Source organism: Nicotiana tomentosiformis, chromosome 2 (genome assembly GCF_000390325.3).
Source record: "Nicotiana tomentosiformis chromosome 2, ASM39032v3, whole genome shotgun sequence".
In the NCBI taxonomy this organism is placed as follows: Eukaryota; Viridiplantae; Streptophyta; class Magnoliopsida; order Solanales; family Solanaceae; genus Nicotiana; species Nicotiana tomentosiformis.
Window position 1 is genome coordinate 154,461,235 of NC_090813.1, and position 72,089 is coordinate 154,533,323.

Sequence of the window (72,089 nt, forward strand, 5' to 3'; positions counted from 1 at the left end):
ACAAGTTCTCGTGGGAACGATACTCTACTCACTCTTTATACTTGATTGACCGCGTATATTTGCGTGTGCGATTTAGGGCAATACATGGATTAGGAAATTGATAGAGAAATAGTTTGAGATCAGGAAGATACTGAATAGAAATATTTTCGCTAGCATAATGAGAAGGGGATCGCTTAGATAGTTCAGAAAATAGAGAGACAGGGATAGACGAAGCTGTTCTTTGGGTCCTTTCCTCCTGTTTGTGGGTCTGCTATAAGAGAATTTTATGTAAATTTTTAGTTTGATAGAAAGATTATGAAGAGCATAGTGGATGGTACTTTGAGAGAGAATTTGATGATGATGAGTTTGGGATGTTGTTTGATGTGGCTACTAAAGGGTTTGATAGCTATGTGCAAAAAAATGCGGCCAACCATTGATGATGGAGTGAGTGGTGTTATTGATGTGTGCAGGAGTTTCTCTCTGAATTTCGAACTGGATACTCCAAGAATGTGTTCGAGGCGGATATGATTCCATTCCATTAGCTACTCTTCTAGTTTGTTAAATCTTGCATATTATATTGCCAAGGGCAGAAAGAAGGAATGAAGCAACATTGTTGGACATGGTAGTAATAGAGTTGTTGGACGTTGGAAGGCCAATATAATCAACTTGCTTATACTTTTGATGAAGCACATGGCAAGAGTTGCCGACATGGACGAGGCAAAACATGCCTTACCTTATGGATTTTTGCTGAAAGTTTTGTTTGACAAATTCAATATGACCTTTCCTGATTTTACGTATTGAAGTCTAGGAGATATAGCTATACAATAATACTTCCTAGGAGTAGCAGGACTGCTAATTAAGGTATCAAAGAAACTAGAATTTGTACTTGAGGGGAACGAAAGGCTAAAGGAGGACAATGCATGATGTAAGAAAGGATACAAAGGAGGTCATGGAGGAGCTGAGGAATGACTGAGAAGCTCATGCTTAGCAGCTAACAACACTGTTGAAGGCATTCACCCCCTCCACCTCTCAGTCTTGAACTTGTTCTTCATGACCTTGTTTTATTTTAGGTTTCAGTTTAGTTGTCCGATCTAGGCGTTTTTCCTCTTCTTTATTGTTCTTGGTTGGTTGGGTGTTGTATTAATAAAACAATCTTATTTTGGTAATGTTGTTTTTGATTTGGGCTTTTTTCCTTATATTAGTTGCTATTTGTTAAATCATAATGCTTCAAAAATGACTAATATCATTAAATTGATATTTGATGAACATATTTTCTTTGTGCATATACTATAGCTCGAGTTGTGCAGTTTTTTAATGATGTCAAAAGGGAAAAAAATGATAAGGGTGTTTATGTTGTTCAAATAAAGGTTCTTTCTCGTCTGCCTATAAGTTGAACTTTGCTTGTGTGTGTCTTGCGTGAGTCTGTGTATGAAACAACAACAATCCAGTATAATCCCACTAGTGGGGTCTGGGGAGGTAGTTTGTACGCAGACCTTACCCCTACCCTGGGGTAGAGAGGTTGTTTCCGATAGACCCTCGGCTCCCTCGTTCCAAGAACTTTTCATCTTGCTCTTGGGGTGACTCGAACTCACAACCTCTTGGTTGAAAGTGGAGAGTGCTCACCACTAGAGCAACTCACTCTTGTCAAAACTGCGTAATGTATATGTGCTAAGAACTAGGTTCGCAAGATTGGGTATCCTGTTGTAACTCTTTGTTGTAAATGGATAGAGATCCTGGTGCGAGTTATTTAGGAAAAAATTATCTTATTCCTGATTGACTAAAATATAATCAAGAATATATATCTTGTTGATATCTTTTAAGATCTCAGCGGCATCATGGCTATCTTGGGAAGAATTTTACACGGCTTAGGCGTCCTTTCACATTTAGGACGCCGAAATATTTGTTTGCCAGATTCATTGGCTTACTAATGACGGTGTATATATTGTTTTTCTTTGTCTTGAAGGAAAATATTCACATATACAAAAAACTCGTCCATTCAGTCAACAAGTAATTCATGCAAGTTCTCTCTTGAAGTGCTTAATCCATGTTCGTTCTGAGAGTGTGGAAAACAAAACTGGAGTACTTGGTCATTTGCAGTTATGCGTATAACTCTAGTTCCATATGTGTTGAGTTGTAATATTATTTTTCTGAAAAGTACAATCGTATAAACAAGTAATATTTTTACAAGTAACTTGAAAATATAATGTATGACAGCCATGGCATTGTTGGGACAAAGGTTTTGGATTAAGTCTTACATTGCAAGTGTTGTAATTTAGACCTTTTTGGCTTATTTATTTTAGTGGAGTTGAGAGATAAATCCTACTGGGTAGATCGTTGCTTCTTTTGAGCGGAGTAATTTTCTACATTAAATCCTATGTCCTACATTTATCCGCACTTTAATTTACTATTCTTAAACTGCATAAGGTAAAAAAATCAAGGGCTTTAGGCAAACTCTAGGGGCACTCAAATTAACACAAGAAATTCAAATATGAATTCAGTTGAATATTTACTTGCAGAAAATTATTTCATACAAGGTAATTTAAGAATCAGAGATATAGGAGATTGACTCTTCCCTTTTGAGGATTGAAATTTTACTATAAATTTCTCTTGCTATTTTTTTTTGCTATTTTATTTTGCAAGAAAAGGATCACAATTGTTGGGATCGAAATAATATGGCGTATGCGGAAGCTAACAATGCAAAGTTTGGTGAATGATAAATCAGAGTATAAAAGAAAAATATACTAAACTAGGCATAATAATTTATTATAGTTTGATAAATCGACCTACATATGATCTACCAATAATATAAAAAGAGAATAAAATTTTTGAGAGAATAATCTCCCCTAAACATGATTCTCGTAAAGACTAAATTGTGGAAGTTGTTGTTATTGTTGTAAGAAGCAAAAATCCTTAATTTATAGATGTTCAAGACTTTTCCTCCAATAAAAAGATAAGGCATGTGAAAGAGATTTATTCATTTTAGGAGTTTTTTTCCCTTCCTTCAAGAAAGAGAGTTTTAATAGACTAGAAATTCAGGGCAAAACCCTAACAAGAAGAAATTGAATAAGACTTCTTGATCGATCAGTGTACTATATTTAGAGTACAACGATGTAAAACGACATTGTCAATCTTCTGATCCGCTAGATCAGAGGCTTGCTACTCACAAAATCGAAGGTAAAAGCTTAAGACATATATTAGATTGAATCCAGTAATTTATATTCAAATAGTGTGTTTGTGTTAAAAAATTCATTAAATATGTACGCATATTAAATTTATAAAATCAAGAATCCATAGAATTGATATCGCCTCTGGCCATTCAAGACCTTGAAATCAACTAGAGTGGTACATAAGAGATCCACCTTTTCAACATGGCAAAACATTCAGCAGGAGTCCATTCAGGGGCAGTATGCCCTGAGCCCTATATGAAAAAAGCAAGAAGAATTCAACTAGTCATACGTTCTTACATAAAGAATTAACTCTTACCTTTACTATCGCATAAGTCATCTGGTTTGCATAGGTTATATATCTATACATAAATAATCAAAGGAAGAGTTCACTTTTAACACTTTGTTCGTATATAATCATGCATGAATTTAAGTTATATGCATCGATAATATAAAAAAATTATAAAAAAGAAAAATAGGTTAGGACTCGCCCAGCAATTTGGCCATCGACAAGCCATGACCTCCAATCATCGACGCTGGAGTAATTTAGCGATGATATCCACGCTTGAGTCACGATAAGTGGTACATCTAAGTCATGATCACCACTGTTCCACAAAAAAGAAAAATATAATTAATGCAAACTAAGAATCAAACACTATACGATAAATACAAAATTTGTGATGGAATATTTATAATGGACAAATCCGTCACAAAAATTGTGACGAATTTATGATGATTTGCCTGTAAATAAGAGACCTATAAGCTTTTGTATAGGGTGAAATATGATATGACACGTGGACGTCTAAAGAGAGGACACGTGGAACCCAAGACAGGAATGACCGAAGACCGAACGCAACCATTTCGCTTGTCACCGGAAAAGATAACGTTCAAAAAGGTATGTTAAATATTTTGCGCCCGGTAGCATTTAATAGGGAATATTCTGCAGCATTAAGAGCGATGGTCCGTTACAGAGAATTTGGCATTTATGTTCACCGTTACGTCTTCATCAATAACCCTCATAATTGATATTAAAGGAAGACATGATCCTAAAACTTCCTTCCTTAGACATAACTATAAATAGTGAGCTCAGTTATCATTGTAAAGGACACGAATTTTCTAGCTAAACTTATACTCTATTCTATACAAAGCTTTATACAATTTTATTTTCTTGCTTTTTGATCTCATCATCGCTGTGCCCGGAAACACTTTTCCCGAAATTGTCATCTCTATTGTTTTCATCTATATTTCAAGGCTAAGTATTATACATTTCTTCAATTATTGTATTATTTCAGGACCAAATTAATTCACTTGTCTAGAAATCACGTATAAATTTAATTGTACCATTTTATGGGTAAATAGTTTGACGCCCACCATGGGGTCTACACAGTCGTGCAATTAAATTGATCCTTGCATTTTTTACTAACGCGATTTGATTGTTTTGTCTTGGAAAAAACGATAAAAAAATGGCAGATAACACTGTTAACAACACGCACAACCCTGAAATTCGAGGGGATCAGCCTCATTTCGAGGATTCAATCAGTGACACCTACAATGAGGAGAATGACGTCACACCGGTGCATGACAGGCAGTACCCTCGACAGGTTCGGGATACAACTCCCGATGATGCTACTGAGGAACATGTCATGGATGCGATGAAGGTCCTGCGAGAACAGCAGGCAATCATTCTAGTCCATCTCACGCGGCACGACCAGGTTATGACGGAACTGAAGCAGGCACTATCGGGGGCTTTGAATAATGCAAACAAATAAGATCCAATTCCTCTCGTTGTTACCGCAGACCAAACAACGCAGAGAGTCGATAACAACACTCCCAGGGGTGAAGTTGGCTCCAACGGGGCTGGGGGGAGCAGATCCGGTCTGAACAACGAAAACGATTCGTTCAAGAATGAACTTTTACGGTTTATGAGGGAAGTGAACGCCCACATGGATCAAATTCCGGGAGCACCACCAGTATTGAAAGGTCCGAACTCGAAAAAGTATATTCAATTAGACGAGTGAGACACCCGAACTAATCCCAAAGCAGTTCAAAATGCCTGAAATTCTAAAGTATGATGGAACTTCAGACCCACAGGGGCATATTACTACCTAGACAATGACGGTGAAAGGAAATAATTTAGCTCCTCACAAAATTGAATCTGTGTTGCTAAAGAAATTTGGAGAAACTCTCATGAGGGGAGCTCTAACGTGGTATTCATTATTACCCAAGCATTCCATAGATTCTTTTGAGATGTTCACGGATTCTTTCATTAAGGCTCATGCCGGGGCCAGAAAAGTACAAGCCCGGAAGGCTGACATTTTCAGGATCGCACAGGGAGAATCTGAATTATTATGAGAGTTATTTACTCGATTCTAGAAAGAAAGAATGTTGCCTCAGGTTGTCCCGGATGAATGGGCAGCTGAAGCATTCACCAAAGGATTGAATCCAAGAAGTTCAAACGCTTCCTGGAAGCTGAAGGAGAGCCTGCTTGAGTTTCAAGCAACAACTTGGGCAGATGTACACAACTGGTACGAGTCAAAGATAAGGATCGAAGATGACCAGGTCGGTTCAACATCATCGACCAAAGGACGGTAGAAAAGCAGAGAAAAATCAAAGGATGACTATGACGCGGATAGACGTACTTCGAGGAGCCGTTTTTATCCCTACGAGCGGACCGAAGGCCGTGGCAGAAACTTCCGGGCAGCAAACAAGTTCATCGCTGATAGAGGGACCAATTGTGGTCGAAACAATAGATCACTCCAGGATAAGGAGGCGTCAGGGTCTCGGGATCCTTCTTACCCCATGTTATCGGAATATAACTTCAACGTCAGTATAGTGGAGTTGGTGTTATACATGAGAAACATTAAAGATGCACGATTTTCGAGACCTATGAGATCTAATTCCAGCCAAAGAGATCCCAACTTATGGTGCGAGTACCATGGGACGAACGGTCACCGGACAAGGGACTGCCGACACCTCCGAGAAGAGGTGACAACATTATTGAAGAATGGTCACCTCAGAGAATTCTTGAATGACCGAGCTAACAACAATTTTGGTCATAACAGAGACAACGCTGAACTTTCGAAAGCAGGGGAAGAACCCTCATGACAAACAATCAATATGATCTTCGGAGGGGGGAGGGAGGGAGGAGGATGAGATTAACGGGGTCACCTTTTTGGCAGTGAAGAAGACGAAAGTATCAATAACTCATAGTAAAAGACTCTGGGAAGATGATATCACTTTCACGAAGGAGGACAAAAATGGATTGCTGTTACCACACAACGACGCATATGTAATTTCTTTAAATATATTAGATTTTAAGATTAAACATGTTCTAGTGGATCCATGAAGTTCGGCGAATATCATAAAATGGAGAGTATTGGAGCAAACTAAACTCACTGGAAGCATTATTCCGGCAACAAAGCTCCTCGCTGGATTCAACCTTCCAAGTATGACGACCCGGGAAGAGGTTTTGCTGCTCACAAACGTTGAAGGAGTCATGAAAATAACTCTCTTCGAAGTAGTAGATGGTGACATGGGACATAACATTATCATGGGAAGGCCATGGTTACACGAAATGAAAGTTGTACCATCAACAAATCACCAATTGCTAAAGTTTCTAATGCCCGGAGGAGTCAAGCAGATAAGAGGTGATCAACCGACAGCAAGGGAGATGAATGCAATCTCAATTTCCAGTAGCGAAGGGAAGGAACGTATGGCATAGGAATTACAGGAACCTGCATCTATTCCCGAACTAGAAAGAGTTAGCTCGGAAACAGAGTTGTCAGAACAATATCAGGTGCCAAGATATTTTCAAATTCCATAAGAGACGGACGCACGAAATCCACGGCGGAGGAACTAGAGAAAGTTGCATTGTTCGAGGAATTCCTAGAAAGAAAATTCCATTTAGGGATAGGACTGCACCTGGAGCTCAGGTCTGATTTTATTAAACTCCTTACATTTAATGCTGATTATTTTGCATGGTCGCACAAGGATATGACAGGTATCCCGACAGAAATAGCCGTGCACAAGCTGAGTTTGGATCCCAACATACATCCGGTAAGGTAGAAGAAATGCCCTATTGTCGAGGCCAGGAATAAATTCGTCAAAGAAGAGGTAACATGATTGATTAAAATCGGTTCGGTCCGAAAGGTAAGATATCCGAACTGGCTAGCCAATGTAGTAGTAGTTCTTAAGAAGATCAATAAATTTTGCATGTGTGTAGACTATAAAGATCTTAATAAGGCGTGCCCGAAATACTCGTTCCCACTGCCAAATATTGATCAAATGATTGATGCCACGACCGGGCATGAGTTGATGAGTTTCCTTGATGCTTAGTCCGGGTACAACCAAATTAAGATGAACCCGGAAGATCAGGAAAAAACTTCGTTTATAACGAATTTCGGTACATATTATTACAATGTAATGCCCTTCAGGTTGAAAAATGCCGGAGCCACTTAACAACGACTCGTAAATAAGATATTTGAAAAGCAAATAAGAAAGACCATGAATGTTTATATAGACTATATGCTCGTTAAATCTTTGAATGCATGTGACCAACTTAAGCATTTACAAGAAACATTCGATATCCTGAGGAAGCATAACATGAAATTTAACCCAGAAGTGCGTGTTCGGGGTTAGTTCTGGTACATTCCTGGGGTTTCTGGTCTCACAAATGGAAATTAAGGTAAACCCTAACAAACTCAAGGCCATAGACAATATCCCAGATCAATTGTCAAACGTAAAGGAAGTCCAAAGACTCACAGGAAGGTTAGTAGCTTTCAGCAGGTTCATTTCCCGGTCATCGGAAAAATGTCATCGCTTCTTCACGCTGCTCAAAGAGAAAAATAATTTCGAATGGACACCGGAGTGCTAGCAGGCTTTGAGGGACCTGAAGAAGTACTTATCTAGTCCTCAATTTCTCTCAAAACCGAAAGAAGGTGAAATATTGCTAGTCTACCTCGCAGTTTCAAAAGTTGCAATAAGTGGGGTTTTAGTACGAGAAGACGAAGGTACGCAATTTCCCATTTATTATGTTAGAAAAATTTTAACGGGAGCATAAACTCGCTACCCACATTTGGAAAAATTGGCCTTAGCTCTCGTAGTCGCCACTCGGAAGCTGAGGCCCTACTTCCAATGTCACCCGATAGATGTGGTGACTACTTTCCCTTTGCGGAACATCCTCCATAAATCCGAGCTCTTGGGCAGATTGGACAAATAGGCCGTCAAAATGAGTGAGTTCGACATAGAATATAAACCAAGGACTACAATTAAATCGTAAGTCTTGGCTGACTTAGTGGCCGATTTCAGTCCGGGACTACTGCCTCTGGCAACCAAGGAGGCAGTAATGGTGTCGGAATCGACATCGGGGGTCTGGACCTTATTCACGGACAGAGCTTCCAACCTAAAGGGGTATGGGCTCAGAATAGTCTTAATCACGCCTTCGGGGGAAACCCTAGGCAAGCCATCAGAACCATCACTTTAACTAACAATGAAGCAGAGTATGAAGCTTTGATTGCAGGGCTCGAATTGGCCCGGGGACTTGATTCCAAGGTTATCAAAATTAAATGTGACTCGCAGCTGGTGGTAAATTAGGTCTACGGGATCTTTGATACCAAAGAAGAACGTATGCAACAATACGTGGTAAAGGTCCAGGCTTTTTTGGCGCAATTCCGGGAGTGGTCAATTACTCACATCCCTAGGGAGGATAACGTATAAGGGGATGCATTAAAAAACTTAGGATCATCGATAGAAATAAAGGGATCGGAATCTGGAACGCTATTACAACTGATGAGCTCAGTCATGGATACGGATGGTTACTATGAGGTAAATTCGACTAGTCTGGTCTGGGACTAGAGAAATGAAATAATCAACTATCTCGGAAAGGGAAGTTGCCCGAAAACCACAAAGCATCACGGGCATTACGCGCCAAAGCTGCACGTTATTGCTTCAAGAGAGGCCAATTGTATAGAAAACCCTTCCAAGGCCCGCTAGGCCGGTTCTTAGGAGCGTCAGAAGCTAATTATGTCATGAGAGAAATCCATAAAGGGATATGCGAAAATCACTCGAGCGTAGATTCTTTGGTGCTGAAGTTGGTACGAGCAGGATATTACTGGCCTCGCATGGAACAAGACGCCAAAGACTTCGTACGCAAATGTGATAAGTGCCAATGCTATGCACCACTGGTACATCAACTGGCAGAACCCTTATATTCGGTTCTGTCCCCATGGTCGTTCATGAAATAGGGGATGGACATTGTCGGAACGCTGCCACCGGCTCCCGGAAAGGTAAGGTTTCTTTTAATTTTAACTGACTATTTGTTACACCCCATGTTTTTGTATGTGAAAGTACGTCGTAAGTCAATTGATGTAAGCTTGAAAATGAGATGCTCTTTGAAAGTATATAAATTGATTTAATGATGTTACGTTCCATTTTCGCAAGACTTTAAGAGTTATCATTCAGAGACAAATATTTCTAAGGGGAAATGTTGTTACCTCCCGTACTTCAGACGTCACTGTCATTATAGGATTATCTAATGTAAGCTCAAAAATGACGAAATCCTTCTACAAGGATAAGAAAAGTTTACCGAAGTATTAAGTAAGTTAAGATAAATATGAGACTTGTTAATAATGATATAAATGAGTTTAAAGTCATTATATGACTATATATGATATTTGTATATGAAATATAAAGTTTGGGAAAATTGTTTTGGACCAGAAAAATGAGCTAAAAAGACGGATAATTGACTTTAATACAAATTGGAATTTCTCCCCAACTTTGTGGGTCCCATGGGTGCTGCTTGCGCTGTCTCGTAAAAATGCAAATATATATCTACTCCGATATGATATCGATGAACGGTTAAATACGTTAGAAATTAGTCTCAAATACCTTCAATTTGATATATAATTTGTCCCCAAAATACATCATAAATCTTACAAAATATATTGCTCAAAAATCTTCATTACAAGGCAAATCCTTAGTAGGTTATTTTTTTCCACAACTTAAATTCCTCCATGATTTTAGGGTGAGAACCTAAGATAAAAACATGAATCCAACGCTAGAAATCCAGTGGTGCTTGCTAGATCGTAGTTCTTCGTCTTGTGGCTGTTTTGGAGGGTTCTTCAAAGGTAAGTAACCTCAGATTTCATGTTGTTCTTGTTGATTAAGGTAATAATCAGTCCCTAATTCATATATATTAGATTTTCAAGGCGAACTACAAGTGTTTACACACCAACTTGAACACCAAAAGTTGATTCAAGAAGAGAATACAACACCTATAGTGTTATGCTGTTATTGAGGATAGTTGTGGGCTGTGCTTGGCTGAAATTTTGTATTGTTTCTACTATTTAAGGTGAGTATAAAATCCCACTATATGTACTTAAAGTTGTTTGTGTGTTGGTTGCATTATTTGAGCAAAATACTACAAGAGGAGATTTGAAATAGTTTGAGATGTTATAGGTTTTAATGGACTGTTTTGGAAAGGTTGTTTCCATGAACTATAAATGGCTGGAAAATAGAGAAAATAACTTGATTATGATATAGTTTCTATTGTTATACATGTCTATATGTTTATCAAGTGAATTGGTGAAAGAAGCATACGAAACTTGAGATTGGAAGTGAAGCTTAGCTTAAGTCACTTCTATGGTGTTGTATTGCCATTGAGGGCTATTGTGAGCTAAGTTGAGATAGGGTTTCGAGTTGTAGCTACTTTCCAAGGTATGTATAACATATTATTGATTGTTTCTAAGGTTAATCTTATGTTGGTTGTGTTGTTTGAGTGAAAAATCATAAGATAGCACTTGAAAGAACATGGGATATGGTTGTCTTTTTGGTTGGACTGTTTTGTGGCTAAATATATGGTTTGTGGTGGCTGGAAATTATGAGAAATAATTTGATAATATTGTGGCTGCTGTTTTTAATCTTTTCTAGGTATTAATTAAGTTGATTGAAGAAGAAAAGATGAAAAACAAGTGATTGACGATAAAAATTAAGGTGCTAGATGTGTGGGGCTATTTTGGAAGGTATTTTGTGGATGTTTTGAACTAGAAATAATATATTACATATAAGTATGATGTTTTGAAGGTTGTAAACTAAGTTATAGAATAAGAGTTGGATTCAATTTATATCTTGTTATGAGTAAAAACGAGCTTGCCGCTCAATATGATGGTTAAGATAATCGGAGAAACTCATATGGGATTATATTATTGTTGTTGCTATTGTTGGTTATAGTTGTTGTTGTTGGGCTGTTGATGGCCCTTAGCGGTCTTTGGGATGTATTAAAAATAGGGTAGTTGCTGTCCGATTTTCCTTAAGCCATACGACTAGCCAAATACGATGGTATGACATTATATGTTAACGGCAATATCATTTCACTTGTTGTAGATGCAAGAAGTTGTGTTGAGCTTGGTTGAGTAATAAGGAAGAGATCATACTGGTATGTCAAGGCTATCTATTCTTTCCTTTTGGCATGATTCATATGATACAAACAAAACGTGCAAACGCGGAACATTCATAAATGACTATATTCATAGAAGTACTAGGGGTGCCTATGTTCTTGATTCCCCATGTGTCCTATTATTATATATTCTGTTCATGGGTATCAAAAAAATACATAAGTTGCTAAAGTTTATCCGAAGGCATATTGATCTTATGACTCTCCGAGAAATCTAAATGACTTACTTCATTATGCATTGCATTCAATTATACATGTACATTGACCCATGACCAGATAGCATTATATAAGCGTATATTATATGTATATAGGATATGGGAAAAAGTTATGGCGTTATATATGCACCACCACCTGATCAGCTGGTATACGTTGATGATTTCGCCCACAGTAGCTGAGATGATATGATGGGATGCCCTTAGAGGCTTGATGATGTTATGTACGTATATACCTATGCAAGGTATGGCATTTATACGCACATGCATGATATTATAAATTTTTCCTGATTCACAGAGCTATTCAGAATTACAGGTTGAGTTCTTTACTTCATGTTTCTTTCATGTTTTTTATATACTACTGTCATGCCTTGCATACTCGGTACTTTATTTGTATTGACGACCCATTTGCCTTGGGACACTACGTTTCATGCCCGCAGGTCCCGATAGACAAGTTGAGAGTCCTCCTAGAAGGCTATCAGCTTAGCAGAAGGTGTTGGTACACTCCACTTACTCTGGAGTTGCCTATCTAGTCAGTATGATTTGGACATGTATTGATTGGTTTGGCGGGGTCGTATCTCGAACTTTATGACATTTATGTACTCATGGAGGCTTGTAGACAGATGTCATGTATAGAGATACTTGTATGGCCTTGTTGGCCTATGTTTTGAGTATACAAATGATCATGTCGGCCTTATAGGCCCGTATGTCGCATGCATAAACTTCTATATTATGTTGGGTCATCCCATGTCGAGTATTCTCTTATGTTTAATTCTAGTTATCTCATGGAGGCCTTTCCGGTTCATTTACTCATGATAGTATTATAAGAAGGATACGTTACGTTGATACTCGATTGAGTTAGGAACCGGATGCCCATCGTGGCCCTACGATTTGGGTCGTGACAAAAGTGGTATCACAGCAGTTCTATCCTAGGGAGTCTACAAACCGTGTCTAGTAGAGTTTTGTTTATGGTGTGTCGTGCACCACACTTATAAGCAGGAGGCTAGAGGGTATATAGGACTGTTACTCTTTCTTCTTACTCTAGATCGTGTGGTAGAGCTCAGTTGTAAGAATTCAAACTCCTAAATTTTATTTTATTCGTAATACAACGATACCTACATCCAGAAAGACAGTTGGTAAGAGATTGAATGTGTTGTGGAAGAGTTGAGTCGGAGGAACTCGATTTTGCATCATGCTTATGATGAGTAAATGTGAGGTCTTCAGCAGAACATTTGTGTACTAAGATATGTAAGCTTCTTGATAAGGAGCCCTAAGGTAAGAATATCTATCCACCCATATAGTAAAAAAAAAAAAAGAGAAATGGAAGGTAGATACAAGTTTCGGCAAGTAAAAAAGCAAGCTGAAGAAGGGCACGAGGTACCTAGTTAATGAAGATTATCAGTATTTGCAATTCAGACAGAGAAATACAAGCATTATGAGTTACTTTTAATAGTAATAGAGTTATGTACAATTGGCCACACAGATCTTAATTATGCCCTATGGGAGCCAGCAGATATAGTTTAAGAGAAGGATAGGATATCAGGATCCAGCTGAGGTTAGAGTAACCCAAAAATGGTGGATGGATTATTATCATTAGCTAACATTTCCGAAGATAGTGCAAATGTGGTAATAGATCTCTTTGTAAGACACCTAGATGGTGAACTCTAGAATAGTACAGTCAGATATGAATACTAGAATGTTCAGAAATTTCAGAACATATGCAGTGAAATCCTAGAAGGGATAAATATTTACCTTAGTATGACTCCAGCCCCGAGTAAAAAAAAAGGAGAATATTAGGCATTCCGAAGAGCCGGTGAGATGAAGCAAGGGGAGCTAAAAGTGAAAGAACGTTTTGTTGAAGTTTTCAGAATAAAGTGATAGACAAAAATATTATCCGGAGAATAAGAAGAGAGTAAATGAAGCATCATGAGTAAGATGTGATATATGGGTAATAATGGTAAATCAAAATATGACACGATGATAGAGTCTATAGTTAAGTAAAGGAAAAGACAAGAGGAGTCATGCCTTGAAACTATAGAAGAGTATAAGCCATAAAGCCATATCCTTCTTTCGAGAAATAAGTTAGTGACTCCGACGTGATTACCAGAAGAAAATATTAGACCCCGGAGTAATAGAAATTAGTATGAGCTGGTGAATAAGATAAAATGAATATGAATTAGGGACCGAATGATTTGACAATAGCCGGCATGACGAGAATTTTAGAGATCACATTCCGGAGATAATAGAATGGACAACAGAGGAATAACCTTTAAAGGTCATTCAAGAAGACGCTTCCCTAAAGCGAGCACTGTGAGCAAAGTTAAGTTTAAGGGATTAAGTGTGCCAGTTACACTAGGTATCTGTCACGACCCAAAATCTCACCAGTCATGATGGCGCCTATCTCAATACTAGGCAAGCCCACAATCTTAATAAACCACCATATCTTTTAAATTTGAAAATAAAAATAATTAAATTCAGCGGAAGAAATCTCACAAATACAAATATAACACTTCCAAAACCCGGTGTCACTGATTACATGACCATCTAATATGAATACGATGTCTGACTGATAAAAGCCACTGTCTGAAAGTATAGAACAGTACAATAACTGAAGGAAAGAGAGACAAGGTCAGCGGACGCCAGGCAGCTATCCCGATAATCTCCAATTGGTAACAAACTGAGGTCTAACCGCTGCCATGTCCGGAAGCACCTGGATCTGCACATAAGGTGCAGAGTATAGTATGAGTACAACCAACTCAATAAGTAACAAGACTAATCTCTTGGATGAAAGTAGTGACGAGCTCCGCAGGTACAGTCCAATATAAATAATGGTACAAAATGTAGGCATGCTTTCAAGTTCAACAATTAAACTCATTACAAGTGAAATAGATCAATACTGCATGATAGGAGAAATATGACATCCCAGTAGAAAGACCTCATGTAAATACTAGTCATAAATTATTCGGTCACTCGGTACAGTTTATGACCAATCCAGCTCAAGGGTGTTCCATCCCATATATATATACATATCGACTGACAGTCAGTCACTCAGTACTATATAAGGCCAATCCAGCCCCAGGGTAATTTATCCCCAAATGCAAATGATACAGACAAGATCCATGTCCGGGTAAATTCATTATAATATAAATAAGTAAGGCAAGTCCATGCCCTGGGAAAATCCATCCCGAATATATATATAATCATCGTAAGTAAGGCAAGTTCATGCCCTGGGAAGTCCATCCCGAATATATATAATCATTTACGCTCACTGGGGGTGTGTACAGATTCCGGAGGAGCTCCTTCAGCCCAAGCGTGATACATGGCCTACTGCATGCGGACAATCCCGATCCGTATAATAATAAAGCCTATAAGGCCTGCTGTAGGCGGGCAGCCCCGATCCATAAAATAGTAAAGCCTATAAGGCCTACTACGGCGTGTAGCCCGATCCCATAAATATCCTTACAATGGATGAGCATGACTGAGTATGAAATGTATATTTTAAAACAATTAATTTAACAGCAACACGGCCCCATGGATCCCAAAATATCGGCATGTAGCCTAAACATGATCTTTAATAAGAGCCTCAACCCAATTTCTCTAACACGTGGGAAATGTTCAGATAATAACATGATTCTTTAATTTTTCAACTCCACAGAATTTATTCAAGTCACAATTTCAATGGTGCACGTCCACACACTCGTCAAATATCGTGTGTGTCAGTTCCAAACAATTTATATAACACCAATTCGGGGATTCATACCCTCAAAACCAAGTTTTAGAAGTGTTACTTACCTCAACAAGACGAACCCAATGTCGAGCAATCTAATCAATACTTAGGAAATTCCATTCCGTGCGTATCCACCTCTGAATGCCTTTTTGTCTCCTCAATTCAATGCCAACGATCCGAAACTAAAATTCACCCCTTAATGATACCACAACGATCTACTATACTACAACTTCAATCTACAATATGAACATCCATTGGGACCAACATTAGTAAGCCATTCCATAGTTAGGCCATTTAGACAATTTACCTAACACCTAGTGGGCATACATTTATACATTCCTTAACCATAGAATTAGTTCTTCCAACTACCATCATTTACCAAATTTCATCCCACCATCATTATTTATAATCCTAACATCACATGTGTGACCAACCATTCTCACCCAACCAACAAAATTCCATCCAATAATCACCTTTAAATCTCTACAATGGTTATATATTTAAATTGAGAACTTAAGGCTTACAATCACCATACCATGAGTTCCTATACTTAATTCATACTCATATTCCCATAATATATCCATACATGTAAGTCTAAGGGTATAGGATTACCTTTTGGAAGAAATCTTGCAAAACCCTCCTTTGAGTTCTTGAAGAAATTTCTTGAAGATCTATGTATTTTATGTGTAGATTTCATCAATACTAGTGTAGAAATGATGGAATTTCATGCAAAAATAATGGGTATTGCTTACCTTGAAGAATAGGGTAGTTGGTGGTCTTGAGAGAGTGGAGAAGAGCTCCAAAATTCGTCCAAAAGAAATGGGGAAACTGAACCCCGAAATTGCATTGTATTTATAGGCCTAGATTTCTAGGTTTCGGAGGCTGCCCTAGATGCTTCGCATCCCCACTTCACTCCTCTTTGAAGTTCGAATGCGAACCTGGATGCTATGGTAGCACTTCACTGCCATCCTTTCTTTCGGACGTGGCCTCGGATGCTTCGCATGCGCAGACTCCTCCGCCAGCCTTTGGTAATTTGGTCATAGCTTCTTATAGGAATGTCCAAATGACGAACGGTTTTAAGCGTTAAAAACTAGACTCGAACATCTTTAATTTTATAGGTCATACATAACATAACTCTTATATATATATATATATATATATATATATATATATATATATATATATATATATATATATATATATATATATATTCGTCCAAAGTTTGATCTTATGCGTACTTATTTGGAACTTTAGTCTATCATGCAATTTCCAACTTGACTTGGACTTAGGGCACTCCTTAGACACCACATCACTTATAATATGCCTCGTATACTTATTATCATATCCAATTGATATCTATTATTTTAATAGTCCTTGTCTGCACATAAAATAATATAATGAGCGTACATCAACTTTCTTACTAGCGCTCAAGTACTTCGAATTATTTTTTTCTGGGGTGTTACATTCTCCCCCACTTAAGAACATTCTTCCTCTAATGTTTCACAAGTCACTTTTAAGAATGGAGTTATCCTTCTACCTCCAACAATTATACATAGGCACTTATGACTACATCGATCTCATACTTCCTTTCCAAAATTACAACTTACTTATGACTCTTAAAATGTGGCTATCTTTACAAATTCATAAACATTTCGGCAGAGTTTCCCCTATAACTGGGCCTATCCACCTGTCAGATAATCACCAACATCAACCTATCAACACATCCACAACTTGACAAAGCATCACTATGTATATCAACATCACAAATCTCATCATTACAGGCATTATATTATCAAGTGTGATATCTGGACATGAGTTGTGCATATTTAAATCATAACACATAGAAAGTACCTTTCAAATCACAATCATTGGACTATACACTCAAGTGAGAATATTTTATTTCCTTAACACTTTTGGCCCTCAAGGTGGCCTCCTCGACTTACCGACTTCGCCATAACACATTAACGGAGGCAATCTCAACTCCCAGACTTTTCTAACGAGGATAGCAAATAGTTGCTCCTCATAATCCAATTATCCATTAACTTCACCTCCTTAGACATAGACACATGATACACCGGGTACACGGAGAACAATAAGAGGGAGACATCATACTCATAGTTTGGCATATTCCCTTCATGATTTCATAAAGTATAATGTGACTACACATACTTTACCCTTATTAGAAATTCACATAACCCCTTATCAGATCAACAAGTCATGGAGTTATCTTGCCCCAACCAGAACCATAATTACTTTTTAAGCCGACTTTCAATGTTATCCTCCCAAATATACCATAATCAAACCTGATAGTACCCATTCTAGGTCCAATGACCTTATACTATTAAACACAACTATTCCACAGACATGCCACACCAATATAACTCAAGCCATAAACTGCGCAACCTTTTACCCAAAAATGGAAGATGTCTCAAAGTAGAGAACCGTATTGCAAGTTCAACAAGCACCACCACAACTGCTAATGCTATAAGCTCATTATCTATAGTAGAACCAAGACACACGAATTTAGTAAGAATAACCAGCTCTTCTAGAGCTCACATTAACATCACTCGTATGGACAACTCACGTTCTATAGTATCAGTATCTGGACCCGCACGGACAACTCACATGCCAATAATATAACTATCTGGACCTGCACAGACAACTCACGTGCCAATAATATCATTACATGGATCCGCACGGACAACTCACGTGCCAATAACATAATCCGCCTGGCATGGTCACAAGCCTTTAATTCAAGCATATCATACAGGAGCAATCAAATAAGTATACATGAACATCATAACTGATCACAAGTCCAGCACTCGCATGGCTATCACATCCTTCATGCATGATCATCCCACTAGGAATATTCCCATAATTCCTCTGTGCCACATATCAATAACTCGTATATCAGTAGTTTATTAACTAGGTGAGTATCGCAATACCGATGACATCCGAAAGTCAGAACACAATGCACATTTTGAAATGTGCACCCTTCTCAAGAATTAATGAGCATTTATAACATTCATTTAAATATCTGAAGCTGACCATGTTGTCCAAAATTCGGGACCTTCCCTTTAAGACCGAACTGTCACCTCGTATATGAAGATTTTAATCTCGCACAACACACCGCATCTATGATTCCATCATGTGACAAGCACAAGAATCTCATTATCATCTTTGAGTCACCAAGTATTTACATACCTTATTAGTTAGAAACCTTTCTCTTGCTTCTTTCCAGGAGGAAGCCATAATACACAACACGTTCCCCACACAGGTAGGAAATATCCGGCTCAAACCATGGTATAAACCATTAAGAACACTTTGAAATCCATATGCACATAACTAAGCTATCATAACTGAATTCCTCTAACTCGACCAAGCCACACAGGTTCCAAATCCGAAAATATTGCCACAAAATACTCGTGAAGCCCCACCTCATCATAAGAACCAAAAGAACCGAGCATACCATTACCATATTGATCCAACATGTTACTCATTTGTCCTATTTTTTTCTCCGAGTTTCTTCTGAATTAGCCTCAAGTTGACAATTCTCCTTGTCAGAACACAGCGATCCTTACCCAAAGCTCACTATAAGACATCCTAACATAATACCACATCGCCATAAGGCCCATGAGCCACTGTATTCTTCTTAAGCACCTCCATAAATACCATAACCGTAACACTCACTCTGAAAATACCTTATGTGAATTTAAAATTTTTCTTCTTACCTTCCTTATACTGAATTGTAAAATCCATAGTCGTACAGACTTACCGCACGTCCTGATACCATCCAATGTAAATAACCGATTCTAGTGATATACGAATCCAAAAAATTTTCAATTGCCACTCATACGTTTTTGAATCCATTAGCACCTTCTCGAGAGTCACCCATTTTGTTAAAAGAAATAACACCGTGCCAAATTCATGCCCCATTAGCACAGTGCCACTCAAAGACACGTGCCCCATTAGCACAGTGCCACTCAAAGAAATAACCCTGCCTTAATAACACCGATCAAATTCATACTCTGTGCGCTACATCCTTCAGAAATAACAGCTCACTCATCCCATGATTTTCCTATATTCCTTAAGTGCCATAACCCGTATCCAGAAATTTCCTTACTCGAGTTATTCTCGAACTCCACCTCTGCAAGTCATCACTGATTCCCAAGTATACCTTAGACCAAACAAAAATTTGACACATAACCATGAATTGAATTATCATTAGCAGACTCATCCACTTGTCTCAAAGATATAAATTTAAACACTTAATAACTCATGATATCCATACTCTATTACTGTCGTAATACCGCAACGAGATTCAACTAAATCCTTCATGTGCTCCTTTAACGCAAACCATCTAATACTTCAAATTATCTGCAAATCTCACATTCACCCTTGTGACAGTCAGGTCAACTATTAAAGCCGATCCCAACTCAAATCGCACAAATATGACCACTGATGGATAAGAAATCCTCCACACAATATCATAAAAATCACACATCCGTAGATCACCTCGCAGGTTATACCCATTTGCTTAGCCTCAACTGACATCTCTTTATACCCTTTTCACAACCACAACTACTACGCAATCACTTAATCTTCTCGAGTTTGAACTCACCAACAAGGCATGAGAATTTAATTTGTCCCAAAATTTAATAACGTGAAAGATCCTCCAACACATTAATTCTCGTGGTTATACGTCACATCAAAACGAAAATCAAGCACCCAATGGCCTTCCTTTACATTTCAAGGAAACACTTCCCGTCACATTCAAATCATCTTAATACATCCTGCAGTTTCATAATACTCATCACAAAGACATTCCACCGCTCATTGAGCCACAAATTCCCCTCGTAGGGACATTACCGGACATATGTGTCCAAATGTACCAGTTACAACTGAAGCTATCGAGCTTAAGCTGTGGCCTGCCCATGGCCTCAAGTCCTCCAGACTGGCCCATCACCAAAACATAGAATACACATCTCGAACCTCGTTCATAGAATCACAAGCCGATGATGCACAACTGATACCGAGCGCTTACGTGCGCATACGAATACGTGGAAGGAATTCAAAGAGTTATGTCTCAAACTGAATAAATTTCTCACGATAAGGAAATAAAGATGGAAAGTATATATATCCTAAATGCCATGTAGCCTCTCGAAGATAAGTATGGACATCATCATACCGATCCGCAAGACTCTACTAGACACTTGCTCATGACTCGTGAGACCTATGTAACTTAGGCTCTGATACCAACTTGTCACGACCCAAAATCTCACCAGTCGTGATGGCACCTATCTCAATACTAGGCAAGACCACAATCTTAATAAACTACCATATCTTTTAAATTTGAAAATAAAAATAATAAAATTCAGAGGAAGAAATCTCACAAATACAAATATAACACTCCTAAAACCCGGTGTCACTGAGTACATGAGCATCTAATATGAATACAATGTCTGACTGATAAAAGCCATTGTCTGAAAGTATAGAACAATACAATAACTGAAGGAAAGAGAGACAAGGTCAGCAGACACTAAGCAGCTACCCTGATAGTATCCAACTGGTAACATACTAAGGTCTAACCGCCGCCGTGTCCGGAAGCACCTGGATCTGCACACAAGGTGCAGAGTGTATTATGAGTACAACCAAATCAATAAGTAACAAGACTAACCTCTGGGCTGAAAGTAGTGACGAGCTCCGCAGGTACAGTCCAGTATACATAATGGTACAAAATGTAGGCATGCTTTCAAGTTCAACAGTTAAACTCAGTACAAGAGAAATAGATCACTACTGCATGATATGAGGAATATGACATCCCAGTAGAAAGACGTCATGTAAATACTGGTCATAAATTATTCGGTCACCTGGTACAGTTTATGGACAATCTAGCCTAGGGGTGTTCCAACCCATATATATATACGCATCGACTGACAGTCAGTCACTCAGTACCATATAAGGCCAATCCATCCCTGGGGTAATTTATCCCCAAATGCAAATGATACGGACAAGATCCATGTCCATGTAAATTCATTACAATATAAATAAGTAAGGCAAGTCCATGCCCTGGGAAAATACATCCCGATATATATATATATATATATATATATATATATATATATATATATATATATATATATATATATATATATATATATATAAAAATCATCATAAGTAAGGCAAGTCCATGCCTTGGGAAGTCCATCCCGAATATATATAATCATCTACGTTCACTGGGGGTGTGTACAGACTTTGGAGGGGCTCCTTCAGCCTAATCATGATATAAAGCAGACATGGCCTACTGCAGGTGGGCAATCCCGATCCGTATAATCATAAAGCCTATAAGGCCTGCTGCAGGCGGGCAGCCCCGATCCATAAAAAAGTAAAGCCTATAAGGCCTGCTGCGGCGTGCAGACCGATCCCATAAATATCCTCACAATGGATGAGCATGACAGAGTATGAAATGTATATTTAAAATAATTAATTTAACAGCAACACGACCCCATAGGTCCCAAAATATCGGCACATAGCCTAAACATGATCTTTAATAAGAGCCTCAGCTCAATTTCTCTAACACGTGGGAAATGTTCAGATAATAACATGATTTTTAAATTTTTCAACACCACAGAATTTATTCAAGTCACAATTTCAATTGTGCACGTCCACACGCTCATCAATTATCGTGTGCGCCATTTCCAAATAATTTATATAACACAAATTCGGGGATTCATACCCTCAGAACCAAGTTTAGAAGTGTTACTTACCTCAACAAGACGAACCCAACATCGAGCAAGCTAATCAATACTCAGGAAATTCCATTCCGTGCGTATCCACCTCTGAATTCCCTCTTGTCTCCTCAATTCAATGCCAACGATCCGAAACTGAAATTTACCCCTTAATGATACTACAACGATCTACTATGCTAAGAAACTTCAATCTACAATATCAACATCCATTGGGACTAACATTAGTAACTCATTCCATAGTTTAGGCCATTTAGACAATTTACCAAACACCTAGTGTGTATACATTTATACATTTCTTAACCATAGAATTAGTTCTTCCAACTACCATCATTTACTAACAATTTATCCCACCATCATTCTTTAACAACTTATTATTCTAAAATCACATGTGTGACCAACCATTCTCACCCAACCAACAAAATTCCATCCAATAATCACCTTTCAATCTTTACAATGGTTATGTATTTAAATTGGGAACTTATGGCTTCCAATCACCATACCATGAGTTCCTATCCTTAATTCATACTCATATTCCCATAATATATCCATATATGTAAGTCTAAGGGTATATGATTACCTTTTGGAAGAAATCTTGCAAAACCATCCTTTGAGTTCTTGAAGAAATTTCTTGACGATCTATGTATTTTATGTGTAGATTTCATCAATACTAGTGTAGAAATGATGGAATTTCACACCAAAATAATGGGGATTGCTTACCTTGAAGAAGAGGGGAGTTTGTGATCTTGAGAAAGTGGAGAAGAGCTCCAAAATGCGTCCAAATGAAATGGGGAAAATGAACCCTGAAATTGTATTGTATTTATAGGCCCAGATTTCTGGGTTTCGGATGCTGCCCTAGATGCTTTGCATCCCCATCTCACTCCTATTTGAAGTTAGGATGCGGACCTGGATACTATGACAGCACTTCACTGCAAGCCTTTCTTTCGGACGCGGCCTCGGTTTCTTTGCATCCGCAAACTCCTCCGCCAGCCTTTGGTAATTTGGTCATAACTTCTTGTAGGAATGTCCAAATGACGAACGGTCTAAAGCGTTAAAAACTAGACTCGAAGACCTTTAATTTTATAGGTCACCCATCACATAACCTATAATATATATATATATATATATATATATATATATATATATATATATATATGTCCAAAGTTTGTTCTTGTGCGTACTCATTTGGAACTTTAGTCTATCATGAAATTTCCAACTTGACTTGGACTTAGAGCTTTCCTTAGACCCCACGTCACTTATAATATGCCTCGTACACTTATTATCATATCCAATTGATATCTATTATATTAATAGTAATTGTCCGCACACAAAATATTATAATGAGCGCATATCAACTTTCTTATTAGCGATCAAGTACTTCGAATATTTTTTTTCCGGGGTGTTACAGTGTCACCCCTCGAGCATAGGAACTTTAGTTATCCTTGGTATAGAAAGGTTACCGCAAGGTGGGTAAGATGTCAGTAAAGATGTGAAAATACGCCAAAGATGAAGAGGTAACTATGGAATAGTAAAGAAAGAATGTGGTAAAAAGGTGAAAGGAATGAGATTGCATTTATTCAGATCCTACAGATATGATATGACTCTAGAACATTATGCAAGCATGATGTTGGGGAGAAGCAGTAAGGGTTCCGCACTCGATGATATTGATAAATAAGTGGGAATGAACACTTAATACAGAAGGAGCCCGTATGAGAGGTAAGTTAAGACAAAGGACATAACCCAAGAGGGGTTACGCAAAATGTAGATATGACAATGGACCAACGAGTAGTCTGTAGTGTATTCAGGAAGAGTCTAGTTATGGCTAGACCAGAGGATACAAATAAATCAACAGATCATGCAAGATAAACATAGTAAACCCTAACATAGGGAATCTAGTCTCGCAGATACGAGATCACAATTGTTGAAAAAATTTCAGATAAGAGTTGGGGTAGTTAAAGGTACTGTATAAGTGTTCCAGAAATAAAAGAGAGTGCCACTGGGGAGACATTTAAAATTTCAGTTCAGAAGCAACCCTACGAGCACAAGGGCACAGAGGTATGTAACTAAGGATAATTATAGGCGAGTAAGAACATCAAAAATTCCTTCGGTTATGTGATGTAATAAGCTCGTAGCTTTACAGGAGTCAGAAGGTCTCCACCATGTACTACCCCAAAAACTAGCTGAGGAATAAGGAAGAAGGCTTCAACCTAAGCATAGTGACATAAAGAAGAAATGGTCTTGTAACAATAGTCTCACTACAATATTGTATACACTCCATAAGAAAGTGGCACCATCGTGGCTAATGAACGGGAAGTAAAAATCAAAGGTGATATTTGAGATCATATGAGTTACAGAAAATTCCAGTATTCGTAGGCAATAAGATAATTTAAGTATTCATGCAACAAGTGGCAGAACGATCAGGAAAAGTAAATTTTTATATTTAAAGACGACTGAGAAGGCACGAAAGGAAATCTATGGTGCTATCAATTTAAAGGAAGATTGCGAGTAGTATAAATAGATATTTGTAGGTCGCAAGCTAAAGTATGATAGAGCAACAAGGTTTTAGGTAGACAAGAATAAGGTTATGAAAAGGTGAGTGAGAAAGTGACGAGAACAGGTAAGGCCTCGAGATTAAGCCTATCAAAACAAGAGAGCTGATGGTTTCCATAAGTTATAAAAAGCTTGGTACAGTCTAAAGGAACTCAGAGGAATCTAAGAATATGAGCAATTAGAAGAGATGAAATGCTGCCCTGGTAGTAGAATAAGGATGTAATGGTGATAGATAAGAGGGTGACGTTTAGGCTTTTGAATAAGTAATGATTTTAAGAAAAGGGATTTCATGAATTGCATGGGATTACAATACCCATATAAGATGAATCACGCAGAGATGCTGTGAAATACGGTTATTGAAGTATAGTATCACCCCTAGGTGGATCAGGAAAATCACTTCAGATGTTCCCCGATGAGACGTGAGCCCTAGTGAAAATGTATTACGTAATAAGTCTCAAGTTATCAGTGGTAGATATAGATCAACATTAAGGTGAATCAGCAGTAGATGGATATAAATTCCAAAGTATAAGAGGAGGTTATGATGTCATTCTTTAGATGAACAATAATAAGGAAGCATTAAAGGACTTAGATTTATACATATGGGATAAGCAGTGAGAGAGTAACCTGGAGTTGGGTAGCAAGCCTCAGTAATAATAAACCGAAGTAAGTGTTATAGTACAGTATGACCTACCTAGATGCACTAAAGCCATAAGGACAGATAACCAAGGCTAGGAAACAAAATATAGCAATAGTGGTACATTCAACAAAGTACCAAGCGAAGAACTTCAGTATACCTATAGATACCCAGAGGGACAGCTTGTCGTAGTCCTGTATATGTTCACAAAGTGAGGCCTAGAGATTGGCTAAAAGCTGGAGGAAAATTAGAGAAAAGTCGCATAGGCGCACATACAAAGACAAAGTCGTACAGACTGCATGATAGAAGGTACCAATAGTTACGAGACTGGAATAATTCTGACCACAAGTCGTGGCGTGAGAAAGAGGCCTAAAGGGGGGAATGCCCTGGCCTTTGGATTTATTCATAGAACAGTTGCCTAGATGGCAAAGGACAACATTAAAGTATTCGTAAGAGCCATAGGTTATGAGAATGATAAGCGTATCAGTCAACATTCGAGGACGAATGTTCCAAAGGGGGGAATGATGTTACACCCCATGTTTTTGTACGTGAAAGTACGTCGTAAGTCAATTGATGTAAGCTTGAAAATGAGATCCTCTTTGAAAGTATATAAAGTGATTTAATAATGTTACGTCCTATTTTCACAAGCCTTTAAGAGTTATCATTCGGGGACAAATATTTCTAAGGGGACATATTGTTACACCCCGTACTTCAGACATCACTGTCATTATAGGATTATCTAATGTAAGCTCAAAAAAGACGAAATCCTTCTACAAGGATAAGAAATATTTACCGAAGTCTTAAGTAAGTTAAGATGAATATGAGACTTGTTACTCATGATTTAAATGAGTCTAAAGTTATGATATGACTATATATGATGTTTGGATATCAAAATATAAAGTTTGGAAAAAATCGGATTTAAGTTGCGGAAACAAAAAACCGACTAACGATTTGCCTTGTAATGAAGCTTTTTGAGCAATAGATTTTGTAAGATTTATGATGTCTTTTTAGGACATATTATATACCAATTTGAATTTTTTTGAGTCTAGTTTCTAACGCATTTAACCATTCTTCGATATGATATCGGAGTAGAGAAATAATCGCATTTTTGCGAGACTACGCAAGCAGTACCCATGGGACCCACAAAGTCGAAAAAAACTCCAGCTTGTATGAAAGTCAATTCTCCGTCGTTTTAACTCATTTTTATGGTCCAAAACAGTTCCTAAATCCTCCAAAATTCTCTCCAATGGTTCAACCATGATTCTAGGGTGAGAACCTAAGATGAAAACATGAATCCAACGCTAGAAATCCCGTGGTGCTTGCTAGATCATAGTTCTTCATCTTGTGGCTGTTTTGGAGGGTTCGTCAAAGGTAAGTAACCTCAGATTTCATAATATTCTTGTTGATTAAGGTAATAATCAATCCCTACTTCATATATATTAGATTTTCAAGGCTAACTACAAGTGTTTACACACCAACTTGAACACCAAAAGTTGATTCAAGAAGAGAATACAATACCTATAGTGTTGTGGTGTTATTGAGGATAGTTGTGGGTTGTGCTTGGCTGCAATTTCATATTGTTTCTACTGTTTAAGTTGAGTATAAAATCCTACTACATGTACTTGAAGTTGTTTGTGTGTTGATTGCAATTTTTGAGCAAAATACTACAAGAGGAGACTTGAAATAGTTTAAGATGTTATGGGTTTTAATAGACTGTTTTGGAATGGTTGTTTCCATGAACTATAAATGGCTGGAAAATAGAGAAAATAACTTGATTATGATATGTTTTCTATTATTATGCATATCTATAAGTTTATCAAGTGAATTGGTGAAAGAAGCATACGAAACTTGAGATTGGAAATGAAGATTAGCTTAAGTCACTTCTATGGTATTGTATTGCCATTGAGGGCTATTGTGAGCTAAGTTGAGATGGGGTTTCGAGTTGTAGCTGCTTTCCAAGGTATGTATAATATATTATTGATTGTGCCTAAGGTTAATCTTGTGTTGGTTGTGTTGTTTGAGTGAAAAACCCTAAGATAACACTTGAAAGAACATGGGATATGGTTGTCTTTTTGGTTGGACTGTTTTGTGGCTAAATATATGGTTTGTGGTGGCTGAAAATTATGAAAAATAATTTGATAATGTTGTGGCTTCTATTTTTAAGCTTTTCTAGGTGTTAATTAAGTTGATTGAAGAAGAAAAGATGAAAAATAAGTGATTGACGATAAAAGTTAAGGTGCAAGATGTATGGGGTTGTTTTGGAAGGCATTTTATGGATGTTTTGAACTAGAAATAATATAGTACATATAAATATGATGTTCTGAAGGTTGTAAACTAATTTATGGAATAAGAGTTGGATTCAATTTATATCTTGTTATGAGTAAAAACGAACTTGCGGCTCAATATGATTGTTAAGATAATCGGAGAAACTCATTTTGGATTATATTGTTGTTGTTGCTATTGTTGGTTATAGTTGTTGTTATTGGGTTGTTGATGACCCTTAGTGGTCTTTGGGATGTATTAAAAATAGGGAAGTTGCTTCCCGATTTTCCTTAAGCCATACGACTAGCCAAATACGATGGTACGACATTATATGTTAACGATAATATCATTTCACTTGTTGTAGATGCAAGAAGTTGTGTTAAGCTTGGTTGAGTAATAAGGAAGAGATCATACAGGTATGTTAAGGCTATCCATTCTTTCTTTTTGGCATGATCCATATGATACAAATAAAACGTGCAAACACGGAACTTTCATAAATGACTCTATTCATACAAGTACTAGGGGTGCCTATGTTCTTGATTCCCCATATGTCCTATTATTATATCTTATTTTCATGGGTATCAGAAAAATACGTAAGTTGCTAAAGTTTATCCGAAGGCATATTGATCTTATGACATTCCGAGAAATCTTACTGACTTACTTCATTATGCATTGCATTCATTTATACATGTACATTGACCCATGACCAGATGGCGTTATGTACATGTATATTATATGTATATGGGATATGGGAAAAGGTTATGGCGTTATATACGCACCACCACCTGATCAGCTGGTATACGTTGATGATTTCGCCCACAGTGGCTGAGATGATATGATGAGATACCCTCAGCGGCTTGATGATGTTATGTACGCATATACCTATGCATGGTATGGCATTTATACGCACATGCATGACATTGTAAATTTTTCCTGATTCACAGAGCTATTCAGAATTACTGGTTGAGTTCTTTACTCCAAGTTTCTTTCATGTCTTTTATATACTATTGTCATGCCTTACATACTCGGTACTTTATTTCTACTGAAGTCCCTTTTGCCTGGGGACACTGCGTTTCATGCCCGCATGTCCCTATAGATAGGTTAAGAGTCCTCCTAGTAGGCTATCAGCTCAGCGGAAGTTGTTGGTACACTCCACTTGCTCCGTAGTTGCCTATCTGGTCAGTATAATTTGGACATGTATTGATTGGTTTGGTGGAGCCATATCTCAAACTTTATGATATTTATGTACTCATGGAGGCTTGTAGACAGATGTCATGTATAGAGATACTTGTATGTCCTTGTCGGCCTATGTTTTGAGTATACAAATAATCATGTCGTCCTTATAGGCCCGTATGTCGCATGTTGGGTCATCCCATGTCGAGTATTCTCTTATGCTTAATTCTAGTTATCTCATGACGGCCTTTCTGGTTCATTTACCCATGATAGTATGATAAGAAAGATACGTTACGTTGGTACTCGGTTGAGTTAGGCACCGGGTGCCCGTCATGGCCCTACGGTTTGGGTCGTGATACTATTTTTCTAAATGGGTGGAGGCAGGTCCTTATCAGAAGATCGGAGAACGCAAAGTGGTCGATTTCATGTGGGAAAATATAATTTGCAGGTTCGGAATACCAACAGCGATAGCATGCGACAATGGTCCACAATTTATCGATGCAAAAGTTACAAAACTCCTCGAAGATTTGAAGATAAAGAGGATCACATCTTCTCCTTATCATCCAAGTGCAAACGGTCAAGCGGAGTCAATAAACAAAGTGATTATTCAAAACCTCAAGAAAAGGTTAGAAGCAGCAAAGGGCAAATGGCCGGAAGAATTGCCCTGAGTTCTATGGGCCTACCGAACAATGGCCAAGTCGAGTATAGGAGAAACTCCTTTTTCCCTCGTGTACGGTGCTGAAGCCCTAATCCCGGTGGAACTAGGTGAACCCACTTTGAGATATTTTCGGGAAGATGAAGAATCGAACAAAGAAGAAATGTTAATCAACTTGGAAATACTCGAAGAACGCAGGGACTTGGCGCATGTAAGAATGGTAGCTTAAAAGCAGAGAATGGAGCGATATTATAATCGAAGAGCCAACTTCCGTTATTTCAAAGTATGAGACTTGGTTCTAAGGAAAGTAACCCAAAATACCCAGGAGCTCAACGCGGGGAAGCTAGGTCCAACGTGGGAAGGTCCCTACCGGATTTCAGTTATCATTGGGAAAGGTTCATACGAGTTGGAGAACCAGCATGGAGACAAGTTTCCTAGCAATTGGAACGTGGCACACCTCAAAAGATATTATTGCTGCTGAACGTTAATCAAGCGAAAAGTATGTGCTGCACTCTTTTTCCCTTCGTTCAGTTTTTGTCCCAGTTGGGTTTTTCTGGAAAGATTTTTAATGAGGCAGCGATAGAAAGCATACTACGAAGACAACAACAATAAGACCTTTTATAGCAAGGAAAACAAACAAGCTTCCACTTGGGGACGATTAGATAATCTTTGGTTCGATAGCAAATTCCCATTGGGAAGTTAAGTTTGCTACCAAACGGAGGTTACCCGACCGTTCACGAGCACAAACCACTAGAGGACTGTTAGGTATTCTTTCGCTTGATAGCATGGATTCCTAAGGGGAAGTAAGGTATGTTGTTGAGTGAAGGATTACTAGCAATTCATTGGTGGAATCTTCGAAGATACAAAACTTTCAGTGTTCCAATTCGCACTCTTCGCATTTGAACACTAGGGGAAATGATATGAGGATACGGCAACAATGACTGCCACGTCAACCGGGGACCAAAAATCCGGAAACTAAACGCATCATCGGGACTGGGGACTGCGCAGCCAGCCCCGTAGAAACAAGTTGTACAAGATAGCCACTAGTAATGGCAATTTCTTTTCAGCATAGCAAATGCTTATGTATTTTTTTAAAATAGAAGGAATAAAATGAAATCTTTTAGTTTTTATCTTGTTTCTTGTTTGGACGATGAATAAACTTTGTCATTTGAAAGTTAAACAAGTACTTCAAATGTTAGTATCATAATGAACAGGAGACGTCCTCTTCAAGAGCACTATAAACATAAGAGGGCCATCTCTTATAAAAACCCTCACGTTAAAGGGTTGGTTCCGGAAGAATTTATGCCCGGAATCTAAAATGTCATCGGGGAAAAATACATCCGAAGTTGCATATGAAAAGGACGCAAAAAATAACCTTGCGCAAATACTTATAGAAACCCTCACGTAAAAGGGATAATACTTTGGAAGCAAAGTGCTTCAAGGAAAGCACATTCGAGACTACACATAGTGAAGCGCGAACAGGAAAATGTGCGTAGAACTCTTGAGAAATGCAAAGATTAAAGACTTGTATGGATATTCAAACGAAAGTAAGACTCAAATGATACTTGAGCAAAAATATGTCTTTATTTACAAGAATGTGCCAAAATGGTAAAAGTACAAAATGGTAAAAGTACAAAATGGGAAAAAGAAAGGAAAAGTTAAACTGCAGCACCTCCGAAACCAGGAGGAAGAGAAGTGTCCGCATTCCTGGGAAATGTAGTTGAGTCCACCGATGGCTCAACATTTTCTCCAGTTTGGTCTTCAGCATCATCGCCTTTCGATCCCTCTTCAGTTTCCGAAAACTCAGAACATAAACCAGAAGAACCAGGAGTATCAGACTGCGCCGGGAGTCCATTCTAAGAAGCCAACTCAAGCTCTCGGGCCTTAGCAATTTCGGCATCAATGTCAATGATACCAGCTTTGGCCTCTTCCAAGTTTTTTCTCATCATGCTGTACATGGAATACGTTTTTTCAATAATGAGGGAAGCCGCTCGGTGCTTAAGTTCTTCTTTGAGTTGGGTAACCTCGGCAGAAAGGCTTTCCCGGGCGGACCTAGCAAATTTGAGGTTGACGTCGAGTTCGGGGATAGTTCAACTAAAGAGCCTATTATGCTCGATAGTTTTCCTGTACTTCTCTTCTAGGTGGGTGTGTTTCGCCCCCACAGCAACAATCTCTTCAATTTTGGAGTTCGAGGCTGCCTCCAAGTTAATCACTCTATCAGCAGAGGCAGCCTCACGATCGGTTGCAGCAAGAATGACGTCCTGGACTTCAACCCATTTGGCCTTGGCTTCATCAAATCTAACCCTCAGCGGGCCAATCTCTTGGCTAAGGGTTACCACTTCTTGCTCGCTCTGCTGCAAACGAGCCTCCAAAACAATGGCCTCAGCAGCTTTGGTTTCCAGTTCTGAGAGGCGGAGAACAGTTTTGTCTCGTTCCACCAATAGCTAATTCTGTTCAGAAGTAAGTTCTTCCTTTTCAAGAATCAATCTTTGAAGGCCCTCAGAAGCAAGAAAGTTGGCCTACAAGACAATAAGAAGTAAAACTTAGAATACATTCATACAAAAGTAGAAGAAGTAAAGAATGAAGAAAAGAACGTACCGCTGCGGCGTTGTGCATGGCATTGTTCAACAAGCACTCTTCCGAGAGTGCCTGAATCTTTTCCCAGTCTTTTTCTGAAGCCAAAGGCTTCAGATAGTTAGCAAGCTCCACCAGCCGGTTAGCAAGTTGCATCCGATAGAGACCGAAAGAGTAATGTTCCTCCTCTTTTGTGGATGTTCAGAAGGGGCAGCATAATTTTGCCCCAAATTCCTATGAACTAGGGACTGTGGAAGAGGAACATCTTCTTCATGGTCAGGTGCGGCCGGTGGAGGTGATGTGGCAACTACTGGTGGAAGAGTGAATGAAGATGGAAGTGATGTAGCAGTTGCTGGTATTGGTGAAGGTGGAGATAAAGCTGATAGAGTTAAAAAATGAGAAGCAGCTGCATCAAATGCAGTGCCGGCTGTTGGATGCTCGCAAACCAAAGATGGCAAGGAACCGGTACTCAACCCCGCAGCACCGGTTACATTAATTGGGGCCGAAAATGGGAGTTGGCATATTCTACCAAATCAGATTCTCCCCAAAGTGCCGAAACATCGTCTTCAATTGGTATAACTATCTCAACAGGTCGCGCATCCTGTTGAGATGATGAGGATCGCCGCCTTCTATGTAAAGAAGCTCCCTCATCAACAACTTCTTCATTATCATCAATCATCATGGTGTCTATGACCGGCCCAGAAGGAGGACCAGTCGTCATCGCCACCGGAGATGACTCGGAGGGCATCAGTCTTTACCCTCTTATTCTATTCCCCGGCCGCGGAGGAACGTCTTCTCTTTGATTGCTTATCCTCCGGCCGGGGACTCTGTAAAGATGTGTTCGTGCCCGAAACAGGCCCGGAGATACTTGTTCGAGTAAGTACTTCCTGAAGCAACCTCGCTACATCAGCAGGATTAGCCAAAATGTCTTTCTCGGGGATAGCAACCGCAGGTAGACCTTATTTCTTGAGCAAGTCAGAAGGGTTCAACCGAGTTCTTCATAATGTAAGCAAGGCAAATTAAAATTACCATGATTTTTGGCTTTCCACCCGTATTTAAGGGCCATTTCTTTCCATAAACGAGTTTTGGGCGTTGTGACGTCCAAGATCTTTTGAACCCACCGGTCCGAACCTTCCACCACCGGTGGGATCCATCGAGTTGCTGAAACGTGCGAAGGGTGAAGAGTTGATACGACCACAGAGGAATATCTAGTAAAAAGAAATACAAAACAAAGAGCTTACGTGTGCGGTTCCAAGCAGCCGGAAAGGATGAAGTCGTTGTCGGAATGATGTCGTCGGTGGAAACTACAACGAACCTTTTCATCCACCCACGGTCATTTTCATCATCTATGCTAGACAGCAAAGCATGGTGGAAACACTTGCAAAGGTTTATCATTCCCCTGCGGAAGATTTTGGGGGAATAGAGATTCATCATATGAGCTAAGGTTAGCTCCTCTCCATTTTCCTAGCACAAGCGTCGAAGACAGGCGACCGTCCTCCACACTGAAGGACTTACCTACGCCAAACTCACTTGGTAGCGATGGAAAAACTCTGCAATCACGGAATTAAGCTCTCCACTCAAAGAAAACGCACCCAAAGTAAAGGGATACGTGTAAAAGTATGTAAAACCTTCCTTGGGAAGGGTCACTCACTCTGATAGATCAGGAGCGATGATATCCAACTCATGGTAGCGACAGTCTTCCTTCACAGCAGGAATACTGGAAGGATGAATGGAAGAAGGGTACTTATTAATAGCCCATGTACGAGGGTTAGCAGTAAGAAATTTCTCTTCAAGGTCCTTTGTGGTACTGAGTTTTCTTGGGATGATGGAACCCACCGTTGGAGGAACAGAGTCCTCGGTTTTGTTTTTGTTCTTTGTAGAACCATCACGCTTAGAGAAAGAAGCCATTGAAAAAGAAGAAGGAAAAGGTTTTGTGTTTGAAGAGAACTAGAGAAAGAATGGAAAACAAAAATACAAATCAGGAGCTCGAGAAATTATGAAACGCAAAGGAAAAGAATGTGGCGTATAAGTAAATTTTGGCGGCAAAATTCATGGCCGTGATTACCTTGATAATCGGCAAAAATTATGCTGAATCATGGGATGACGCGTGTTCGGGGCATTAAATGCGGAGAAACGTGCGTCTAATCAACTGTCAGGAACCTTCAGAGGGAGTTATAGTAATTCCCGCCAAAAAGGTATTTCTACCAACTTTCCGGTAACACAAAGTTAGTTATGTCACCGGAAAGCAGGGGGACTATCTATATAGGGTGAAATATGATATGACATCTGGACGTCTAAAAAGAGGACACGTGGAACCCAAGACAAGAATGACCGAAGACCGAACGTAGCAATTTCGCTGGTCACCGGGAAAGATAACGTTCAAAAAGGTATGTTAAATGCTCTGCGCCCGGTAGCATTTAATAGTGAATATTCTGCAGCAATAAGAGCGACGGTCCGTTATAGAGAATTTCGCATTTATGTTCACCGTTACGTCTTCATCAATGACCCTCATAATTGACATTAAAGGAGGACATGATCCTAGGACTTCCTTCCCTATATATAGCTATAAATAGTGAGCTCAGTTATCATTCTAAAGAAGACGAATTTCCTGGCTAAACTTGTACTCTATTCTATACAAAACTTTATACAATTTTACTTTCTTGCTTTTTGATCTCATCATCGTTGTGCCCGAAAACACTGTTCCCGGAATTGTCATCTCTGCTGTTTTCATCTATATTTCAAGGCTAAATATTATACATTTCTTCAATTATTGTATTATTTCAGGATCAAATTAATTCACTTGTCTAGAAACTACGTATAAATTCAACTGTACCGTTTTACGGGTAAAAAACTTTACTACTAAAATATGCATGATAGGGAAGAGTATTATTGATAGTTAACGTGAAGGGAAAGTTGCGGCCGCATTGTTCCCATGCTCCAGTTGTTCCCTATATTCAACTCTGTATTTTATTAAATTCCAGATGTTAATCTGCACTTTTTCTTTGATTGAGAAAATTTACATACCTTTCTAACGTGAAGAGCCTTTCTCACAGTATCATCATTGGCCCAAATCACAGAGAGTTCATACCAATCATCCTAGACAACCATTTTAATAACTCAGACAATAATGATCCTTTATATATGAATTTTTCAATGTAATATGTTATACCAATTTGTGCTAGTTCAGATGATAACAGAAAAGTATGTGGAAATTCAACATCTCTTACTTCTTATAGAAGAATTAACCAAAATAGCTATTCACCCAACCTGTTAAACTAAATATAGCCGGCGGATGTATGATATACGTATAATTCATATATAATATGTGTATAATCAGTGTATAATCTATATATACCGGCTAGAAAAAATAAACAATCTCGCCAACTACTAATTTCTAATCTCAACATACACCCATAATTACATGTGGATTAATTGGAAGAGTTAATAAATTGATAATCATATCTTACTCGACATTTAACTCCAAGAAGTGATGCAGGATTTCTAAGCTTTTGGACCATCTCATGCACCGATCTTCTTCTGGAGTAATAATGTGATTGAGGAGGTTTTAAGATAACTGGATCACAAAGTGGCTCCAGATATGGTATTGATATATTCCTTTACAAATCTATATAAAAATAAACACATTATATTAACTTGACAAACAAAACTTTTGTTGGGGAAACTGGGAAAGAGTTCCAATTAAAAGGAAACAATTGCTAACCTTGGTGAATGTATGCATATCCCTTAGACAAGATGAATTACTTGGATCTATTTGCTCGTATTTTCCTCCACAATTAGCTAGCAATGACTATTTAAGAAAAGTAGAAACTAAAGTCAGTGAAGGATGAAAGTCCTTTTTAACGAAAAATATTTTCTGAAAAGTGTTTTCCCAGCTAAGAAAATGGTTTTCGGTATTTGATTGGTGAGTGAAAAATATTTTCAAAAAAAATATATGTTAAGAATTAATAAAAAGAATTAGTAAATCAGAGAGTGTCTTAATGAATTTATTTAGTACTAAAGATTAATAATAATAATAATAATAATAATAATAATAATAATAATAATAATAATAATATAGTGGTAGTTGGAGCTAGTATTATGAAGTTTAACAATAAGATAGTTGTAAGGAAAATGAGTTTGAGGAACCCTTTTGATGGAAAAATTTTCCTTGAAAAATAACTTCCGTCATACCACATACATCCTAATAAACCAAACATGTCGAACAAAATGGAAGAATTTATAGAGTACATGCCTCGTATAGTTATTTTCACGAGGAATTTATAGAGAGTACATGCAAAAGCAACCCTATAGTTATTTTCACGAGGAATAATTGTTACTGGATTGCCAAGTATGTATCCCTGCAACAAATATGTGATAAATCAAGGGATGTAGAATTTTATACTGCGTGCCTATGATGGTAACTACGCATATTATTATTGTTTTTTTAATTTTATTTTGATATTGTTATTGAATTAGGATCGTCTTTTTTATTTACGTTCACAACTTTTAGGAGGTTGTTATATAATCTTAATAATGAGTATTTAACCCTAAAAGGCATCATGAATACATAACTCAGTAAATAACATTAAAACTATGTTTACAAATTCATTTAACATCTTACAGATCCACAACTAGGATACTATTAGCTGAATTTTTTATGACTGTGATGTCCTCACACGTTCTTCAACTATCCTACTGAGTACCTGATATCTTCACTAATATAGAACGTATCTGTCCACTAAGGGTTAAGTAAATTAGAAAAAATATACACCTAATAATTTTTGTCTCAACGTAAATTTAAACTTAAGACCTAATGGTTCTCTTCATACTTTTTTCACCTTTGGATGCTGATACTATTAACTAAATGATTCCACGATAAAAAATGGAATGAGCTTGTTTACTATCCAAAAAGACATTAGTATATTTTTCAAATGAAAATATAATATTACGAACTTTAAAATTAATACGTGGCTTGATACCCATGTCAATACCTGCAATATAATAGTCATAAGGTTATTGCCTGACTAAATGGTTGAGTTCAAATAGGCTTAAACCAAAACATTTTGGTGTATGCATCGGCCTAAAATTTATTAATGTAAAGGCCAAACATAAAGTTTAGGTTAGACAATAAAATACTTACAACATTAATCTCTTCTCGCTATTTATTATCTTTTGCTTTGCAAAATAATTTTGCAATCCGAAAATCTTAATAATGATGAAAGTTGGGATTTATGAAGAAATTGAGGGACTATCAGTAATAAAGAGAATCTATCTTAGGGTGTATTTAATATTGCTTGAGTAACAATTGGAACCGTAATTCCACTATATGAGTCTCCGCCAACATAAAATGGATTTGTCACCGATAAATGCAGCTTGATTTGGAGATATTATGTTAGGCAAAATGCTTTTAATTCTGGTAGCAAGAATTTTAGCAATAATCTTATAAAAAGTAGTACATAGGCTAATAGGCCTAAATTGAGATATAGTTGGATTTTTAACTTTTGGAATCAAGGTTATGAAAGTTTTATTCCAATCACGAAGGATATATTCTGAATTAAAAAAGCTTCTAACTGCGTCACAAATATCCTTTTCTAAAATATTCCAATATATTTGAAAAAATAAAGGTGTCATCCCATCAACACCTGGGACTTTTAAAGGGTGCATAGCAAATATAGCTTTCTTAATTTCATCGTCATTTATATCCTAAGTAAGTTACTAGTGTGAAGAGTCATTAATAGTAGTAGGGACATGGTTCAAAATATCATCAAAATTAGTAGAATTGGATGAAGTAAAAAGCTTATCATAAAACTTCTTTATCACTTGCAATAGATCTGCTTGTTCTACCACCCATTTCCCATCAGATGTTTGGAGACCATTAATAATATTCATTCTTCTCTTTTGTAATGTAGACATGTGAAAAAAAGAATAATTTTTATCTCCATCTTGTACCCATAAAACTCTAGATTTTTGTTTCCAATAAATTTCTTCATCTCTATAAGCTTGTGATAACTCTTTTTTTAGCAACTTTAATTTGTTTATGTCAAAGCTATTAGGATTTCTTCTAAGATCTTCTATATTCTCTTTTTAATTCCATTAATTCTTATTTTAGAATTATCGTTACCCGCTCTTAACCATCCAACCAAGGACTTACGATATTGCTTAATCTTAAATTTGACTTTTCTTTGTAAAAATACATTAGCATCATTAGACCAAGCATTATTGATGATATTATGCACCTCTTCACGATCTATCCATCTGTTATCAAAATAAAAACGTTTTTTCTTCATATATCATATTATCATCTAGTAGAAAGAATTAGAGCAGAGTGATCTGAAGCTTCATTATCAATATGAATTACATTAGCATTTTCAAACTTAATTTTTCAATTAGGAGAAACTAAAGCTCTATCTAATCTTTCCTCGATCACACCCTCATTTTCTCTGTAACACCACCAAGTCCAAGGTTTCCCTTTAAAACCTAAATCAACTGCACCTAAGTTCCAAATAAATTCCTTAAAATCTTTAAATGTCCAGTTATCTCTAATTCTCCCGCCTTCTTTTTCAGAGTTATCAATAATATCATTAAAATCACCAATTAAAATCCATAGAGAACCCCAATTTATAGATTGATCTATTAATTCGTGCATTTGTGTTTTACGGTGACCTCCATCAGTACTTAGGTACACAAAAATATACTAATAATCACAATTGGATAAGCTATTTTTTTACAAGGATTTCATATATAAGGATGAAGTGTATGTTTGACATACCTGCATATCATTATTCCAAAATAAAGATAGGCCTCCGGATAGTCCCAGCGGTTCCACAATGGTTGCATTATCCATATTGAGTTGTCTCTGAACCTTTCTAATCATGTTTTCCTTATTTTTTGTTTCACTTAAGAACACCGAATTTGGGGAGTGGAGACGTAACGACTCCTTCAAAAAGGGAACTGTCAAGGACACCCCCCCCCCCTTCCCCTCCCAAGCCTCGATCGACAATTCCACACCATAGCTCTCATTGAGACGAGGGAAGCCATTTAGGGCTGGCCTCCCGCTCCACCATATTTTTCTGCTTTTTAGCAATACTTTCGTCATCTGCTTCATTAGTTTCTTTTCTCTTTTCTCCAGCATTTGTCTGTTGCATTGCATCTACAACTACATCAACTAAATTTGCTTTATTTATCTGTAATTTTCCTTTTCTTTTGTTAATAACATTCATACTTCCTTTCTCTCTTGCCATTTTCTTCCATTGTTTTTTCTTCACGTGTCAAGTACTAATTAAGGGTTTGAGGTGGAGAGTTTCACAAGGAATGAATATTAATGTATGGAATGATCCATGGATTGCGAATAATAATAGTTTTATTCCTAAAACTTTTCGTGCGAACAGAAATATTAATTTAAAAGTTTTAGAGTTAATTGATGAAGAAGACCACACATGGAAAATACAATATCTTTTCGCTAATTTTGAGCCAAATAATGTGTATACAATAATAATCTATTCCTTTTTCTACCACAGGAACAATGGATAAATTAATATGGCATTATACAAAATCGGGAAATTATGAAGTTAAATCAGGATACCATTTAGCAAAGCAAATATTTAGTAAGAACTCTAATAATAGATTAGATGCTCAATCTAGTTGTCATTCCTTTCCTAAATTGTTATGGGATTCTCCATGGAGGTTAGGAGTTAAAAATAAGCTTAAGCATTTTCTTAGAAAATGTATAATTAATTCCTTACTAGTAAACAATAATCTTGCTAAGAGAATATCAAGTATGGAGAAAACATGTAAGATATGTGGTATTGAAAGCGAGGATGTTGAGCATATGATGTTTAGATGTCACCGCTCTCAACTAGTATGAAAACTAAGTCCTATAAACTGGCTTGATTTGAACAAAATTAATAATTTTTCAGTTTGGTGGTATACTTTGGTTTCTAATACTAGACAATATCCTAAGTCAATAGAGTTATTAAATTTAAGTGTTAATATTATGTAGCAAATATGGAAAGCTATGCATAGTACTTTAATCATGAGAGGTTTGAACCACTTGATATTATTTCTAAGTCACTATTTTATTATCATGAATATAAGGATATTTTAGCTACTTGCTCATCTACTTCTCCTCAAAATGGGATTTGCTTAGCGGCTCAACTAACAAACCACCAAGATAGCATATTATTACTTACTGATGTAGGTTTACAGGTGGATGCTAGACGTGCAAGTATTGGTGTTGCGGCTATGGATAGCCTTGGGAAACTGCTTCATGCCCATGGATCCCCAATCCAGTTTGTGGGAAAAGTCATGATAGTTGAAGCACTTGCTATAAGAAGGGCTCTTGAACATGCACTTATGAATGATTGGAAGAAGATGAAGATCCTATCAGATGCAAAGAGTGTTATTGACACGATTCGAAAAAAAATTACTACTTCATGGGAGATAGAAATGACTTGTGAAGACATTGGAAGCTCTTGACTTTGTTTGATCATGTATACTTTGTTTAGATTCCTTTGTTTATATTCCTAGGAATCTAAACAAACTAGCACATAATTTAGCTAAATTTTTTAGTACTTTGTTGAAGGAAGTATCTTGGGAGAACTTTTTCCCAAGTTGGATTGTAAAGGATGCTATGGGCACCTTTGCTCAACTTGTTTATTCTATGCATTAACATAATATATACCTTTGAGGGGAAAAAAATATAAAATGGATTGTAGAGGTATTCTAAATGCTCAAGTAACCACTATATAAAATTTAAAAAGAAATATTAATGAACTATAAGCGAATTTCCGACGAAACTTTCTGAGGGATATCTGACAAAAATTGGCTCATCAGAAGCTTTTCGGATGGATATTCCATCAGTATTCCAATATTTTTGACAAACCTCCCTCAGAAATTTTAGTTGGAAATTTGTTTATTCTTAATATATTGATTATACAAAAATCTAGCTTCCACATATATCAGTATATATACGGTCGAAATAGATTTCGGCCTTAGCACGTCAGATCGAGTTCGAATGATGATTTATCGAAGTAAGATCCCGAAGGTAGAACGAACTAACCTCGAACCCGGGAGGCCGATCCGTGTCGAGTTCGATATCATTATCGAGCTCGAATCAAAATCGAACCATGATGCAGAGTAGATCTATCGTTCTGATAATTCAGAGACCAACTAACATCGACCTCGAATCAATTCGAGGGCTCGAGCCAGGATCGGGCTCGAACCAAGGTCACGAGTTCGAGCCGAAATCAAGCTCAAACCAAAATCGAGGGTTCTAAGCAAGATCAAGCTCGCAGACAAAAGCCGTTGCAATCCCACTAGAGAGAATCTTGGCAGAAATTATGAAAAAGCTGACTTATCATGGGTCTCCCACTGAATGTTTATTTTATTATGCTTAGAGTCAAATCCCTCCACTATAAAAGGGCTTGGTTACCATTTCTGTAGAACAAGTTTTTTTCCAGGCTTACATTGTAATAAAAGTGCTATATTCTTCTACAGTAAAGAATCGTTTCTTTTAGATTTCTTAGATTGATTCTATTTGTTGAATCCTAAGATTCATTGTTCCTGATAACCTTATCTATTTTGCATTCTCCTCAATCTATATTTATATTTTTATTTATCCTTGTATTTTGTGTTAAGTTACGCCACATATCCTCGGAACTGCGTATAAATTCAACTCTATCCATTTTTCAGGTAAACAGTTTAGCGCCCACCGTGGGGCCGAGGATAACAGTGATTATTTGATACAAATCTGAAAAAACACGCCATTGTGCTTTGCACTTATTTTCCGAAAACATCTTGAATTTCGGATCAGCTATGAATAACCACCAATCAAATGGCTTCACCGATCGATTACGAAGTCGGCCTTCAAGATGAAACCAACAACTTGGCACCCGAGGCCGGAAGGCCAATTAACGATAGCTTGGCACCCGAGGCTCGAATCAAAGTACTTAAAATTTGAGCCGGAATACCATTGGATTTCAATTCACAAATAGCTTTGGAGGCAAACTAGCGTTCCGAACCGGAAAGAAGCATTCAGGGCGGTACTCGATCCGTAGACCGAGACACCTAAAACGCGGGGGAAATCGGGGCCAGCTTACGTATAATCTTCAAGATGCTACAAGCCCAACAAGTAGTGATAGCCCAGCTACATAGCCAAACTCGCGCACAAAGTAGGCCGGATTCCAATCCACTTCGAGAAGTTAACCCCAGAATAGAGCCCGCCATAGTGAAATCTAACGAGCAAGAATCGGGGACTACTCCCGGAATTACTAAATTGCTCGAGAAAATCGCAAAACGAGTCGAAGCCAACGACAAGAGGGTGAAAACGTACAACGCCAGGGTCGATCAAATCCCAGGGGCTCCACCAATGATAAAGGGGATTGATTCGAAAAAATTCATACAAAAGCCTTTTCCGTCGAGTACGGCACTGAAGCCAATCCCCAAAAAATTCTGTATGCCCGAAATTCTCAAATATAATGGTACGACCGATCCGAACGAACATGTCACCTCTTACGTATGTGCTATAAAAGGCAATGATTTGGAGGACGATGAGATCGAATTCGTGTTGTTGAAAAAGTTCGGGGAGACCCTCTCGAAGGGAGCGATGATCTGGTACCACAATTTACCGCTGAATTCTATTGATTCTTTTGCCATGTTAGCAGATTCATTCATAAAGGCACATGCTGGTGCCATAAAGGTTGCAACAAGGAAATCAGACCTCTTCAAAGTAAAGCAAAGGCAGGACGAAATGTTGAGGGAATTCGTATCCCGATTTCAATTGGAACGCATGAAATTACCCCCAGTCACGGATGATTGGGCCGTACAAGCTTTCACCCAAGGGTTGAACGAGCTAAGTTTGACAGCATCACATCGGCTGAAACAAAATTTGATCGAGTATCCAGCGATAACTTGGTCAGATGTACACAACCGATATCGATCGAAAATTAAGGTTGAAGATGATCACTCGGGAGCTCCGTATGGACCCGTTCATCAGAACAGGACAGTTACTAAAAACCAAAAGGAGATCGACAGAGAACAAAGGTCGAACAGAGAACGATATCGACCGTACGTCGCAGATCGGGTGAACAACGGTTTAGTATGCAATGCAATTCATAACAATCGAAGAATTGATCGAGGACAAAATTCTCGGGGGCTTATGAGTAAGAGCGGCTTCGATAAATATGCCGATCCTATAGAACCACCTCGATTATCGGAATATAACTTCAGCGTTGGTGCATCCGCTCTCGTGTCAGCCATCGGACGCATCAAAGATACTAAATGGCCTCGACCCATGCAGACCGATCCTGCCCGAAGAAATCCCAATCAAACGTGTGAATATCATGGTACCCATGGCCACAGAACGGAAGATTGCAAGCAACTAAGAGAGGAAATAGCTCGCTTGTTTAACAAAGGGCACCTTTGGGAATTTCTGAGTGATAAGGCGAAGAACCATTTTAAAGGCAGGGATTTCAGCAAGCAAAACGAGCAAGAAGAACCGCATCATGTCATCCACATGATCATCGGTGGCATCGATACCCCTCAGGGACCAGTACTTAAATGCACTAAAACATTGATGGTGAGGGAAAAACGATCTCGGACTCAAGATTCGCGCCCATGGGGACTTTGTCCTTTGATGATGAAGATGCAGAGGGGGTCATCCAACCTCATAACGACGCACTGAAAATATCCGTACTCATGAATAAAACTAAAATTAAGTGTGTGTTAATCGATCCAGGTAGCTCGGCCAACATCATCCGATTGAAGGTAGTAGAGCAGCTCGGCCTACAGGATCAGATCGTACCCGCAACTCTAGGCCTGAACGGGTTCAATATGGCATGCGAAACCACCAAGGGTGAGATAATCCTACCAATAACATGGCCGGGACCATCCAGGAAACAAAGTTTCACATGATCGAAGGCGATATGAGATATAACGCCCTTTTCGGAGGCTATGGATCCACAAATTGAGAGCTGTGCCTTCGACCCTACACCAGGCCCTTAAATTCTCGACATCGAGAGGTGTCAAAATGGTGTATGGAGAACAGCCAGCCACAAAGGAAATGTTTGTCGTCGACGAAGCTAAACCAATGTCCTCACTTTCGCCGATAAAAGTATCGGTCCCAGAAGGAGAACGGGACACCAAATAGCAATCACAGACATCGGCTTCGACCCAGCCAAACAACCAAAAAATAGAAGAGAATGATGATCAAAGGGTCCCTCAATCTTTCGTGATTCCCGATGACTCCGACGACACCAAATCAACAATCGAGGAGCTAGAGTAAGTCATATTGATCGAGCACTGGCCCGAGCGAAAGGTATACTTGGGAACGGGGTTGAGCCCCGAACTCAGGAAGAAACTCATTCAATTTCTTATCGATAACATCGATTGTTTTGCATGGTCCCATTTAGATATAATAGGGATCTCGCCGGACATAACGACGCATCGGCTAAGTTTGGACCCTAGGTTCAGACCGGTGAAGACAAAAAGAAGACCCCAGTCCAAGAGAAAGCACGCATTCATAAAGGACGAGGTAACCAAGCTTCTCAAAGTAGGGTCCATTCGGGAGGTGAAATATCTTGAATCGCTAGCCAATGTAGTTGTAGTCCCTAAAAAAGGGAATAAACTTAGAATGTGTGTGGACTATAAGGATTTGAACAAAGGATGCCCCAAAGATTCCTTTCCGCTTCCTAACATCGATCGCATGATCGATGCCACGGTCGGCCACGAGATCCTCACTTTTCTCGATGCCTATTCCGGGTATAATCAAATCCAAATGAACCCGGAGGACTAGGAAAAGACTTCATTTGTCACCAAATATAGAACATATTGTTATAATGTGATGCCCTTCGAGCTAAAAAATGCAGGGGCTACTTACCAACACCTAGTAAATAAAATGTTCGAAGAACAAATAGAAAAATCAATGGAAGTTTATATTGATGACATGTTAGTTAAGTCCCTGCGCGCAGAGGACCATTTGACCCATTTGCAGGAAACGTTCGAGATTTTAAGGAAATACAACATGAAGCTCAACCCCGAGAAATATGCTTTCGGGGTCAGTTCGGGCAAATTCCTCGGCTTCATGGTATCACATCGGGGAATAGAGATTAACCCCGATAAAATCAAGTCCATCGAAGAAATCATCGTTGTGGACAGCGTGAAGGCCGTACAAAGGCTAAGAGGTCGGATTGCAGACTTAAGCCGGTTCATCTCAAGATCATCTGACCAAAGTCACAAATTTTTCTCTCTACTCAAAAAGAAGAATGATTTTGCTTGGACCCCGGAGTGCCAACAATCATTAGAGGAACTAAAGCGATATCTATCAAGCCTACCACTACTTTGCACTCCAAAAACAGATGAAAAACTTTGTTTGTACTTGCCAGTATCGGAAGTCGCTGTAAGCGGTGTCCTAGTTCGAGAAGAGCAAGATACGCAATTCTCCGTTTATTATACGAGTCGAACCTTAGGAGAAGCGGAAGCTAGATATCCGCTCCTGGAAAAATTGGCACTTGCACTGATAAGCGCCTCAAGAAAGTTAAGGTCGTACTTTCAATGTCATCCCATATGTGTGTTAACCACTTACCCACTTCGTAATATTTTGCACAAACCCGAGTTATCAGGCCGACTGGCTAAATGGGCCATCGAACTCAGTGGGTACGATATCGAATATCAACCCCGCACGGCCATCAAGTCTCAAATTTTAGCAGACTTCGTGGTCGATTTCACGCCAACCCTCGTACCTGAAGTCGAAAAAGAACTGTTGAAATCAGGTACATCATCGGGGCTTCAAACATAAAAGGGTTCGGGCTGGGCATAGTTTTGAAACCACCCATGGGTAGCACTATTAGGCAATCTATTAAAACTATCAGGTTGACTAACAACGAGGCCGAGTATGAAGCCATGATTGCAGGTCTCGAGCTAGCTAGAAACTTGGGAGCAGAAGTCATTGAAGCCAATTGCGACTCTTTGCTGGTGGTGAGTCAAGTAAACAAAACCTTCGAAGTTCGAGAAGGTAGAATGCAAAGGTATTTAGATAAACTGCTTGTCACTGTGCACCATTTCAAACAATGGACTTTACGGCATGTACCACGGGAACAGAATAATGAGGCCAATGCGCTTGCAAATTTGGGGTCATCAATCGAGGTAGATGATTCGGGGAATGTTATTCAGCTTTCGAGATCGGTAATCGAAAAAGGTCACGCCAAAATAAATTCTACAAGCTTAACCTGGGATTGGAGAAACAAGTATATTGAATACTTGAAGAGCGGAAAACACCCATCGGACCCTAAGGATTCCAGAACCCTACGGACTAAAGCTGCTCGATTCACGTTGGCTTCGGACGGAACGATGTACCGAAGAACGTTCGATGGACCGTTGGCAGTATGCTTGGGTCCGAGAGATACCGATTATATCCTACGGGAAGTGCACGAGGGTACTTGCGGGAATCACTCTGGAGCCGATACGTTAGTTCGAAAAATAATCAGAGCAGGGTATTATTGGGTCGATATGGGCAAAGATGCGAAGGAATTTGTTCGTAAATATGACAAATGTCAAAGGTTCGCACCGATGATCCACCAACCAGGAGAACAACTCCACTCGGTCCTATCCCCATAGCCATTCATGAAATGAAAAATGGATATCGTCGGCCCTCTGCCATCGACCCTAGGTAAAGCCAAATTCATTTTATTTATGACTGACTATTTTTATAAATGGGTTGAAGTGCAGGCATTCGAGAAAATAAGAGAAAAAGAAGTTATAGACTTTATTTGGGATCATATCATATGCCGATTCGGGATTCCTGCCGAAATAGTATGTGACAATGGAAAACAATTCGTTGGCAGCAAAGTAACAAGATTCCTCAAAGACCACAAGATAAGAAGGATACTATCGACACCATACCACCCCAGTGGGAATGGGCAGGCCGAATCAATAAACAAAACTGTCATCAAAACTTAAAGAAGAGGTTGAACGACGCTAAAGGGAGATGGAGAGAAATCATGCCCGAAGTCCTTTGGGCATATCGGACAAAATCAAAATCCAATACGGGGGCGACCCCATTCTCCTTAGTATATGGGTCCGAAGCATTGATACCAGTCGAAGTTGGTGAACCCAGTGCCAGATTTCGATTCGCGATGGAAGAATCAAATAACGAGGTTATGAATACAAGCCTCGAACTATCGGACGAAAGATGAGAAGCTGCTCTTGTCCAATTGGCCGCCCAAAAGCAGCGAATCGAAAGATATTATAATCGAAGAACCAAGCTCCGCCATTTCACGCCTGGGGACTTAGTGTTGAGAAAAATTACCATCAATATTCGAAATCCTAACGAAGGAAAACTAGGACCGAATTGGGAAGGACCATATCAGGTGCTCGAGAACATCGGAAAGGGATCGTACAGGCTCGGCATTATAAACGGCAAACGGCTATCAAGTAGCTGGAATGTATCACATCTAAAATGGTACTACTGCTAAGGTACAACCTTTCCATATTCGTTTATATCTAAAAACTGACCCCTGCAGAAGTCCGAACAAGGGCTAAGACGGATCTCTCGCTTGAAAGCACGTGTTGCACTCTTTTTCCCTTAGACCGATTTTATCCCAAATGGGTTTTTCGGCAAGGTTTTTAATGAGGCAACCATTGATCGTGCAACATTTACAACAATATCCGAGGTCTCGCAAGAAAGTTATTTCACAACAACAGGGTTCCAATAGGAAAACTTGTAAGAGCCAAATGGTCGAAGCGAACCATGCTCATATAGATTGGTCTGAACCCATGCGTATAATAACGTGCGAAGAAAGTTCTCTCTTCTTTATCGGCATCTTATATTGAAGGAAAATTCCTTTATTTTGAGATTCGTTATGCAATCAGAATTAAGATAAACTCGATGACTAAGCCTACGGGCTATTTTTATTTCGAGTTCAAGCAAACACTCACTCGACCATTACGCATACGGGCTATATTACTTCGAGTTCAAATCATTCACTCGACTAAGCCTACAGGCTATTTTTATTTTGAGTTCGAGAAAACACTCACTCAACCATTATTCCTACGGGCTACATTACTTCGAGTTCGAATCATTCACTCGACTAAGCCTACGGGCTATTTTTATTTCGAGTTCGAGCAAACACTCACTCGACCATTACGCCTACAAGCTACACTACTTTGAGTTCAAATCACTCACTCGACCATTACGCCTACGGGCTACATTACTTCTAGTTCGAATCATTCACTCGACTAAGTCTACGGGCTATTTTTATTTTGAGTTCGAGCAAACACTCACTCGACCATTACGCCTACGGGCTATACTACTTTGAGTTCGAATCACTTACTCGACCATTACGCCTACGGGCTACATTACTTCGAGTTCGAATCATTCACTCGACTAAGCCTACGGGCTATTTTTATTTTGAGTTCGAGCAAACACTCACTCGACCATTATGCCTACGAGCTACATTACTTCGAGTTCGAGCTAACACACACTCGACCATTACGCCTACGGGCTACATTACTTCGAGTTCGAATCATTCACTCGACTAAGCCTACGGGCTACTTTTATTTCGAGTTCGAGCTAACACTTACTATTTTTATTTCGAGTTCGAGCAAACACTCACTCGACCATTACGCCTACGGGCTATATTTCTTCAAGATCGAATCATTGACAACTAATAAGCCTAAAGGGCTACATTGCCCCAAGTTTGAGTAAGCGCTCGCTCGGTTACAGAGGCTACGAAGTCCAAATTTGATTAAGTTGTTTAAATCATTGTGAAAACATTCATAAGGCGTGAATAAAGTCCTCACAAGACGGGAAACAAAAACAGAAGCAAGTCGGCAAAAAGGGAGATATGTCTATATACAAATTTATCTGCATGGGTAATACGTAAAAACTAAGAACTAAACTTCTCGACCAGGAGCGGTCTCTTCTTTATCAGCCCCCCCCCCCCTTTTTCGAATTCGCTCTTGCTCCCATCGTCATCAGAAACCAGAGCTTCAGCGTTGGCTTCGAGTTCTTTGGCCCTTTTTATCTCTTCGGCACTTAGCAAGTTTGGCAACCCAATGCGCTCGAATATCGGCGGACTCGGCTGCCTCTCTTGCCTGGACTTGGGCAGCTTTAGCATCGGCCCGATAGACGGCCACGAGTGCATCCGCATCGGCCTTTGCTTTTTCGGCATCGGATTCGGCCTTGGCAAGTACAGAGGCCAACCGAGCCTCAAGCTCCTCAATTCTTCTTGCTTGAACCAGGCCTTTTTCCTTCATTTTCTGAAGTTGGGTTTCGGACGATGATAACTGGGCTCGAGCACTCTCTTTTTCTGCAGCAAAGCGGTCCATACCTTCTTCCCACTGCAAGGACTCTGTTTTTATCACGTCGACCTCCCCACGAAGCTTCCCGATCATCTCGATTTTTTACTGTAGCTGTGAGACCGAAATGTTAGCTATCGTTCCGGTATCAAGCCCATAAGCTTTCAAAAGCATCATTACTTGCTCAGACAAATCGATCTGATCTCGATAAGCCTTGGCCAGCTCAGCTCGGAGGTCTTTTATTTCCTCCTCTCTCTGCCCTAAGGAAAGTCTAAGGGAGTTTCTCTCGTTAGTAGCCCGTTGTAGGTCGGCCATGTATCGATGCAGCTTATTCTGGGACCGAGAACATTGTTCTCGATGAACTGCCATTGCCTACAAAGGAACAAGAAACGAAGTTAACGAAAAACGAACAAAAAGATTGTACCTACAAAATAATTTTAACAGCTCACCTGATTCAAAGCCTGCCGCAATCCGTGAAAAAGATCCGATTCATCACCAGCACCGGCAACGTCCTCAATGCCGGTAAACAAGTCACAAAAGGGATCCTCTTCATCATGAGGCCTGTCTAGATCGAGGGCTCCCAGAGCTTGAGCTTCCCGAATCACCCCTACCGAAAAAGCGGGAAAGGTAGGCGAATCTTCGATCGCTGCTGCCCCAAATGACTCGCTTGGAGCATTCCCCTTGGTTTGAAGGGGTTCGAGGGGCTCATCGATCATATCCCCTGCCGGTTGACTCCGATGAGATACGTCTTCGATATCAGATAGTTCGGGGACTCTACCCGAATCTTTCTCCGGTATATCTTCAGTTCGAGGCGGAGTCTCATAGAGCATCATCGATCCAGCCGGCGATGAGGCATCTGTGGTTCTCTTCGTTCAGACCGCCAGCGCGGACTCATCGTTCTCTTCTTCTTCTTCATCATCTTCATCCCTTAGATGTAGAACGGATTCCACGGTCAAAGGAATGACATTCTTGTTCGGCTTACGAGCCGTCCTCTTCTTCGGTTTTGGATATTCGGGAACCGAGGCTCTCTTCCTTTTATTTTGCTTCACCGGCTTTGGGACAGAGGCCGAAATTTCCTCCTCATTGGACAAGGGCCTTAAGACCGCGTCTTTACCCAAACCTGCATATGGGAAACCTTATAAAAAGTATTTTGAAAATCACCTCGTTCGGATCATCAGAGTCCGAGAAATGAGCTTACCGTGATTTTTGGCCTCCCACCGACCCTTTGACAAATCACGCCATGAGCGCTCGACGTATGTGGAGGTCGAAACAAGGGCTCGTACCCAGTTCTTGAGATCGGGAACTGCTCCGGGCATCCAGGGAACCGCTACATCACAAAAAAAAAAGAGGAGTGTTGATAAGAGAATAAATGAAAGAACAAAATAGAAGCAACAGCAAGATCACACTTACGTTTCATATTCCACTCCTCGGGAAAGGGCATCTTTTTAGTCGGAATCAGGTCCGAAGTCTTTTCTTGAACGAACCTGCCCATCCAACCCAGGTCCCTGTCCTCGTCAATACTCGAGAACAGAGCCTTGGTAGCCCGACGCTGGAGTTTTATTAACCCTCCTCGAAAAAGTCGAGGACGATACAATCGGATAAGATGATCGAGGGTGAACGGCATCCCCTCAATTTTGCTCACAAAATATCGGATCAGGATAACGATCCGCCACAAAGAAGGATGGACCTGACCTAGGGTTACCTGATATTGTCGACAGAAGTCAATAATGACGGAATCGAGGGGACCCAAAGTGAAAGGGTAAGTATACACATTCAAAAACCCTTTCACGTAAGAAGTGATATCTTCGTCAGGGGTAGGAATTATTATTTCTTTTTCACCCCAATTGCAATCCTTCTTTAGTTGATCGAGGTGCTTCTCGGTTATCGAACACATGTACCTCGATACCGGCTCACACCGGCCAGGGACCGATGAACCTTTATCGACCTTAAAATCTAAAGTAAGGACACACGCCCCGGGAACACACTCCTCATGCCGTGGTTCTGCCGGTGTCTCGTCGGCGACACACTGTGAAGATGAAGCCTTCTCTTTCTGAGGAATGGTTTGCGATATTTTCGCCATTTTCGAATTCAAAGGTGAGGAATAGAAGAAAATGACAAAGATTTGGTAGAATTGAAGAGGAATTTTTTGCGGAAAGAAATCACAGATTTACTGGTAAGTTGGAGAGTACGAAGAGGAACTTGGGAAATTTGGAAGATAGAAGATGTAAAAGTGGTAAAAGATAAAAGAAAGGGTTATTTATAGGTTCAAGCGATGGCGGTTCAGTATCAGCAGTGGCCGACCACCGCCTGACATACATTAAATACCTTGAAAGATTAAACCGACGGGACAGCTACCAGATGCATCATGGTCGAATCCGATGGAAACGACAGGATATAATCCGATCGAGCTGTTAAAAAAATTATATCGTTTCTCGCCACATTCTTTCCGAGAAACGAGGGGACTATCTATGTACGATCGAAATAGATTTCGGCCTTAGCACGTTCGATCGAGTTCGAACGATGATTTATCGAAGTAAGATTCCTAAGGTGGAACGAACTAACCTCGAACCCGGGAGGCCGATCCGTGTCGAGTTCGATATCATTATCGAGGTCGAATCAAAATCGAACCATGATGCAGAGTAGATCTATCGTTCTGATAATCCAGAGACCAACCAACATCGACCTCGAATAAATTCGAGGGCTCGAGCCAGGATCAGGCTCGAACCAAGGTCACGAGTTCGAGCCGAAATCAAGCTCAAACCAAAATCGAGGGTCCTAAGCAAGATCGAGCTCGCAGACAAAAGCCGTTGCAATCCCACTAGAGAGAATCTTGGCAGAAATTATGGAAAAGCTGACTTATCATGGGTCTCCCACTGAATGTTTATTTTATTATGCTTAGAGCCAAATCCCTCCACTATAAAAGGGCTTGGTTATCATTTCTGTAGAATAAATTTTTTTCAAGCTTACATTGTAATAAAAGTACTATATTCTTCTACAGTAAAGAATCGTTTCTTTTAGATCTCTTAGATTGATTCTATTTATTGAATCCTAAGATTCATTGTTCCTGATAACCTTATCTATTTTGCATTCTCCTCAATCTATATTTACATTTTTATTTATCCTTGCATTTTGTATTAAGTTACGCCACATATCCTCGGAACTGCGTATAAATTCAACTCTATCCATTTTTCGGGTTAACACAGTACTAACGCAGAAATTATCAATTACACTACTTACCTTGCGAAGAAATTATAAGCATGATCACCGGTTTGTATATTATTTGAATGGTTTGCCTTTGATGTAGTAGCATAAGAGAATCCAGCTCCTACTGGCAAATCTAAAAAGATTGTGCTTGCGACCTAACAATAAACTTAATTATTAGAACTTGCAGAAATAATCAAGTATTTTCACAAATATTTATATCTCGATAAAATAATTCTTTTTACATGAGCACAACCCTTTTTAGTTTTAACTTTGTATAAGCATATGGATTGAATGATAATGTTGGCAATTTCCCATCATACTCCTTGTCATCAAATAGCACAGGTCCTGTAGGCTTTAGCTACTGAGCTAACTAAACAAAAATGTCATTTTTAAGGGAATTTTTTAATTAAATATTTGTCCATCTAAAATTGAAAATATCTTAATAGTAGTATAAAAGATATACTCCCTCCGTTCCGATTTATGTGAACATGTTTGACTGGGCACCGAGTTTAAGAAAAAATGAAGACTTTTGGAATTTGTGGTCCCAAACAAAAATCCAAAAGGGGCCCAGAGTATTTGTGTGGTTATAAAAGTTTCTCATTAAGGGTAGAATTGTAAGTTTATGCAAAATTATTTCTAAATTTAGAAATGGGTCATTCTTTTTGGAATGAATCTAAAAGAAAATATGTTCACATAAACTGAAACGGAGGGAGTACTTCTTTTGTCCTGAACTGGGTAATTAATAAAGAATGGTAACGGGTTCATTTGACATTTTTTCCCCTAAACTTTTTGATGTTGGCTAATTCAATAATTCTTAGTACTATAAACTAAGTTAAAATAACAACCACACTTCAATAAAAAATTTGAGAAAAATATGTCTTCAAAGGAAACGTTCATGTAGATGCAAGACTATTGAACTTTTTTTCAAAAAATAAAAAATTGGAATAAAGAAAAATATGTTTTACCTATTTTGGTTACAACTGCATATAGGGCGGAGCAACCAGGTCCTCCAGCAATCCACAGAATAAGCGGATCGACTTTAGGGTGTGACTTTATAAAGTAATAGAAGAGCTGGACTTCATCTGCTTCACCTACTCCTATATACCTTATATAGTATTAATAGATATAAAATAATCACCAAAATAGAGGATTTTGAGAATTATGTCATTTAAAGTGGCTAAATGAGTATGACTAAATTAAGTAACAAAGTAGAGTACTTAACGTAGAAAAGAAAAGGCACATCGACATTTCAAATTTTATTGTTTCTTTTCCGTCGGAGCTTTCTTGCTATGTAAATTAAGTTCAGAGAACTTATAGCTCTACATTGGGATGCAAGTGACTATCAGAAACATACATTTTCATGTACAAATGCTATTGTTTTGTGTGCATAAACCAGGATCAGAAGCTCCTCTCGATGTTACAATTGCAACATTTGTGCAACCATTTAAGATTGTTCCATAGGTTTACTAAAGATGGATTTGAATCTATTATGTCAAATGTCTTCAAGGTTGTAAGTAGTTGAGATAGTTATAAACTTCAGATATTTTGAATGAACTTATAAGAGTGTGATATGTTTTAGAACTCGAATTTGCGCTATTACGCCTTAAAAATCTCATTTTTACCCTTCTCGATTTGCGTGCGCAGTCCAGGCATGTTTCCGGAAAGCTTTTGTGTTGAAAATTGATGAAAATAATAATTTATGCCTTAAAAGTTGATTTTAGTTGATTTCGGTCAATATTTTTGGTAAACGGGCCCGGATCCGTATTTTGACGGTCCCGGTGGGTCCGTAACAAATTATGGGACCTGGGCTTATGCCCGAAATCGAATTCGGAGTTCCCTAGCTTGAGTTATGAATTTTTGATGAAAATTGAAAGTCTGAAAATTTATTATTTTTAAGAATTGATTGATGTTTGGCATTGTTAGTGCCGGGTCCGTATTCTGGTTTCGGAGCCCGATACAGGTTCATTATGATATTTAAGACTTGTCTGTGAAATTTGGTGAGAAACGGAGTTGATTTGACGTAATTCAGACGTCCAGCTGTGAAGATATAAATTTTAAAGTGTTCTTGAGAATTTTATTCGATTTGGTGCTAAATTCATAGTTCGAAATGTTATTTTGGCGATTTGATCGCGCGAGCAAGTTCGTATGATATTTTTAGACTTGTGTGCATGTTTGGTTTGGAGCCCCGAGGGCTCGGGTGAGTTTCGGATAGGCCACGAGATGTTTTGGACATAGAAAATCTGGTATTTTGGTGCAGCAGGTATTCTCACATGTCCTTCTTCGCGTTCGCGAAGGACTCTCGTGAACACGAAGAGTAAACTGGGCAGCTGAAATTTTCTTCTTCGTGAACACGAAGGCTTGGCCGCGAACGCGATGCGATGGTTACCCTTCGCGAACGCGACCAACTCCTCGCGAATGCGTAGTGTTAGGTACACCTGGGGAAGAGTCGATCGTTCCTTCATCGCGAACACGAGCAATGTCTCGCGAACGCGAAGGCCGGGGGGGAGTAACCATCGTGAATGCGAGCAGGGTCTCGCGAACGCGAAGGCTTGGCAGCCTGTACCCTTCGCGAATGCGACAGTGGCCTTGCGAACGCGATGCACACTGTCGCCCAGTGCATAAAATAGAATCAAACACAGGTTTAAGCCATTTCTTCAATATTTTTCAAGAACCAAATGGGTAGAGGTGATTTTCAAGAGTCATTTTTTTTTCCAAAGTGTTGGTAAGTGGTTCTAAACCATTTTCTTTCAATTACCCATTACATTTCTTGAATTATCAACCTAAAATCTAGAGTTTTCATGGTAGAATTAGGGGTTAGGGTAGAAAACTAGGAATTTCGGAAATTTGGGAATTTAGACCTCAATTTGAGGTCGGATTCCAAAACTAATTACATATTCGGGCTCGAGGGTGAATGGGTAAAAGAATTTTGATCTGAATCTCGGGTTTTAACCAAGCGGGCCCGGGGTCATTTTTTGACTTTTTGGAGGAAAATTTGGGAAATTTAATTTATGCAATATAATTGATTTCTTTAGCAATATTTGATATTATTGAGTAATTTTGAATAGATACGAGTGGTTTGGAGGTGAATTCAAAAGGAAAAGGTGTGATTGAGAATTAAGTGGCCTTCGGAACAAGGTAAGTGTTGTGTCTAACCCTGACTTGAGGGAATTAGGAACCTTAGATTACTTGCTAAGTGAAATCCATGTGAGCAGCGTATATGTGAGGTGACGAGTACTTATGCGCCGCCAATTTACCTGTTTTCCATGTTTCTCTGTTTTTCTTATATTGTCTCTTTCCTATGCCTAATTGCTACGTGTTATACTAGTATTGTTCAATTTATCGTTCTTATCATGTTTACAGATTTTTCGGTGATAATTGAGTTTTTGTTTCAAAGTTGAGATTGATATTATGGAACCAAATGTTGAAGTCAGGTTTGTACTTGCTATTCTATCTCCATGTTGTTATTTATGCATTGCATTATGATAAGGGAGAGTGTTAATGCACGAAGGGTGATGTCATGCCATATTGTGAGTATTAATGCACGAAGGATGATGCCGTGCCATATTGTGAGTGTTAATACACGAAGGGTGATGCCGTGCCACATTGTGAGTGTTAATGGATGAAGGGTAATGTCGTGCCATGATATGAGAGTTAATGCATCAAGGGTGATGCCGTGCCGTTTCTATTGATTTTATGGTGAGATTGAGAGTTAAAGCACTAAGGGTGATACCGTGCATTTTTCCTTTACTGTATTCACTATTCATGTTGATTCATGGTATGTTAACTGCTCCGGTTATTATTCTGTTGTATTTCTTTATCTCGTATTCCTCTCAGCATGTTCCCCTCCCGACATTTCCTATTTAGTTTTTTATTTCTGTTATTTGTATATACACTGTTAAATTGTACAGGTTGATTTGCAGGTGCCTTGCCTTAGCCTCGTCACTACTTCATCGAGGTTAGGCTCGACACTTACCAGTACATGGGGTCAGTTGTACTGTTACTACACTCTACACTTTCTGTGTAGATTTTGGTACCGGCTCGGGTTGATCGAGATTTTTACTATTGGTCCGCTGTTCAGAGACTCATGGTAGATCTGTCGATGTTCACAGACCTTGAAGTCCCCGTCTATCTTTTCTGTCCTACTGTTTCTTTCATTCAGATAGTTGTATTTCTTTCGGACTATTTCTTGTAGAAAACTCTAGAATGCTCGTGAATTATGACTCCAGATGCGGGTGGTAGTAATTAATACAGTTTTATAATATTCCGCACTTATCATATTTCATCTTTTTTAATTATTATTATTTACTGAATGGAAATAAGGAATTGGTTTAATGATTTTCTAACGTTGGCTTGCCTAGCAAGTGAAATGTTAGGCGCCATCACGGTCCCGTCGGTGAAAAATTCCGGGTCGTGACAAGTTGGTATCAGAGCACTAGGTTGCCTAGGTCTCACGATTCACGAGCAAGCTTAGTAGAGTCTGGAGGATCGGTACGGAGACGTCTGTGCTTATCTTCCAGAGGCTATGGAGTTTAGAAACAAGTTTCACTTTTATTCTTCTTTGTCGTGCGATTTTGCTTTCTCAATGCTGATTGAACTCTTCTACTCTTATTCTCTCGCAGATGGCGAGAACACATACCGCTTTCTCAGCTGAGCAGCAGCCAGAGCCTCCAGTGACAGCTCCTACGCGGGAAAAAGGTTGAGGCCGAGGCCGTGCCAGAGGCCGAGGCAGGGGCAGGGCTAAGCCTAGAGCCCGAGCAGCAGCCCCAGCAGTGGAGCCTCAGATAGAGTTTGACGAGGAGGTTCCAGCCCAGACTGTTCTTGCCGGACCAGCTCAGGTTCCGAAGGGGTTCATTGCTACCCCAGTACTTCATGATGCTTTGGTCCGTTTGGTGGGCCTTATGGACAGTGTGGCCCAGACTGGTGCATTTCCCATGGCACCAGCAGTCTCTCGGGCTGGAGGAGGAGCCCAGACTCCCACCACTCCCGCTCCGGAGCAGATAGCTCTCCAGTATCAGGCTCCAGCAGGTCAGCCAGTTGGATTAGTTCAGCCGGTTATTGCGGCACAGGTCGGAGATGGGCCAGCTATGTCTTCTGAGGCTTTATGGAGATTGGACAGGTTTATAAAGTTCTTTCCTGTTCACTTCAGTGGAGCTCCTTCAGAGGATCCCCAGGAATATCTTGACAGCTGTCACGAGGTCTTACGAAACATGGGTATAGTGGAGAGCAATGGGGTCGATTTTGCTGCATTTAGGATGATTGGTTCCGCCAAGAAATGGTGGAGAGATTACTTGTTGACCAGACCAGCTGGGTCGTCTGCTCTTACTTGGGACCAGTTCTCTCAGCTCTTCATAGAGAAGTTTCTTCCTATCACATTGAGAGAGGAGCGTCGCCGTCAGTTTGAGCGTCTCCAGCAGGGCAGTATGACTGTTACTCAGTATGAGACCTGTTTTGTGGATTTGGCCCGTCATGCTATTCTTCTGCTTCCCACCGAGAGAGAGAGAGGTTGAGGAGGTTTATTGATGGACTTGCTCAGCCTATCAGATTGCAGATGGCTAAGAAAACTGGGAGTGAGATTTCTTTTCAGGCGGCTGCTAATGTCGCCAGACGAGTCGAAATGGTTCTTACTCATGGAGGTCAGGGGTCTGACAAGAGAGCTCGTCATTCCGGTGAGTTCAGCGGTGCCTCATCTAGAGGCAGGAGTACTTTTGGTAGAGGCCATCCTCCTAGGCCATTTCATTCAGCGCTCCAGGCATCCCACGGTGCCTCAGGTGGTCGTAGCCCTCAGATACATTATTCCGACCAGCTAGCCTACAGTGCACCACCAGCTCCTATAAGTGCACCTCCACTCCAGAGTTATCAGGGTGGTTATTCAGGTCGACAGGATCAACAGTCACAGCAGCCAAGTTTATGTTATACTTGTGGTGATCCGAGGCACATTGTTAGATTTTGCCCTCAGGCAATGGGCATCTCACGGCATCAGAGTTCTCGTGCCATAGTTCCGGCACCATTTGCTGCACCAACTGCTCAGCCCACCAGAGGCAGAGGTCAGGCAGCTAGAGGTAGAGGCCAGACTGTTAGAGGTGGAGGTCAGGCCATTAGTGGTGGAGACCAGCCAGTTAGAGGCCGTCCCAGGGACGTAGTTCAGGGTGGTGGGGCCCAGGCTCGGAGTTATGCTTTCCCAGCTAGTCCTGAGGCTGAGTCATTTGATGTTGTTATCATAGGTATTGTTTCAGTTTGTAGTAGAGATGCTTCAGTTCTATTTGATCCAGGATCTACTTACTCCTACGTGTCATCCTATTTTGCTTCCTATTTGGTTGTGCCCCATGATTCTTTGAGCGCTCCTATGTATGTGTCCACACTACTGGGAGATGCTATTGTTATAGATCGTGTTTATTGTTCGTGTGTGGTCACCATTGGGAGTCTTGAGACTCGTGTAGACCTTTTACTTCTCGATATGGTTGATTTTGATGTCATACTGGGTATGGATTGGCTGTCACCTTATCATGCTATATTAGATTGTCACGCCAAGACGGTGACCTTAGCCTTGTAGGGGTTGCCTTAATTAGAGTGGAGAGGGAATCTTGTCCATTCTGCCAGCAGGGTTATCTCTTATGTGAAGGCCCGACATATGGTCGAGAAGGGGTGTCTAGCTTATTTGACTTATGTCCGCGATTCTAGTGCGGAGGTTCCTTCCCTGGATTCAGTGCCGGTTGTTCGTGAGTTTCCATAGGTGTTTCCTGCAGACCTGCCGAGGATGCCACCCGACAGGGATATTGATTTCTGCATTGATTTGGCTCCGGGCACTCAGCCCATTTCCATTCCACCATACTGCATGGCCCTGCCAGAATTGAAGGAGAAGTTGCAAGATTTGCTTGATAAGGGCTTCATTAGACCTAGTGTCTCGCCCTGGGGTGCACCTGTGTTGTTTGTGAAGAAGAAAGATGGATCGATGAGGATGTGTACAGATTATCGGCAGTTGAACAAATCACTATAAAAAACAAGTATCCATTGCCGAGGATTGATGATTTACTTGATCAGTTTCAGGGTGCCCAGGTGTTTTCTAAGATTGATTTGAGATCTAGCTATCATTAGTTGAGGATTAGGGCATCTGATGTTCCTAAGACAGCTTTTCGGACTCGGTATGGGCATTATGAGTTTCTAGTGATGCCATTTGGGCTGACAAAAGCCCCACCAGCATTCATGGATTTGATGAACCGGGTGTTCAAACCCTAATTGGATTCCTTTGTGGTTGTGTTTATTGATGATATCTTGATCTGCTCCCACAGTCGAGAGGAGCATGAGCAGCACCTTCGGATCGTTCTTCAGACTCTGAAAGACAGCAAGTTATATGCTAAGTTCTCAAAATGCGAGTTTTGGTTGAGTTCAGTTGCTTTCTTGGGTCACGTTGTATCAGCAGAGGATATTCAGGTGGATCCTAAGAAGATTGAGGCAGTTTAGAACTGGCCTAGACCCACATCAGCTACAGAGATCCGTAGTTTCTTGGGTTTGGCGAGCTATTACCGTCGATTTGTAGAGGGGTTTTCATCCATAGCAACCCCGTTGACCAGATTGACCCAGAAGGGTGCCCCGTTCAGGTGGTCAGACGAGTGTGAAGCGAGCATTTAGAAGCTCAAGACAGCTTTAACTACGGCACTGATATTGGTGTTACCCACGAGTTCAGGATCTTATACAGTATATTGTGACACATATCGTATTGGTCTGGGTGTGGTATTGATACAGAGTGGCAAGGTTATTGCATATGCTTCGCGGCAGCTGAAGGTTCACGAGAAGAATTAACCTGTTCATGATCTAGAGCTGGCATCCATTATTCACGCGCTGAAGATTTGGAGGCACTATCTTTACGGCATGCCATGTGAGGTATTCACTGATCATCAGAGCTTGCAGTATTTGTTCAAGCAGAAGAAACACAATTTGAGGCAGAGAAGGTGGTTGGAGTTATTGAAAGACTATGATATCACCATATTGTATCATCCCGGGAAGTCTAATGTGGTAGCCGATGCTATGAGTAGAAAGTCAGTCAGTATGGGTAGCCTTGCATATATTCCAGTTGATGAGAGACCGCTTGCATTGGATGTTCAGGCCTTGGCCAACCAGTTCGTGAGGTTGGATGTTTCTGAGCCCAGCTGTGTTCTAGCTTGTACAGTTGCTCAGTCTTCTTTGTTAGAGTGCATTAGAGATCGACAGGATAATGATCCTCATTTACTTGTCCTTAGAGACACAGTGCGGCACGGTGGTGCCAAGCAGGTTACTGTTGGAGATGACGGAGTTTTGAGGATGTAGGGTCGTATTTGTGTGCCTAATGTAGATGGAATTCGTGAGTTGATTCTTGAAGAGTCCTAAAGTTCTCGGTATTCTATTCATCCGGGCGCCGCCAAGATGTATCAGGACTTGAGGCAGCATTATTGGTGGAGGCGAATGAAGAAAGACATAGTTGCCTATGTAGCTCGCTGCCTAAATTGCCAGCAGGTAAAGTGTGAGCATCAGAGACCTGGTGGTTTACTTCAGAGGTTAGAGATTCCTGAGTGGAAGTGGGAGCGTATCACTATGGATTTTGTTGTTGGACTCCCACAGACTCAGAGGAAGTTCGATGCAGTTTGGGTCATTGTGGGCAGGCTGACTAAGTCAGCGCATTTCATTCCTGTTGCAGTTACCTATTCCTCGGAGCGGTTGGCAGAGATTTACATTTGGGAGATCGTCCTTCTTCACTGTGTGCCCGTGTCTATTATATCTGACCGAGGTACATAGTTCACTTCGCACTTCTGGAGGGCAATACAACGTGAGTTGGGTACGCGGGTTAAGTTGAGCACCGCATTCCATCCTTAGACGGACGGGCAGTCCGAGCGCACTATCCAGATCTTGGAGGATATGCTCCACGCATGTGTTATAGACTTCGGAGGATCGTGGGATCAATTCTTTCCCCTTGCAGAGTTCACCTACAAAAACAGCTACCAGTCGAGCATTCAGATGGCTCCCTATGAGGCATTATATGGTAGGCGGTGCCGGTCGCCAGTTGGGTGGTTCGAGCGGGGAGAGGATCGGTTGTTGGGCACAGACTTAGTACAGGATGCCTTGGATAAGGTCAAGATTATTCAGGATCGACTTCGCACAGCTCAGTCCAGGCAGAAGAGTTATGTAGACCGTAGAGTTCGTGATGTTGCATTCATGGTCGAAGAGAGAGTGTTACTTCGGGTATCACCCATGAAGGGTGTAATGAGGTTCGGAAAGAAGGGCAAGTTGAGCCCTAGGTATATCGGACCTTTTGAGATTCTGGAGAGAGTAGGAGATGTGGCTTACAGGCTTGCGTTGCCACCTAGTTTAGTAATTGTTTATCCGGTATTCCACGTGTCCATGCTTTGAAAGTATCACGACGATCCGTCCCATGTGTTAGATTTCAGCTCTGTCCAGTTGGACAAGGATTTGACTTTCGAGAAGGAGCCGGTGGCTATTTTAGCCCGGCAAGTTCACCAGTTGAGATCAAAGAGTTACCCTTCAGTTTGAGTGCAGTGGAGAGGTTAGCCTATTGAGGCAACTACTTGGGAGTCCGAGTCCGATATGCGGAGTAGATATCCCCACCTTTTCACCAGCCCAGGTACTTTTCTATGTCCGTTCGAGAACGAACGGTTGTTATAGAGGTAGAGAATGTGATGACCCAAAAGGTCATCTTATGTTTTAGAACTCGAATCTGCGCTCTTAAGCTTTAAAATCTCATTTTTACTCTCTTCGATTTGCGTGTACAGTCCGGGCATGTTTTCGAAAAGTTTTTATATTGAAAATTGATGAAAATAAGAATTTATACCTTAAATATTAATTTTAGTTGACTTCGGTCAACATATTTGGTAAATGGGCCCGGATCCGTGTTTTGACGGTCCTGGTGAGTCCGTATCGAATTATGGGACCTGGGCGTATGCCCGGAATCCAATTCGGAGGTCCCTAGCTTGAGTTATGAATTTTTGATGAAACTTAAAAGTCTAAAAATTTATTATTTTTAAGAATTGATTGATGTTTGGCATTGTTAGTGCCGGGTCCGTATTCTGATTCCGGTACCCGGTACAGGTTCATTATGATATTTAAGACTTTTCTGTGAAATTTGGTGAGAAACGGAGTTGATTTGATGTGATTCGGACGTCCAGTTGAGAAGATATGAATTTTAAAGTGTTATTGAGAATTTTATTCGATTTGGTGCTAAATTCATAGTTCTAGGTGTTATTTTGGCGATTTGATCGCGCGAGCAAGTTCGTATGATATTTTTAGACTTGTGTGTATGTTTGGTTTGGAGCCCTGAGGGCTCGGGTGAGTTTCGGATAGGCCACGGGATGTGTTGGACCAAGAAAATCTGGTACTTTGCTGCAGCAGGTGTTATGGCATGTCTTTATTCGCGTTCGCGAAAATACTCTCGCGAACGCGAAGAGTAAACTGGGCAGCTGGAATTTTCTTCTTTGCGAATGCGATGCAATGGTTACCCTTCGTGAACACGACCAGCTCCTCGCGAACGCATAGTGTTAGGCATGCCTGGGGAAGAGTCGATCGTTCCTTCATCGCGAACACGAGCAATGTCTCGCGAACACAAAGGCCGGGGGGAGTAACCATCGCGAACGCGAGCAGGGTCTCGCGAACACGAAGGCTTGACAGCCAGTACCTTTTGCGAACGCGACAGTGGCCTCGCGAACGCGATGCACACTGTCGCCCAATGCATAAAACAGAATCAAACACGGGTTTAAGCTATTTCTTCAATATTTTTCAAGAACCAAGTAGGTGGAGGCGATTTTCAAGAGTTATTGTTTTTCTCAAAGCGTTGGTAAGTGATTTTAAACCATTTTCTTTCAATTACCCATTACATTTCTTGAATTATCAACCTAAAATCTAGAGTTTTCATGGTAGAATTAGGGATTAGGGTAGAAAACTAGGGATTTCGAAAATTTGGAAATTTAAACCTCAATTTGAGGTCGGATTCCAAAACTAATTACATATTCGGGCTCAGGGGTGAATGGGTAAAAGGATTTTGATCTGAATCTCGGGTTTTGACCAAGTAGGCCCGGGGTCAATTTTTTGACTTTTTGGAGGAAAATTTGGGAAATTTAATTTATGCAATATAATTGATTCCTTTAACAATATTTGATATTATTGAGTAATTTTGAATAGATACGAGTGGTTTGGAGGTGTATTCTAAAGGAAAAGCTGTGATTGAGAATTGAGTGGCCTTCGAAACAAGGTAAGTATTGTGTCTAACCCTGACTTGAGGGAATTAGGAATCTTAGATTACTTGCTAAGTGAAATCCATGTGAGCGGCATATATGTAAGGTGACGAGTACTTATGCACCGCCAATTTACTCGTTTTTCATGTTTCTCTGTTTTTCTTATATTGTCTCTTTTCCATGCCTAATTGCTACGTGTTATACTAGTATTGTTCAATTTATCGTTCTTATCATGTTTACGGATTTTCTAGTGATAATTGAGTTTTTATTTCAAAGTTGAGATTGGTATTATGGAACCAAATATTGAAGTCAGGTTTGTACTTGTTATTCTATCTCCCTGTTGTTATTTATGCATTGCATTATGATAAGGGAGAGTGTTAATGCACGAAGGGTGATGCCATGCCATATTGTGAGTGTTAATGCACGAAGGGTGATGCCGTGCCATATTGTGAGTGTTAATGCACGAAGGGTGATGTTGTGTCATATTGTGAGTGTTAATGCACGAAGGGTGATGATGTACCATATTGTGAGTGTTAATGCATGAAAGGTGATGTTGTGCCATGATATGAGAGTTAATGTACGAAGGGTGATGCCGTGCCGTTTCTATTGATCTTATGGTGAGATTGAGAGTAAAAGCACGAAGGGTGATGCCTTGCATTTTTCCTTTACTGTATTCACTATTCCTGTTGATTCATGGTATGTTGACTGCTCCGGTTATCATTCTGTTGTATTTCTTTATCTCGTATTCCCCTCAGCATGTTCCTTTCGTGACATTTCTAGTTTAGTTCTTTATTTCTGTTATTTATATATACACTGTTAAATTGTACATGTTGATTTATAGGTGTCTTGTCTTAGCCTCGTCACTACTTCATCGAGATTAGGCTCAACACTTACCAGTACATGGGATCCGTTGTACTGATACTGCACTCTACACTTTCTATGCAGATTTTGGTACTGGCTCGGGTTGATCGAGATTTTTGCTACTGGTCCGCTGTCCGGAGACTCAAGGTAGATTTGTCGGCGTTCACAGGCCTTGAATTCCCCGTCTATCTTCTCTGTCCTACTGTTTCTTTCATTCAGACAGTTGTATTTCTTTTAGACTATTACTTGTAGAAAACTCTAGAATGCTCGTGAATTATGACTCCAGATCCGGGTGGTAGTAATTAATACAGTTTTATAATATTTCTCACTTATCATATTTCATCTTAGTTAATTATTGTTATTTACTGAATGGAAATAAGGAATTGGTTTAATGATTTTCTAACGTTGGCTTACCTAGCAAGTGAAATGTTAGGTGCCATCACGGTCCCGTCGGTGAAAAATTCCAAGTCGTGACAAAAAGTTTTAGTTCTGCACACTAACAATGTATAAGTATTTTATGTCATCACGTTAAGTTGACATACAATAAGTAACTCTTTGTAATAACTATGTTGTGATAGCAAAAAAAACAGAGTAACGACTCGCTATTAGTCGGTTAAATTGTACTATGATGGTATAAAAATTCTTTAAATATTCAGGAGCCGTTTGGTTCCAAACAAGTTATACTAGAATTATAAAATCGAGATAATAATATGGGGATTAATAAAATAATACTCATGTTGTTCCAGTTCATGTGATTTTCGAGGTTCAAATTATGTAGATTATGTATATGAAATCAATATATATATATATATATATATATATATATATATATATATATATATATATATATATATATATAGAGAGAGAGAGAGAGAGAGATTAATGCAGTGATAAGAATAAGAAGATTAAACCATAAAATTTGAAGAATCAGAACAATAATAGTGAGAGCTTACTTTAATCTGTAGATTGACGTCACGAGATTCTGCTGAAACAGAGCATGAGATTATGCCGCGTAACTTTTATAAACAGAGTAGGGGTATTTTTATCAATAAATTATTCACGTGCTAATTTACTGGTTAAATATAGTTGGCTTTTGATTATGTGGCTAAATTTGATTGACCATAAGTAAAAATGGCTAGTTATAAATCTTTCGCAATTAATAAAGGAAGCCCATAAGTGTCCTTAGCCATCTTAGTCAATCTATTTAATTTAAAATTTGTCTAGTTTTATAATTGCATTACTTAAATTCCAGAAGTAATCATGCGCAAAAACACATAACCCTTGAATGTTTAAGAGCTTTTCTGTTGTTTTTTTTCTTCTTGGAAATGGCTTATTCTTAAGGCAATACCCCCATACACCTTAGAGTTTATGGTCACACTTTATTCTAGAAGGCATAAACACTTGAACAATGTTAGTTAATAACAGAAGTAGTCTTTTTTTTCGTGAGCAAAATGCACATTTTTCGAATTTCATTAATCAATAAAATATACTTTAGAATTGTTTTCAACAAATTAGTAAAGAAAAGCTTTCTATCGCAAAAGTAGAATCCAAACTGTCACTTGAATCATACTTACCGTTCTTGAATCAAAAACTAACAAAGAAATATAAAAGCTACAAAATATTTACAAAAATTATGGCTCAAAAGTTATGCATCCAACCTCAAGATTATCAAGCATTTTTTGTCTTCTATAAGTCTTTAGCCAAAAAGAAGTGCAAACAATACTTAGAGAAGAAATAACAATTGTTGTTCTTACTTATAGTGGTAATGATATTAATCCAATAATGGGGGAAAATCTTGTTGTCACTTGGATCCTGAAAGTTCATGAAGGAACATGTTAATCTAAATATATTAGATTTAGTGCGTAAATCGTAAAACTTAAATTCACTTGTTCTTGTAGTGGAAGCGGAAGGAACGGACGAACCGCGGCTGGAATTACTGGTCGGCAGTGATTGTCACATTGTATTTGATCAACCCCTAAGTCACAGTCTAAACCCCAGTATAATTGTAGGAGAAGACTACGCGTAGGAAAAATACTCTGTATTCTGTACTTTAGAAATACACCGTATGTGTACTTATATACGGATATCTAGGGTTACAGTAATTACTAAAATTACTGTGTTTTGCCCTAGTGGGCCCTAAGAGCACCCCTTATGGGTAGACTCTATTTTCGACATCTCCCACTCACACATAATGAGAGTGCTCATCTTATCTGATAAGCATATTCTCTTCTAAACTCCTCAATCATTCATACAGGGAAGTAGACCGTGCAACCAGCATACTGTGAGAGCTAAGTGCTATACATCTGTTAGGAGTATATAGCCTCTCGTCGAGTACAAACCTACAAGTAGATCATAAAGTATGCAGTACCCTAAATCATATTATTCACATTTGATATACTCTCAAAATCTCATATATCATTATTTCTTGTATTCACAATCATAACTCATAAGTTATAATTGGTGCACCAGTGAATACAAATAAATGAGATTCCATCAATGATCTTCCTCTTCTCACGATCCCCTTAACATTAGTGTAATGACCTTACCGGTCGTTTTGAACTCTAGCGCGTCATTCGGTGGTTTGAGGCATTGAGTAGCTTCACTTCAGGTATTATGACTTGTACGTGTGGTCGGAATCGAATTTCGGGAGGTTTGGAGTTGATTTGGGAAGAAAATTCTAAATTCAGAAGCTTTAAGTTGGAAGAATTGACTAAGGTTTGGATTTTTAGTAAACAACCTCAGAATTAGGAATTTAAGGTTCCAATATATTAGTATGATTATTTCAAACGTGGGCGTATGTTCGGATCGAGTATCGGGTGGCCCGGGAGTATTTCGGCGCCTATTACGGCAAGTTGGCATTTTGAAGGTTTAATAATTTCTTAAGTTTGGGTTGGAGTAGAATTTTATGTTATCGATGTCCGTTTGGGATTTCTAGCCTGGGAATAGTTCTGTATGGTAATTCTGGTTTTAGGGGCATGTCCGAATGTGGATTTGGAGGTCTGTATGTCATTTCGGGGTCATTTGGCGAAAGTTGAAAATTTGAAGGTTTTTGAAAAATTTGACCGGGAGTGGACTTTTTGATATCGGGGTCGGATTCTGATTCCGAAAGTGGAAGTAGGTCCATAAGGTCAATTATGACTTGTGTGCAAAACTTGAGGTCAATCGGATTTGATTTGATAGGTTTCGGCGTCGAATGTAGAAGTTTGAAGTTCTAGAGTTCATTAAGCCTGAATTGGAGTGCAATTCGGGATTTTAGCATTGTTTGATGTGATTTGAAGGGTCGACTAAGTTCTTATCATATTTTGGGACGTCTTGGTATATTTGGTTAAGGTCTCGAGGGCCATGGGTGGATTCAGGATGGTTAGCGGATTTATTTTTGGACTTAGGAAATGCTGAAGCTGGGCAGCAGCTGGTGTGACCTCTTTTGCGGAGGTTTGGTCGCAGAAGTGAGGCGAGGTCCGCAAAAGCAGATTGGGCAGCCTGGGCATGAAGTCGCAGAAGCGGAAGGGGGAAGCACACCTGCGTGTGCGCAGAAGCGAAGTAAGGGCCGCAGGTGCGGGATTTGTACGCAGATGCGCTAGGGTGTGTAGCACCTGCGGTTGCGCAGGAGTGGAAAACTTTCTGCAGGTGCGAGGGTCTGCTAACAGTGGTCTTACGTAGAAGCGAGGAAGCTTCCACAGAAGCGGAGACGCAAAAGCGGCTCTTGTGTCCGCAGAAGCGGAAATGACTGGATAAACCCTTTAAGTTCGAGGGTTCGATAATTTCACCCATTTTTCGGATTTTGGAGCTTGGTTTGGGCGACCTTTGAGAGGAATTTCACCACACAACTTGAGGTAAGTATTTTTGACTCCCTTGTAATTATATTTCATGAATTAATCTTCATTTTTGGTGTATGATTATCGAATCTTCAAGAGAAATCAAAGGAAATTTCTATAATTTCATAAAACGAATTTTTCGAGTTTTGAATACCGATTCGGGGTCGGATTTAAGTGAAATTAGTATGGTTGAACTCGTAATTGGATGGGTTGTCAGATATCATGAGTTTCGTCGGGTTCCGAGACATGGGTCCCACTGCCAACTTTTCGAGCGGAGTTGGAAATTATTTAAATTTATTAGTTATGAGTATTAAAACACATATTGATTTATTTGCATATTGTTTGCATAGCTTTGGATCGACAAGCATCGGTTTGAGGTGCTAGAGTGGTGTTGGAGTCGGCTATGGAACTTTGGAGTGACGTAAGTCTCTTGTCTAACCTTGTAAGAGGGAATTTACCCCATATGTGATTTATATTAATATTTGCTGCTAATTTTGGGGGCTACGTACGCACGGGGTGACGAGAGTCCGTGCGTAGCTACTAATTATGCTATGTCCGGATAGTTTAGGACCCAAATTATGAATGACTTAAAATGTTTGCATCCTTTATTAATTGAAGTACTTGAATCATATCGGAAATTATTTGAGGAAATAGTAAAAGACCGAAATTTCACATACTTGAATTTTTGTGCAAATTACTCGACCATTAATAGAAATTATATATCCTTATGTGTTAGCCTTGTGATAGCTTCTCATTCTGGAGGTTCGTAAAGTGTCCTCCTTTATTGTGGAGCGGGTCGAATGCCTCAGCAGTATAGATGTATCAATGGTTCGTGCCGCTCGACCCTCGGCAGTGTACGCATTATTCTGGATCAGGCCGAACGACCTTGGCAGAATCGTGCGTTATATCGTTAGTAGCCCGAATATTCACGAGTAAATTTTTTCACTGATGCCCGGCATTTTATTTGGCATTACTTGTTTATTTTATAATTAAACCTGACATTTTCTGAGCTGTTATTATAGAATACAAGACTTAGAAATTATGCCTTAAAGGAAATATTTGGAAGACTAGGAAACTTACAGATTTATCCCATTATTTCCATATGCTTCATATCTGCTCACGCTTTTATTATGCTGTTTTATTGGACCTTTAGTAAGGGTCGATGTCGATCTCTCGTCACTATTTCTTCGAGGTTAGACTTGATACTTACTGGGTACGCGTTGATTTACGTACTGATACTACACTTGCTGCACATTTTTGTGCAAGTACATATATGTCTAGTGATCTTTTGGGCGTAGAGGCGCAACTATTGCGGGAACTTGCGGTGAGCTGCATTCCATGTTATGAATCCGCAGAATACGGAGTTTCCATCGGAGTTATTTACATACTCCTGTCTAATTTGTATTTCAGACAGATGTTGCACTTATCATATTTTCTAGTTGATACTCATGCACTTGTGACATCGGGTTTTGGGGGGCCTTTCAGGTTATTTATTATTGTGGTTCGTGCAGATACTTTCACTTACTCCGTAAATTCTTTTTCATACTGTCTAATTAAGGAAAATATTGATTTCAAAAAAAATTACTAAAGCGGGTAATTAAATTAGTAAATTACCGTTGGCTTACCTTACGGCGGCGTTAGGCACTATCACGATCTATAGTGTATTTTGGGTTGTGATAATTAGTATGACTGCTTTTCTAGATATGCTCCGCTAGACCGAATATGTGTACATGGTCTTTTGAAAACACACTAAGATAGCTAACTTCACACTAAGTCTCAAGTATATGATTTGAGTCTCTGAGGGTACAAAATCTTGAGCCATCATAAAAGCTCTGGGTCTTACACTACAATAAGTTGTGAATGGACTTATGTTAACCCAATTGGTCGACATTAGCATACATGGTATGAAACACGTGCTACAACATTTTCTCCTTTTTCCCAAGGATCTTATGTCTTTATCTCATAAAGGATGTTGTACAGATGATATTTAGACACCATAAGTATCTAAATTTGAGTTTCTTGGTCTACAAAATCATATTTAACTCACATCTGGCTCACAAAGTAGACTAGGTGAACGGTTTTCACCCTAATGACTTTATGTCATTATTTAAACGACATTCTGATTTTAAGCGAATAGCTCTTAAATTATCCTTATGATAATTTTTTTTTAAATCCTATCTTATTTCCTCACATCACTGAGATAAGGAGGTGGTTGCCTGTATGAGAAGGCCGACCTCCTGTCTACCCAACATACTTATAAAAAAGAATAAAGAATGTACATAACATTCAACAATAAAAATATGTATGTATGTAAATTAACTTTATTGATAATCAAAGAACATCAGTTTTGTGAATACGGGATAATAAATAATAAAATAAAGTATCTCAGAGTCTACGCAAGCCTTGAGACCTAGTGTGTCTTACAAATGCATCTCTAGACAAAGGTTTGGTCAATGGATCTGCTAACATATCTTTTGTAGACACATACTTCACATTCACTACCTTGCAACTAACCATGTCTCTCGCATAGTTATACTTGATTTCTATATGTTTGGTTTTACAATGAAACTTAGGTCCTTGGTGAAGGATATTGCAGCATCACTGTCACAGTAGACTAATACTAATTCAGTATTTTCAGCGATATCCAACAAGTGTTCCAAGAACTTTTTCAACCAAACAACTTCATGTGCAGCTGATGCAAGAGCCACGTATTCGGCTTCTATTGTAGATAGTGATACACATGATTGTTTCTTACTACTCCATGATATGGCGCCATCACTGAGTAAGAAAACATATCCTGAGGTAGATTTCCTTTTGTCAAGATCTCCTCCATGGTCATCATCATTGTATCCAACTAATTGCAGGTCCTTGTCGCTTTGGTAACAAAGGGCATAATCAGCAGTTCCCTTCAGATATCTCATGATCCTCTTTACTGCTTGCCAATGTGCTAAACCTGGGTCAGTTTGATATATACTTACCAAGCTAACTGCTTGACAGATATCAAGTCTAGTGCACACCATAACATACATTAGACTTCCGACTGCGCTCCTATAAGGAACTCGGCTCATTCTTTCTATCTCTTCAGGAGTCTTAGGACACATCTGACTTCCTAAGGTATGGCCTTTACTGATAGGAGTTTCAACTGGGCAACTATTTTGCATATTGAACCGTTCAAGAACTTTTATAATGTAATTCTTTTATGAGATATACAATAGTTTCTTTGGATAATCTCTTGAAATCTTAACTCCAACAATATATGCAGCTTCACCTATATCTTTCAACTCAAATTGAGATGACAACCATGACTTTATCTTGGTGATAAACTCCATATCATTTCCAGCTATAAATATGTCATCTACATAAAATGTTAAAATCACAAGCTTGTTTCTTGATCTCTTGGTATAAACGCAATGGTCTTCATCCATCATGGTGTCACGGCCCAAAACTCCCTCTGTAAGACGTCGTGACAGCACCTAGTCTCTACGACTAGGTAAGCCTAACAAAATGCGAAAATAACAAAAAAAATGGAAGTAAAACTTAACAACTAACTGCAACAGATAACTAAATAACTGGTAGTAA